This window comes from Manacus candei, unplaced genomic scaffold, assembly GCF_025592945.1.
Source record: "Manacus candei isolate 608988 ecotype Guabito, Panama unplaced genomic scaffold, ASM2559294v1 h1tg000008l, whole genome shotgun sequence".
NCBI classification, from domain to species: domain Eukaryota; kingdom Metazoa; phylum Chordata; class Aves; order Passeriformes; family Pipridae; genus Manacus; species Manacus candei.
This window is the reverse complement of record NW_026138056.1, coordinates 9,155,255-9,227,343: the sequence shown is the minus strand read 5'-3', so window position 1 is coordinate 9,227,343 and position 72,089 is coordinate 9,155,255.

The following is a 72,089-nucleotide window of genomic DNA, read 5'->3' as shown; positions in this document are numbered from 1 at the left end:
AATGCTCATTAAAAGATTTAGATTTTAAAATGAGATATAAAGCGATCTCAATTCCAGATCTCTGTCAGACATGGCAGACAAGGCTTTTAAGATTATTTGCCTTTCCACATAGGGGTATAACATCCATGGAGCAGAAGCGGCACAACCTGATCTGTGACAGAAAAAGTGTGTAGTCTCTCAATCTCTTTCTCTGTGTGACATTAGAAATAGTGCTTTTCCCCCTTTCAATGGTACATTCTTTTTGTCTGTTTTTATTTTATTTTCTGATTTGCAAAATGTGTGTGTCATGCAAAAGATTCAAAGCTGCTGGTTTTGCATCAGTGACATCAAATGCAAAAATTATAAATGAGGCTAATCAAAAATCATTCACAAGTCTTTGCCTCCCCCAAAGAAAAATGGGCTTTGAATATAATAGTCTGTAGAATCTGAATAATGGTGTAATTTTTCTTCTTTCCAGTAGGAATAAAAAAACCCAATATCTTTTGTGGGAGCATATTACCACCAAAATCTTATTTAAAGTATAACTGCTGTGTCATATTGAGCTATCCAGATTGTTCAGGGTCAGAATCTTGTACTCAGTTCCTGATTTAGGATTCTGGACTTGCCATGTATTTTCGCATTGCTGTATCCTGAGTGTGTTTCCCAGGACAGTCTCAAGATTCTATTTCCCAAACCTCTAAAAAAAACCCTAGGAGAAAAGAAATGGCCTGAAACTTCAGCCAGAGGATCAAAAAGTCCACATCTTCAGCTACATGTGATCTCCAATCATCCTATTCAAAATAAGTCAGGAAAACAAGAGCCCTGCTTTAGTGAACATACAATCTAATATCATCAGATTCAATGCAAATCATTAGGAAGCACATGCAAATCTAAGAACAGATGATATTCTGCTATATCTTCCAAGGCAGAGATGGCAAAGAGCTGAAGAGATCAGATTTATAATTTTGAGTGAAATAAGTTATTCTGCAATCAGTTTGGAAGTGAATGATTATTTGTAACATACGCAGTAAGGGGATGCCTCATGTGCAGATGTTAGAGAACGTAAATAAAGGCACAAAAAAGACAGAGAAACAAAGGGAAATGAAACTAAGCGTAGTCAAGCCTAGTTAGCATGCAGTATCAAACACTCAACCAGGCCTCAGGTGGCAGAAGGAGTGAAGATCATGAGATGGCAGCAGGAAAATGGTGGCTCCTTCACATTCAAGCAGCTCCATCACCAAGAGGGATGCCTCTCCAGGTGCAGGGCTGGTGCCCTGGGAAGGCAGTAAAGAAGTTGCAGCAGATGGAGAAATTGCCCAAAGTCACTGTATCAAAGCACAAAGTAAAATATTGTGACATTTTTCTAGAAAATGTAAGTTTTAAATACACAAGAAAACCTATCCAAAAATAGACAATTTGAAACTTTATACTCAGCATTCCATTCATCAACAACCCTTTTGAGACATTAATCGGGACAGCATAGAAGAATGTATAGTAAAGGTTTTGGGTTTTTATGTAGAAAGGAACAATAACTTATCTAGATTTGCAAGTGTTTTTCAGCAACAATATTGCCGACATCCTTAATGTCATCAGATCTATGGGTGCTTATCCTTTTTCCCTGCTCCCATTTTTCTCTTTGTCTACCTCCAGATCCACTAAACAATTTTTTTTCCTAAAACAATTTGTGGGAGTTCATCCAGCTTCACAAGCCCAGAATTCGTTAATACTTTATACCCTGTAAAAATGGAAAAATAAGACTACAAGATGTGCAAAAAATGAGGATGGCTGTAATGGTTTAATCCCAGCCAGCAACCAAGCCCCACACAGTCAATTGGTCACTTCTCCACCAGTAGGACAGGGGAAAGAATCAGAAGGATAAAATCTGGAAAACTCATGGATTGAGGTAACGACAGTTTTATAGGGAAAGCAAAAGCCAGACACACAAACCAAAACAAGGTACTAATTCACTGTATCTCATGGGCAGGAAGGTGTTTCAGCCATCTCCAGGAGAGCAGGGCCCAATTACGTGGAATAGTTACCTGGGAAGACAAACACCATCACTCCACACATTCCCCTTTTTCCTTCTTCTCCACAGTTTTATATGCTGAGCATGATGTCATATGGTATGGAATATCCCTTTGATCAGTTGGGTTCTGCTCTCCCAGCTGTCTCCTCCCAACCTCTCATGCATCCCCAATTTCTTGCCACTGTGGGTGTGTGAAAAGCAGAAAAGGCCTTGGCTCTGTGTAAGCACCGTTCAGCAATAACAAAAACATCTCTGTATTATCAACACAAATCTGTGTTCAGCACAAATCTAAAACATAGTCACATACTAGTCACTGAGAAACAAATTAACTCTACCCCAGACAAAACCAGCACAATGGCCTACATCAATATGGGATGTTTTCCTCACATTTTTTATTCTTCATCACTCAGTCAGTCCATATTACATAGTTAGGTGTTAGATTTTTATTATATTGCTAAGGAAAGATTATAAAATTATATAAAAACAAAAGGAGTGTCATCAAAAATCATGTTGCTACACCCATGCTTCTCAAGGATGATTATTTTTATTCTGAATCTGTGAGACTGTTCTGTAGCCAAGAGACATTACGTTAGGAAATGCTGAAGATGGACATCAATAAGCCAACAGAGCATGCATGTGTGTCACGCTATGTCCTAATACTGCAAAATATTATGCCAAAATTAGATGCAATTAGAACAGAAATTCTGTAAGAACAGAAGACAGCACAGTGGAGCAGTGTTGTGAAAGTTTGCAGATATCCTTGTATTTATTTCACATGAATTAAAGCTGTTAGTCCTTCTCTTTCAGGAACTTCCTATTTCCTCAGGGGAGAAAAAAAAAGAGAAAATAAAAATACAACAAAAAGAACATGCATGAGAAACAGTCAGTCCTTCAATAAGGACTACTGAGCTGCATTGTCAAAAGGCTGCAATGACTTACTCTTTTCCAAATGAAAAAGATGTGGGATGAATTAAGACACACCCTTGCTTCCGGGACAGAGCAGTTTTCATATTATTCATGCTGAATACCAAGATGAAAACTTATCCTACTGTTGTTGTCTTCCTTTTAATTTGTAAGGAAAATTGCACAGTTTTCTCAGTTAGCAGAAGTAAAAGAAGCAATCTGGGAACACCTAATAAAGTGAAGGTTGCCCCAAAACACCAGAATTCTCTCTATATTTATTCTACATTATTAGGAAAGGGGAATAAATTTTGTAGTTCATTACCAGGCTTAATACTGGGAAGAGGGAGGTGACGGAGCCCACAGATAGAAATAGTAGATATAGCCATAGGATAGACTAAAGAGAAGACATCAACCTGATAGAACTTTAGGAGAAAAAAAACAAACCCGCTTTTCATTTAATACAAGACGAAATAATGGGGGGAAAAAAGAGCACATGTGGGTTTATTATCAAATTTTCAAATAATAATTATGCAATACCAGAAAATGTACATGAATTATGGTCGATATCCACAGCATAAATTTGATGCTGGAACTGATAAGAAAATAGTTTTCAGCGTAATAAACCATTCTGAAATTTTAAAAAGAATTCATGATGAATAGGAACAAAAAAATCAAAGACAAAAATTGCACTGGATGAACCTAACTTTTATTGTAACAGTATGAAACAAAATATAATTTCTTAATACCTTTATATTTCTAAGCAAAAATACTTTAAAACCAAAAAAACCCTAGAAATTAAAAAAAATCATGATAAGACATTGAAATATCACAATTTAAATATAGCTCTCATCTGTCACCAAACAGTTTGGTTCCACATGCAAATGAAATTATATGAATCAGCCATGTCCTGTTTTTTTTTACAGATCAGATTGCATCCTATACCATGAAGCAGAGGTCCAGAATAATCTCAGTGGAACACCCTTGCATAGCCAAAATTAGTTCCACAGATGGCACACTGAAATATAAAGAGAGAAAGATGCTCTGGGAAAGTCAGAGAGCATAGTGTTAACTCTTTTCTGAGAATGACTTCTTTTAGTAGAGAATGGAAACCGTCAGAGGGAGCAAGAAAGATCCTGTTGCGTGACACAATTGTGATGTAGTCCATTTCCACTGATAACATTATACGGCATAAAATTCATTATAAGCTTCCCCAAAAATACAAGCTGAATCTCAGAAATACTGAAACATCACATAAAAGAACCTTCTGCATTAACGAAATGGATAGAATCAGATATGACCAGAATGTGTATACAGAAAACAGAGCAGTGGTGCCATTGATTTTTAGTGATCAAAGTAAAAATTGATGGATTAATGCATTTCAGTCTCAGTAAAAAACATTTTGTGAGTCTTTCATTTAATGCATAGTACTCTAAAATCCAATAGCCCCCTGTCTAAGTGCTTTTTTATTTCCATAGGACTAATTAAAAATTAGTTTCTGCATTGTGAAGAGCATTTGTCTGAACTCCAACTCTCTTGCTAGCATACTGTCACATGCTATGTATCCTCCACAGTAAGTATGGTAAAAAAAATCATATGAGGTGATCCATTTAGTTTTTCCTGTGTTCAGCCTTGCATGTATAGAGTTAGGATGACATATTCATGAGGACTGTGGACTATTTTATATGATCTAAGTGAAGAAGTCTTGTAAATATAGTCCAGCATTTTCATCATTCTACATTTTCTGAATCAGGAAAGAGATTCTTTCACTCATGTATCATGTTTTTCTAGCCCCATTTCCTTTTATAAGCCTGTAAGCCATAAAAACAAGAACATGCAAAGGAAACAGTTATTTTTAAGTAATGCCAAATACACTCACTGACAACTCTTGTTGATGTCTCTTTTTCTGTACTTCCTTGCTGGTTCACAAATAGCACATAGAGTAACTGATTTGGAAAGAAAAAGAAAAAAGGAAAAAAGTAACATTGTGTCATTTTAGCTCTGATGACTATAAAAGAAATTACTGCATTGCTGATGTATGCATCTAATGTTACCCTTTTTAGAGTGCTTGAAGACATACATGAAGGCGATGACCAGAGCAGGACAGGATATCCAAACATAAGCATTGGGAGAGCCAACATTTTGGAGGAAAATGTTTTCCTTCCTGCTCCTATCAAATAACACATCCTTCCAACTAACACTGTCAGGTTAATTATATTTCTGTTGAAATAATGCTGTAAAGTATTGCAAATAAAGTCATAAAATAACCAAAATACTGAATGGTAATTAACTGTGTTTTCCAAGGAGTGGAAATGGTCTATCTGGTCTATTTTACTTTATCATCTCAACTAAGGATCAGAAGAAGAATAATAAACCCTGTACATAAGTAGAACCTCAAGTCAATACGTCATAAGGGTCAATGACCAGAAAAGGAAGAGAAGCAGCGAAAAAAACATGGAGAATGATTGAACTAACAGTATTAAAAGGATAAAAAGGTAATTTTCTTAGAGTAGAAGCTCTTAATTGAAAAGAAAGTCACCCCAGATCTAGTGGAATCTAAGAAAAAGAGATTTAATTGCTTTTGAGAGAACTTTTGAGTGGTAAGGAGATATGTAGAAAATATTAAGACTGAAAAGAAGGTTCTTGAGGACAACAGAGCATGGAAGAACTTTTGAAGGAACATGCAATGGAGACCAGCATAATTCTATATTACTTGGGAAAGGCCCTGCTGCCATGACCCCTGCTTGAAGCACTATGGAAGCTCATGATGACTGCAAAGTACCACAAAAGCTTGGGCAAACAAACCAGGAGTTTGTTTTTTTATCCTGCACTGTGAATAATAATTAAAGAAAATATTAAGTCCATGTACCATGCTGAATCAAATAGTGCAATGGAGACCAGGAAGAGCATACACAAGAGAAAGCAGAGGAAAGTAGTCCCCTGTAGTAAGTCCTCCAACTGTGTACTAACATCCCTGGACACAGTCCTCCTTTCTGTGTGGAGTTTTTGCAATTTTATCTTCTCTTGATTTTGACTAGGTCAGTTTCTCTAATACTGTAGCAGTTCACCCAATGAAGAAAAATTACTCTCCAGTTTCACTGTCATTTTCATCTATTTCACCTTTTTTCACCTTTTCATACTGCTGTCTTCAAAACAGGAGCCAACATTAAGTTCTACCACGTTCTCCTCCAATGGATGCGTGCTGGGTGTGTGATTTCATGCCCACAAGGGAGGATAGTATGAAAGAACTATCTTGGCTTTAGTCATTAGACTGTATCAAGACCTGAAATAACCATCTGACTGAATGATCCATAGTTTTGACCACTGAAAACAAGAGTGAACAAATCAATGGAAGATGGAGTACCCAAAATATTATGCATTCATAGAAGACTGTTATAATAATTTCTTCCTATATTTGATTTCACCAATGTAACTTTAAGGTACCATTTCATTGATATTTGGAATGCAAATCTTCAGTTTTCATGAGAAAATAATCTTGTTTTTTGTCCACTTTTATTTAATGACTTAACAAATTTTATCCCAGGAAGAGCTGTGTGAATGACAGAATACTTCAGTTTGCTAATAATTCATAGATTTTGAAGTACGGTTTAGTTCCAGTTGGAAAGGAAATCGAATTTTTTAATTTATATCTGAAAAAAAAAAGTCCAGGAGATGTAGGAGAGAAAAAGATATGCTTTTCTAGTAATTGAAACAATTCTATTTCACTGTTCAACTTAAAAATGTAAACTTACTATAAAACAAAGCAGGATTTTAAGATGAAAAGAGTTTCAGCAATGAAAAACTGAAAAGCTTTCATTAAAATGTCAAAATCAGTTATTTTGACATTGTTGAAACTTTGTCCCTGATCTTTTAAAATCAAAGCCCAGCTAAAAATGCCTTATTTCATGAAATATTGGATTTTAACAGTGACATAATACGATGGAATATGATTCTATCTAAGTCTCTCTCAGCTTGTCTCATAAGTCCAGTCTAATAGGATTCTCAAAGCAAATACTGAGAAACACCTAACAACAGCCTTATAATTATCTGATAGTCACTTTGAAATTTACCTTTCCTACACATTAAAATCCTTCCTTTAATTTAGAGATTACAAGGTAGAGGGATGGAAATTTGATATCTGCATTACTCAGTGATATGAAATTAATATATTAAAGTCTATCTGATTGCGTTGTAGCAAGCTCTAGTGGTGACAATGCGAAAAATCAATAAAGCCAAAACATAAACTCGAGATCTAAACAGTGATCTGAATTGTAGGATAATCCAGTGGTGATTTAACCCTTTCTGACACTACAACAAGAAAATGTTTCTTCCAGGGGAAGCATTTAAAATTTAAAATATCTGGTAGCTCACTTAAAAGTAGTATAAGACACTGCACTTATGTCTGTGTTAACATCTACACTTACAACACCTGTGGTACATCTTAGAAATTAAACATAGTCCTAAATTTGTTCCAGTAGATCAGGAAAAAGTCTATGTACAAACATGCATAATACATATATAACTTGTGCAGTGGAGTCCTTTCAAGTGTTTGCTTCTAATGTATTTTGCTTTATGAGTTCCAGTAACATCGTTACAGTTAAACGTGCTGTCAACCTCCTAAACAAATCTGCTGGTTTTTTTCTCTCTGTCCTCCTTGTATATATACAGATAGCAGGCATCTCACCACAACTGTGACGATTTTTAGAAACTATATTACATTTCAACACTGAAACACAAAGCACCTCCCCTGTATTTTTTATTCCTATTTCCGTACAGAACATACACCGCAGGCAGTTATGGACAGAGATGTTCTCTTCACAGCATGATTCCTCCTACTGTGTTGTATCCATTGCTGCAGTGAAACAAGTTTTTCCTATGCATTGATGGTTTTAGGGAAAGTGTCCCTAGAGTGCAGATGCATTGAAAATGACTTTGTGACTGTGCACAGCCAAACTTGTCAAGAAATACCATGCCAGTTGTGTGATTGAATTGTAGGGCACTTCAGTCCCTCTCTGGCCCGCTTACAAAGGTTTCCTTGCTGTGTTAAGCCATGGAAGGAAATAACAGAGGAAAAGGGATGCAGTATTGACTTGAGCTTGACATGTGGTGTGAACATAGCCCCTTGTGGCACCTAATTCCTCAGTATAGTGCAATAGAGGGGATGGTCCAACATGGTATTGCAGAGCTCCAAAGAAGGGCACTCACAAGCCTGGGTTTTAGCAGGGACCCCTTTAAGACAACAAATCCTAAAAAGAAGACTATAATTTAACCCTTGTTTCAGGTGAAGGTGGGGGGGGGTGGTTAGGGAGTTGGGGAGGATAGTGCTTTTCCCTGGTTTGGTCGGGATTCAGAAGAAAGTTCAAGGATAAATATTCTGAAGCCAGATGCTACTCCTGAAACCCTAGTGCAGGCAGAGGTCTGTCTACATGGGTGTGTACATAAAGTGTGTGTTTTCTTCAATACATCTGCAACCCTCCTTCATGGGACAACATGAGGACGACAGGCCTTAAAGCATATCTATCACTAGGGCCTACCTTCCAAAAGTAAGTAGGTCTGAGATTGCTGAAATAGGGATGAACACAGAGAAGAGAGGTTGTAGAGAGCACAGTGGAAGGAAGACATAGAGAAAAAGGTTTCAGCACCATGATCAAGGCACCACAGCTGAAAACTGAGGCTGAGCACTTCATGCACAGGTCCACTACATGAGTTCCTTGGAGAAATGGAGGACCAGCTACTTTGCCCCACACCTGTTTTCTTCCTGCTTTCATCAAAGCCTTTTGTTGGTTTTTGTCACAAAAAAATTTTTCAGTATGCCCTACTCAAAGCCAGCTTTCCTATCATCTACATGTTCAGCAAAAGGATTTGTTGGAGCAATAGAACTGAGCACACCTGGTACCTGGTGCATTTGGCAGGAAAAATTCACCTGAGAGATAAGGGAGAGAAATGCCCAGATGGGGACATGCACAGGAGGGATGCTTGGGAACCCTTATCTATAATGTATCTTTATCTATAATTTATATATAATCTGTAATTATTGATATCTATGTGTGGTCTATGTCTGCCTATGTAATATATCATTTGGATTTTGGTATGATTAGATTTTGGAATTCCCTTAACTGAAAAGTTTTTCAGAGAAAACAGTAGGGTTTGGGGGATTTGATTTAAGATCCTCCTTCCCCCTCAAGTCTGTAAAATGTTTAATGAAACTGTTTTGTGGTTGTCTCAAAACTAAAACTACACAGTACTGTTCATAAGAGCTTCATCGGTACCTACTGGAAATTGCATTTCAAAGAATTTTGTGCTCATTTGTGCTCACTTGCACTCACCAGAGCCTTCCACTGTGCTATATTTCCCAAGACAGCTCAAATAGGTTCACATTATAATTTTTCAAGATGGAGGTGCTGTAGAAGAGATGCTTTTCAACTTGCACAACTGATCTATGAACACACAAGATCCCCCCAAAACCAAACAAACCAAACAAAGGAATATGAATTAGTGACAGTAGAAATCTCAAACAGTAAATGACAGCATTTTAGCATGTCAATATTTCTTTTTTTCTCTTTTTTTTTTACTTTTTTTTTTTTCAAATCATAAGCTCAACATTTCCCATGCAGAAAAAAAAATTCTAGCAAACTATGACATTTCAGTATAATTCTAAGCTGGATAGAACTATAGTAGCCAAAACCACTGACATAAAAAGAGAACCTGCTGTGGAATTTGTTGTAGATATTGAATTATAGAGGAGAACTACGGTAAGATAAATTATTCTCTTTGGCTGAATACTGCAATAAATTTAGAATTCCTTGAGTTCTTGTCTTTATTTAGAAAAGAAATTTCTTTGTATATATGGGTGGTGACCTCTTCAAATTTAAAGTTTACAAAGATAACTCTGTTTTATTGTTAAAAAAAATATGAAAGATAACAAAATTTTCAATTTTTAATGGGTTAGGAAGAGTTAGCAATGAACAAGTTAAGGTGACAAATAGGCATTTAGGAATTTGGAAGCGACATTTACTTCGCTTTAGTGCAGGAAAAGTTGTTCAACACTTCATAATCTTGCTAACTGTATTTGTGATTTTTTTCCGGGGAAACAATTAATTAGTATAATTTATTTCAATAAACCAAACTGTGACACTAATGTGCTAATAAGGAAAAATGACATAAAGTCTTCAGTAGGTCTTCTGAAAGATGAAATTAAACTAGCCCTCTATCTGAGCATACAAATCATAATTTAGTTGGCCCCCAGCATCTTCCTTAGAAGACAAACAGTGAATTCATGCTATGATAAGGAGAAAATTTGTTCTATAAATGCCTAAGGTTTCTTTTGCTTCAAAAAGAAGAAATCTGAGTCAACAGGCTTAACAGTCAGTTTTCCCTTTTCACCAATATGACCACTCTCTTGGTAATCCAATTAAGAAAACAGGAAGACTAAGATACGGATATAGTTATTGTTTCTCTCTAGAAGATCTGAAGATTATTATTTTTTTAATTAAAAATATGAATATTTAAATCAAATATAGCAGCAAGGGATCACTGAAATAATGATTGACATTTTATTGCCTGTTTCTGTTCATTAAAAACTGTGGGTTTGTGAATAACATTATTTTGTAAAGACCTTTTTTAGTATAGAAACTGGTTTATGGAAAAAGAAACTTCTGCCAAGGATTTGTTTCAAACACTTGTTTGTTTCAGTAAAAGGGCTGAGAGTCAGTAAGCAACCCTCAAAAAAACCCAGCAGAGCAAAGGATCTCAGAGGCTGGTGTCTTGCTATAATGGATGATGTCTTCTCATTATGGATGATTTCACTTTATATATTAAATAGCCCATTTTAAGCTCTCATTATAAAATACTGATTATGATGATGATTAATATTAATATTATAATTATTATAAGAGGAAATATATGTATATATAATTATTATTAGAGGAAGTAGATGTATATATTTTCAATGTTTAAAAAAGCTGTCCCAAGAGAGCATCCTGGGGACCGGAAACAGCTGGTTGTGATGATTCTGTTGGGGTATCGTGTTTTAACCCCAGCCAGCAACCAAGTTCCACGAAGCTGCTCACTCACTCCTGCACCAGGAGGGTCAGGGAAAGAATTGGAAGGGTAATAGCTGAAAAACTTGTGGGCGGAGATAAAGACAGTTTAATAGGGAAATCAAAGGCTGCACATGTAAACAAAGCAAAACAAGGAATGAATTCACTGCTTCCCATGGGCAGAGAGGTGTTCAGCCATCTCCAGGAGAGCAGGGCCCCATCATGTATATCTTGGGAAGATAAATGCCATCACTCCCAACATCCCCCACATTCTTCCTTCTTCACCCAATTTTGTATGCTGAGCATGATGTCATATGGTGTGGAACATGCCTTTGGTCAGCTGGGGACTGCTGTCCTCGTTGTGTCTCCTCCCAGCCTCCCATGCATACCCAGCCTCCTTGCTAGTGTGCCAGTATAAAAAGCAGAAAAGGCCTTGGCTCTGTGTAAGCACTGCTCAGCAATAACAAAAACATCTTTATATTATCAACCCTGTGTTCTGCACAAATCCAAGACATAGCCCTATACTAGCCACTGGGAAGAAAATTAACTCTACTCTGTTCAAAATCAGCACACAAGGTTTTGTCCAGAGACATATACTCTCATTAATGAGGGACAGACTCCACCCTTTTGCTGACACTGATCACCATGAAGAAGATGATCTCTAGAATAATAACCACGAAATACATAAAAACAAATTAAGCTCAACAAGTTTGCATCAACATCATTTCATACTTAGGGAAATCAAGCAAGTAGTTATGTGAGGGATGCAGGGAATAGAAGACACCAGCTTTGTACTCCCAAAGCCCTTCAGAGTGTTTGCTTATGACCAAGCATCAGCTTAAATGTGAAGTCATGGATGAGCACCACTCTGCACAAAAATGAGGTAAGCTGAAAGAATGCACTTAGCTCTCAGTTTTAGTTCTGTCATTATTACCTGGAAACTCTCATCTGCTTAAGTCAAAGTCTTTAAACACACCAAGGAGAAAAGAAAAAGTATATATGCTCCATAAACTTATGGAGCATAAACTTCATCTGCTGGCGCCTGCTGGGAACACCTTTCCATATTGCCAGATTATGTTACCAGAAAAGAAAATCTTTTAAGCCTATTTTACCTGACTTAATTTTCTCCTCAGTTATTGTCTTATAAATCAGGATGTATTATTAGGCATCTCATCTGCAGGAATGTTAAAGATATGAGCCAGGTTTTAAAAAGCATTTCTGACTATGTCTTTAGAAAGGCAGATGGGAATAGCTATTGGAGTGAAAGGCTTTTTGTTCATCCCTTCCCTTCCTTTGATACTGCAGAGGTGTGTGTCACAATCCACTCACTGTGCAAACTTCTAGCCACCACAGCCCCCACTTTGACTGTTCCAAACAGCACGCTTCCAGCATTTTCTTATGAGTTTACTTCTCCTGCCACCATTCAGATATTTTCTCTCCTCAAGCACTCATTCTGTCTGTTTCTTTTTTGTCTTCACTTGCTTTACTCTTTTTTAACCTACATCAGTGATAAGCTTTTGCCTTTATGCTTCAACTACCAGTATGCACATATACATACATATACATATATGTACATACAGCTGTATGCAACTGGGTATAAACAGGTACAGCTGAAAGAAATTAATTGGTAGGGAGAGAGAGGATTCCAGAGTTTGCATCTGTAAATGCAAATATCACTGCTCAAGACATACAGTCAGTATGTAATAATACAGATGGGCAAGCTTCATTTATAGGTTAAATCTCAGTTTTGCTAGGGGAATCTGAAATATTCATAAACCACGTGGGGGAAAAAAAAGCTTTGAAAAGGGAATTAGGTCCCAGTGTTGTAATTTGTTTGTTATAATTTATTTTCTATGAATATCATAATTTCATAGCATCCTGCTGAATTCAGTAAGTCTGCTGTTCTGTAAGCAACGTGTGCATTAGGTGACGAGGGCAAAGTTCAGATCTCATTTAATTTTTTAATTAATTTAAAATTAATTTTTTAATTTTTAATGTAGCATAAATAACATTTTGCTTTTACAAAACCTTTATGTATTGCCTTCACATCCTATCCATATGGACACTAGAATACAAATCAAACTTACAAAAATTAAAGTCTGTGACAAAATACAATAACAACAACAATAATAATTCTAAAATTTGGATGGGTTATGGTAGGTCTAATTTTTTACAAAAGCATCATTTCTATTTCTGCTATTCTCGCAGATACAGAAATAATAAGAATTAAATAAGATTTAGTCTGACCACTCCTAGTAACATTTCTCAGCCCTTTTATGAGGTGGAGTGGCATGCTAACAGGTGCTAAGAATAGGACATATATCCTTGCATCCCATCCTTTTCCACCTCAGGTCCTGTAGTAATTAGTAGACATAGAGGATATCTCTTGTTCGCATCATTTGATTTAAGATCCATATGAAAGAAGTAACGACTCATTATTTAATTGTGAATGATTAATGAAATGGTCATTGTAATTAATATTCACTCTGTCCTGTAATTATTTTTTTTTTATTTATAGCCAAATGAAGCCCAATCTAACTTCAGGTGCCTTTTCTGAACTTAAAAATGCAATCAAATAAAAAGAAAACCAGCAGCTGCTCCCCACTGAAAAATAATGAGTACATTAAAAATTAAGCTAAGCAATATTCCAATCCTGATATAAATATCAGTCATCTTCAGCTCCCTTCTCTCCCAAAACCCACTAAGCAAGCAGGCCTTGCAGCAAACAGTGACAAGAAATCCCATCAGATTAAAATGCAGAGAAAAATTCAAACAACTAAAGCTTAATTAACGAAAAGGCAACATGAAAACATTCTTTTCTCTACAAAAGACAAGACAAATAAGCCATGTGGTACAATGCTACTTAGGTCTGACTCATTTCTTTAATAAATCTACCTAAAAAAAAGATGATTTGTGTTTTGCTTTGCCTGGGACATCAAGTGGATGAAAATGTCCCAGCTGGGTCCAAGCACTGATGACCAAGGGATCCCATCACTGCTGTGACACAGTGTCACCCATGGTCCACTGTGCTATCCAATTTGTCTCACATCATCCAGGGATGCTAAATCTTGCAAAACCAGAAGCCAAGCCTCAGTAGTACTGGCTCTGCCCTGTCTTTGTGGCCACAGTCTTTGCATTCCCAGCAAACTCATGCATCTCTTCCTCCTTCCTCCAACCTCCTTCCCTCACAGCCACTGTGCCCCCACTCCACGTTTGCTGTCCCTTCTGAGCTGGTCTCTGCCACTGCATCACAGCATTGTCATCATTTCGCTCTGCTGGTGCCACAGTCAATGTATGAAGTCCCACCTTGTGCTGTTGCATATTGTTTCCAACAAGAGATTCTAATTATTTTGGGGGGAACATTGTGAAATATTTCTCTCAGTTTAGCTATTTCATTATTGTGGCTACGACCCTTTGGCCTTCATACTCAGAGCCTGTCAGTCTTCAAAATGTGGAACAGACCTTATATTCTTTGTAGGACTACTGATTTTCATGATGGTACATGTTTTTCCTCATTTTTCTCGGTCCTGAGCAATGCACTGATGTCTCTAATACACTATTTCTCTTAATTAATCACTGCATATAGACCAAACATTCAAATGTTGCCTTTAAAGGGTAGCCTGTTGGTGTTAATTCTATGCTATTTACAATCAGGTATCTGCTAGAAGATTATTACCATTTGGGGACTTGCTTATTGCCTTTCCTGGAGTGTGAGGTTTTACGGCAAGTACAAGCTGGTTTTATTGATATCTTAAAAACCAATTAACAAAGTTAATGTGAAATAAAGTTTTCTTGTATCAATTCTGTTACAAGTATTTTCACCCAATTGTATGATTTCTAAAATTAAAACAATTAAAATAATTATTTGAGGATTTGCATCATGTCTATTTCAACTATACTGACGAAATTTTACTACAGTCAAAATAACTGACTTTCTTTCAGTTTACTTCTAAAATCTTCATGGACCATACCATAAAAGTGATACATAACCAATCTTATTCTGTAAAGATTTGTGTGGAATATTTGTGACATTGGGAACTTTCTGCAAGTAACTAATTCATGACACTTTTGAGGAAGAGATAGCTGGTAAAACCAGATACGCTTATTTTTTTAGTTAGTATGGATCTTAATGAGATTCACAAATGGAGATAAAGGTTTGTTGTTGTTATGCAAATCTAATTTTTCCATTGTAAATCTTTCCTGCTGTGGTACAAGCAAAAATTTCTTCTATTACATTTGTGTAGCAGCCATCTCTTCCCTGGACCTTGTACCTGTAATATGCAGATGCAATTCTAATCCAGGCAAAATTCAGTATGTGATAGCTCCAGTGACATATTTTCTATTAAATAATCGGCAGGTAAAGTACAGAAATAGTCTTGTCAGCAGTCTTTCCTTTTTCTGGCTGAGTGCCAAATCAGAGTCATAATCCCTCCTGTTTAGCCTAAAAGAAGAAAAGGTATGTAACAACCAAGAACAATAAAGAGAAAGACCATAAGAATGGTAAAAATGCTGAAAAGTTTCAGTGCAGGAAAGAATTAAACAGTGACTCTTCAGTCAGGATATAATGTCTATGATTAAAGTCTGTGTAATTACATCAGACATGGTGAAAGGAAGGGCGGAATGGTTGTTCACTGTGTCACATAACACTTTAAAATCACAGAACTAAAGAGGGTTGAAGGGCATGCTCAGAAAGCAGCTTCAAAATGAAAGGAGGTCTTCATCAATGTATCATGCTATCACACGGTTGGACTTATTGCTACCAGGCATGTGGGATGTCCATATTCATTCACATTCAAACAGCATCTAGACAAATTCATGGAAGAAAAACCTATTAAAGGGAAATGCATAACTTCTGCTTCAGGAAGCCCACTAAACCTATTTCTTGGCACTGAGCAAATCTTCTGGGGAGTGGACAACCAGGTTACTTAGAGGTCCTTCAGCCTAATCTGCACACCTCTTCTTGAAAGAAACACCACTACTGTCCCAGTTACCATGCAGAGGTTGATAAGTTTTACCAGTTTTGACATATGGACACGCTTGATCACCTCCTTGTGACAGGCATGGTACCATTGTCTTTGAATAATCACAATCAGAGAATTGAAGTCACAGAAAACAATCCAGTCACCAAAAACAACTGAAATAAACTTTCTTGCCTGGGCAGCATCAATGCCTGAACAAGAGGGTTATGGAACTAACCTGTTGCATAAGATGGAGAGCTTCATAAACTGGAGATGAGCAATGGGCATTCTGTGACTGGTTATACATAGCCCACAAGAAAAGGCTCCAAAGTATGGGTTCACTTAGACCAGAAAGAAGAAAACTCTGGGCAACACAAGAATCCTCTAGCATCTAAAAATGTTGCTAGAGAAAGGTAGGTGAGCCCCACCTCCCCACACCCAGGGAGGCTAGTTGCAGGAGAGTAACTTATGCATCTCACCTTCAGAAGGATTCTCTCTGTCACTATGAGAGAAAAAGATAAATATTTGTTCCTCCCTGTGTCTTTCTGCTCTACTTCTTGTAAGAAAGTACCCTTGGGACTCTGTGGATACAAGACAGCTGCAATCACTACTGTGAAACCCATGCAAGAGAATGATCTTGGTAAACACAGCACAACTGCATATGCATCCTCTCCGGATCCCCAGGTTTTCACCCATGGTCTTCCATTTACATTTGAACCAGGAGTATTCTAGTATACAATAAATTGTATACTAGCTGGTACACTCAGTCTGTAAACCAAGATTGTATCTTATCTAAGGAAGGCAGACCAATAATTCCTTCACAGGCAGTAGAAGGGAAAGCCTTAGTCTAGTCTGCATTTGGCCACCATCTATATAATCGTAGCAGTTCCTTTTTATTTTAAAAACCTATGAAAACCCAGGCTGTTTTGACCTGAGCATACAAGATCAACTGTTTTCCTGACAGTTATTTTGCTTGATTAACAGAATAGAATCCTCTTTAATTTTGCTTGATACTCTATAACTAATAATGACACTCTTTTTGAATCACTAGATATCAAGTGACACAGAAAATTATAATATTCACCATGGGACTAATAAGTTTTTCATTTAAGTAAATATTCCAGCTCTGTTAAGTCCAATATCTGATTTTCCAGGGAAAAGTCATTATTCTGCTCAGAAATGATGAATCCAAACTGGAAAATGTGCAGAAATGGCTACAAATATGGATATAGGGAAGATAATCTCTTCAAATATAGAAACTTTGCTTTTTGAAAGAATAAGACTGCATACCATAATGTGTTAAGATTATGAAGGATAGGAAAGAACTATTTGCATAAAAAGGACAAATTATGTAGTGGTTTTATGATGTTTATTTTCAAGAGTATTCTAGTAGCGTTAGTGAAATACACAGAGAGTGTTGTCTCTATAAGAAGTGAGAAGAAATGAAAGAGAGAGACATATCCATTGATAAGCATTTAAACAAGTGTTTAAGTTTGTTTGTAGAAAAAAAATGTCAGAGTTATATTTATTATGGGTGAATTTGGGGCAATGAGATAAATACTTGAATGGGTTTATGTTCTTTAAGGACCTAGCAGGGTGAAAGGACTTCATACACAGGCAAAAATGTATTTTGAGAGAGTAACTTTGATAGCAGTGAGGTATTTGCATCAGCAGTTCCAAGGACTACGTCTGAACTTGTTTCCCAGGGAGACAGGATGTTTTCCAAGAAGCATATCATCACACCTTGAAATAGCAATAGACTCCCCTCCTAGAGTAAAACAGAACAGCCAAGAACAGCTTGACCTTTATGGGGGCTGTTCAGTGATTGGGTTGTATTTGTTTACTTACTTGCTCTTGGTTGTGTAAGTGAAAGCATGGTCCCTTATTTGCAGAACTTTGCCTCCAAATCACGGGTACGTAGCATTTGTTTGGCTTCAGCTATAAACTCCAGCGAAGTGATTTGGCTTTTGCAACTGTTCTTCAAGGGAACCAAGCCTCCCTGATTGTAAGCAGGTAGAGAAAACACGAAGTGCTTGTTTGTGTGACTGCTGAGGGGAACACAGAATTTGCATCTCTCTTCCAGGGGGGTTCCTATGAGGTAAGGGACCTCACAAAAGCAGGTAGCACTCAAAGTGCTGCAATCTGAATGCAGCAGAGCATGATGTGATGTATCTTTACTCATCCTTGACAAACTTAATCTCTGAAACTCTGAGGAGTTATAACTGGATCTAGCTAAATTAATTGCCTCTCTTTTATAAACTTGTAAATCAAATAAAGGGACAATAATGTGTTGAAATTTAAGAATAACTTACAGGGAATTGTACCCCCTTTAAACTGTGTATAAAATGGGGCAACATAGAGGCTATGGATTACATCAATTTCTTCAACTTCTCCTAGCCTTAGCAAGTGAGAAGACATGGGGCTAATTAGAAAAAAAGTGAAGGGACAGCATTATCCTAAAAAATTGTGGACTTAAAAAGAAACAGGGGCTCTGGGGCAAAGCAAGTACAGTGAAATGTAGGAGGCTTCTCAGTCCCTTCATTCCAGGACAAAATGTACTCTGTTCCTCCCTGAAAGAAATTTTTCTGACCTGGTTTAAAAATTCCCAGGGCAGGAGGTTTGGCCTCTTGCAGGGAGCTTGTTTCAAGGTTTCACCTCCTTAACAGATAAAAAGCTTTTTTTAGTCTGTAACTCACTTCTTGGTTGAAGCAGAAAACCAGAAGTAGCATGAGAAGATGGTTTCAGTGGCACAATCTGAGCTTCTATGTGGACAGAATTTGAGATATGAGACATTTGAAATGAGTGAATTACTCAGCAATGAACTTATTTCTTCTTGTCCTGTCCCTTTTTTATGTACTCCCAAAGTCCTCATCTCCTTCATGAACCCTGTGACAGACCCTACACATTATTAAGAATGTGAGAGTGACCACATGGGGTCAGAGCTCCTTCCAGCCTTTGTCCTCTCCCCACCACCTGCAGCACGTGCCATATGAAGAATATACGGCCAAGAAAAGGCCATACTAACATTTCCCCCAAGGTATTATTTCATTTTGCATTAATCTGTGTTTTAGTGAACAAGTGTTTGAATTTGTGGGTTTTGTCGCTGATGCATTTTTCTTCCATTAATTTAACTAATTGATTTCAGAGTGCCTGCACAACATCCTTGTAACAATGAATTTCATGGTTTCATTGCCCAGTGAGTGAATAAATATCATAGATTCACAGAATCATAGAATGGTTTGGTTTGGAAGAGGCCTTAAAAATAATCTAGTTACAACCCCCCCTGCTATGGACAGGGATGCCACTAGATGAGGTTTCTCAGAGCCCCATGCAACCTGGCCTTGAACACTTCCACAGATGGGACAACTTCTCTGGACAACCTGTTCCAGTGCCTCACTACCCTCTACATAAATAATGCTTTGTTTGTTCTGATCCTACTACCTACTTCTTTCTTTCTTCCTTCCTCCTCTTTCCTACAGAGAAGCTGCAGCTCCAGGAGGTTGGCACAAGAGAAGAGCAGAGTCAAATCTGAAATGAGGTAGGTCTATCTGTTTTCTTTCACTGAGCTATCCTACACTGAGACAATAATTCTCTTTTTATGCCCCTTGTTCATATAAAAGTTTCCATTAACCACTTTTTATAAATAGGGGTATTTCTAACATGATAAGATATAATATGAGAATGTATGACTGGGTTATCCACATTCTCCATCTTAACAACACAAAAGGGAACATCTATGGTGTTTCCTTCCTTGATGGCAATGTAAGTCATGATTTCATAGTTTGAAAAGGCAAGAGTGTATCTGAGAGCCTCATGGCCTTGGAGTGAGCCTTTTAAGCCTGTTTAGTTATGGCATTGCTGCAATCCACGCTCGTAGGTTGTGGAAAGTGGCATATGAAACTATACTTGCAAACCAAAAAGGGCGCAGCTAAAAACAATCTGCTGCAATTAATGGATGGACAAAGCTGTGACTGATCCTTCACAACCTGGCCCAAAGAGGGTCCCAAGAAACACCGGTTTTAGAAGACATGGTGATTCATTGCCTAGGAGGTAAACAAGTGTCTAAATACTTATAAGGCTACCATGACATGGTGGAAAACTGCCCATACATCCAATTTCACCACTGATCATTATCACTCAGATACCACGCACTCAGATACCTTGCTGTAGGCTATAGCAGTAGTCGAATGGTAGAGATCATCCTTAAGCAACTAACTTTGATATTTTCAGGTTGGTTTTTTGGGTTTTTGTTTTGGTTAGTTGTTTGTGGGGGTTTTTTTACAGAGCTTACATGTGCATCTAAAAGAGTGTGAGATTTGAGCTTTCTATTTGCAGTTTCTATTTTGTAAGTTTTTTTGCATTCTCTTTTGGCTGTAAATTCATTGGAAGCCTGAACTCATGGGAAATTTAAAATTAAAATTGCATCTCCTTTATTGTAAGTCTTTGTGTACTTTATGACCCCACCCAGAATTAAGCTTGCTGTGTGCAAGAAATAAAAAGAAACATAACAAAATTATATAATTATCTCAAAAACTTTAAAGTTATAGATTGCTCATAATTGCTTTGGCATTTTCTATAAACATTAAAAATTCACAGGACTAACTTTATGGTTTTGAATTCGTCTTGAAATACAAGACTATTATGGTACATATTGTTATCTATCATTAAACAATGCCTTCATGTTAAATAACACTTTCCTTCTATAATATATACAGAGCCCATTCCAATATTTCTATTTGAGAACACAAGCATGTAATTGACCCTACCTGGTGAAGACATTTCAGGTTTTTAAAATTAAAGTTATACCATAAAACATGTTTAAGTGTATCAGTCATCTTCTGTGACATCAGGAAAAAAAAATCAGTTTCTACACTATAAAAGACTTTCTAAAAAAGTATCACATGGATCTCATTAATTTTGAAAGGAGCTAAGCACCTTTTTTTTTAATCCAGCTATGAGTCAGTGCTTTGTGAAAGTCATTGCTGAATACTTTCTGCAAACTGAGGTTGTTCTCAGACCCTTCACTCAGCCCATTTAGTCTTCATAGCCTCTGAGTGTTCATTTAAATCACAATAAGTTAAGTGAAGAGCACAGTCCTAGTACAAATTATTAGAAAAATAATTACAGGCTTTTCAAGATTTACAAGTAATTTTGTGATTAGCGAGAAAGTGGCCAATTACTACTGCAGATAATGGGACTGCATATTTATCAACAAACAACTTATTTCATGGCTTTTTGACTGTCTCCCTTTTCTAAATAAATAAGTATGGATACATAACTATATGTTTACCAAAGATGTGCAAGTACTAATCTAAATTCAAATTTACTCTAAATTTAAATTCACATATAGATTAGTGAAGTTGTACTCTTCTGTAAGGAAAATTCCACTACCGTGAAAGCGATATTTAGTATCTGTGTTTGCTCTTGGGTTATCAATAGAATAAAAAGTCACTCACTGTTTCAAAGTAATGCTTGAGTAGTCTTTTCTGAAAATGCCTTTCATTTTTCAATGAAAAATGTCTTTCTTCCCACTGCCATTGATATCAGGCAATCTACCAGAAAGTAATTTTGACCATCAGAGATAGAAACCTGTTCGGGAAAGTCTTGGGTGAATAAGAAGAGTGGAAAAGGCTGAAAATATATCTGATGGCTAAATGCTGTTTGGAGATTAGTTATTCTGATAGAATGTATAACCTTGAGGTGCACACTTTAATCACAAACGAGGGATGTCAGTTTTAGTGTTTACAATATCAATGGATTATTCTTTCTCCTGATGTTCTGGTCATTTAATACAACAAGTATTTTTGGTCATCATTAAGCCTAGCATTCCTGACACTGCCTCCCTGACAATTGGAAGTTACTTAAAAAAATGCAAATTATGGGCCTCTTAACATCGTGTTCTGAGAAACTTGAGAAACTTAGTTCTGAGAAGCTACCAAATCCAGTGGTATCCCTCATTTTTAATGCAGATGATAGGACAGACTAGCACATTCTCACAGGAATGAATTCAAAGAGTAACCATCGTATAACTGGGGAGGCAGTAGTATGTATACACACTTCAAAACTTTCTTATGGTCCATAGCTCTTTTACCCTGGACAGGTATTCCAGGTGGGAAACTGGAAAGGGTTGTTTCACAGGAGAAGCACAGAAGTGAGAGATGGCCTGATGGAAAGCTACACTGAGGGTAACTTTTTTCTTGCTTGAGGTTGCTCTGGTACAAGAAAAGGCTGTAAGTGTATCTGCAGATGTATTAATATTGTTGCCACCAGTGCTCAGAGGAAGATAGTGGAGAATAATGAAATCTATTTACTACAACAGACCTTTTTCTCCTGGATAAAAAAAAAAAAAGGAGGGGGGAGGGGACTTTTTAATGAGTGAGCATCGGCAGGTGTCATTGGCCCTTTCTCTGCTTCAGTCAAACTGTCAGATCTTGGAATCCTGACATTTCTGGAGGCACAGCTGACTATAGAGCTGGTAAAGGGGAACTCATTGAACTCACTGAAATGCAGAGGAATTGCTCCATGTAAGACAACACCACTGCAGTTTAATGCAGGTTGCAATTCTGTATTCTCAACATGGTATATCTTGAACCATTAAAGAAAAAAGAGTAAATTTGATGTAAGGAATACACCACCATGGGCAAGAAAGGCAGTTATCTGCACTGAGACCTGCAGGCCTCTGAATACTCATAAATCAGGGGTCTTCCCTTCCCTGTCAGGCCCAAAGTAGCAAGGGGAGAATTTGCACAATACACCAGTGCCCCCAGTATGTACGTGCATGTGTCTGTGCGTGCATGTGTGTGGAGGGGGTGGTTTCTTTTGCTGTCCCTCGAGAGAGCACAATTCTACCAGCACTGTGTTATGACATCTGTTTTTACAAACTCAATAATGTTCAGCATGCTGAGAAGCCGGGGCAGTTTTGATGGATGAACCCACTACAACAGCACGATAACATTCTGCGACCATGCACAAGGGATTAAGCAAGACACCAGCCCACTTCAGTGAGGTCAAGCTGTGCACAGAATCTGAAAAGATGTAATATTAATGTCTATCTAATTGGTGAATTTGTCAATGCAGTGTTGCCATTAAACTGCCAGCCATCTGGACCCCAAGGTTTATGTGATCACAGCTGATTGTCAAAACAATGGCATTTCACTGACCTTAAGAAATTTAATTAAATTGTTGTATTGCTTTCCATGCAGTAAAGGTACACAAACTGATAGCTAGAAACTAGGTTGCTACAAGGGCTGCTCCTTCTGTTTCCAAGTCTACAGCGTAAAATCATTTTCACATAGACAGATACTCCTGGTAAATCTAAAATAACATGTGCAACTGCACTGACACTTTGAGCAAGTTATGTTTCCTTTCTGTGTGTTCTAATGACTCAGCAACAACTAAAGAAGATTCTTCCAGAAAATAGTACTCTGTAATTCCATTCATCTTTTTGACTTAATGAGCTTATTTAGTGCATTCATTGTTCAAATTACCGCTCAGAAGCTGTTTTAGTAGCAACTCAGTAACTTTTACCCTATCATTTTTTAAACCAGTGTTTTATAGACCATGGCAAGAAGGTAGAAAAATAACTCTCCTTTTCCAAACACAGACCCCTAGAGATATAGAAATGTGGGACAAAAGGGACTGGGTGACTGAGGTTACCCCTACATATCACATAGCTCTTTTCATAAATGTGTCAAATACCGTCTCAAAACAAGTTACCATTTCTCCTAGAGAGATTGGGAGGTTGTTTGAGAAGCTCAGTGTTCTTGTGCTTACAAACTTTCCTTTAATTTCCATCTTAAAATTATTCATGGCCAGCTCATACCCGTTTGTTCTTATGCCAACATTGCCTTTTAGTTTAAACAGCTCTTCCCTAGTGTTTACCCTCCCTGTGAATTTATAGAATGCAATCACATTGTCTCTCAACTTTCATTTGGCTAGAATGAAACCCAGTTTTTCAAATCTCTCATAAAATACACACACTGTTCTCCTGGACAGATTTTCTCATTTGTTCCTTTTACAGCATGAGTTGAATGGGTTGAATAGGGTAAGCAAGGATGCAAGCAGTATTCCAGACTGTCTCTAGTAGATCCCCTAAAGACTGACAAAGACACTGCCTTTCTTCGCTAGAAATCTTCCATGTAAGAAACTTTTTTTGCTTTCTCATAGTGGCTTGACACATGCCATTTCTTTATCGTGCTGTGGGCAGCTGGAACACAAACACATCCTCTGTAGTCCAGTTTATTTCTCTGGAGGACTTGTAGCTCTTAGCAATTCTTAGAAGATCTCCAGTACTTCATCTTACTCTTTTTACAGTGAGATTTTCTTTATTTCAGTCTTCAAAGCCACTTAGACCTTTCTATATGATATATTGTCTTTCTTTCTTTTTGCTAGTTACTTTTAAGTGTGGTCCTCACAAATGGTATCAGCAAATTTGCCTGGTTTTGTGAAGGGCACTAATGGATACAAGAGGGGTTCCTGTAGCTCCCTTGCAATATATCTCCATGTTACCTCTTGTCTCTTCCCCTTGAGACCTCTTCTTATACAACTTATGTCTTCACAAATAATTCTTCACACAATATCACATCAACTGTTTTACTGAAGTTCAGATAAATAAGATATACAAGTCAAGATTTTAGCAAATTAAATATTTTTTATTAATTTAGAATTATAACTTATTTTTAGCATTTTTATTTTATTTTACTTCCATTTCTTCCATAATTATTTATTTCAAAATATATTTAAAAGCTTTATATGATACTGAAGTCTGAGTAGCAGACTCAGTGTCTCATATCTTTGATGGTTTTTGAGGGGGTTTGTTTGAGATAAAAATGACATAGTTACTCTTCTGTGGTCATGTGATGCTACTTCAAATTTGATATTTTTTTTTTGATATTGCGTTATCTGGAATTCAGTTCCTTCCAATTACTCTACCATCTTTCAGGAGGCTTATAAGCTATTTCTTTTGAATTTACTGTATGCAGTGAGTGCATACCAATGAGAAATGTTCATCCTACACAAGAACAAATACATTGAATTACTTCATCATTTTCTATTGTGCCAAGATGAGGTTAAAATAGTTATAAGAAAGAAGTTTCTAAAGTAACTCACCTGTAAACCACATGAAGATACAATGAAATAGCCCTCCAGAATATGGAGATGATACAGGTTTTTATAAAATGTGTCATAAGCATAACCACACTGATGTGTTCCTTTTGCCATAGTGTGTAAGGGGGAGAGAGATGCTTTCAAACTCTCATTGGGCATAGTCTGTATGGTAAGGTTATTTTTCTCTGACTCATGAATAAAGCATCAACTGCAACTTCTGATGACATGTTTGTTTCACTGACAGCTCAACTTTTAGAAGCAGAAGCTACTACATAATGAAACTCCCATCTGCAATTGCTACCATGTCAGCACAATATCAGTACTTGAATCTACTGCATGTACATAAGCATATCTTTCTTCGAACTGTACGTTAGGAAGTTGTTAAACATATGTTTGTTTGTTGCGAGTTTCAAAGGACTGACATTGTTTCAGTCCAGCAGGTCAGTCCTGCGCACCTGTAATGAGTCACTGGTAGAGTCTGACAAAGCGATTTGAAATCAGACAGTGGTTAAAATGCCTGATCACATACTGGGAATATTGTTAGTTAGAACAAAGTTTTTTCGACTGTGAATCATTTCACAAAACCAACTGTCTTGAAGGTTAGCTGTAGTACATTTTTTTAATCCCAGTCCACTAAAAATGAACTGCAGACACATTTCTCATCTGTGAATTAATTATCCTGTGGAGATCAGTCAGTGAGTGCTATAACATGCTATTTAACAACCCTTGGGGAATTGGATCCTTTTTCAAATTCACATCAGCTCTTTATTAACATGGAGTTTGGTGGTGGGGAGGGGGTTTGTGATAAAGGTCAGAGTTGCTCATTAGAAAGCTAAATGAAATGTAGTAACACAGTTCATTCATTCTTCTAGGATTACAGCCCATGCAAGTGAAAATATATAAACATGCATCTACATGGTACTGGAAAAGGAGGGCAGTTGTACAGTGTTGTAACCTTATTCTATTCTCAAGTGAATATTATCTTTAGATTCTAAATACTTTAGAACAGGCCTTCAAGTAATACCCAGATACTTCAGGTAGGAACTGTTCCAGGCTAGTTGGGTTTTTTCACCCAAGAAAGATCATTCAAAGTCGTTGTCTGAGCCAGTACAAACAGATGGGAAGATGTGCTTTCTGCTCTCAGTGCCAGAAGCAGAAAACGGTTTGCTCCAACACTGGCATGCAGGGCAATAACAAGGTGGTAATGTTGACAGTGGGTTATGTCACGTAAACACTGAATTTCTCAGCCTCTGGGCTGATGTATCCCTGGAAGAAAGGTAGGTGACAGCTGTCAATATCTTTAGCATTCACAGAAGTTAATATTCTCCCCTATTAAGTCAGTAGTCTGTGAGGATCCAGGGCAAGCTGCCTTATTTGCTTGCTGACTGTCTATCTAGTGAGGAGAATCGGGCCTCTAAAAAGGGCTTGACGTGCAGAGTGCAGCCTGGATGGCTGGCACAAAGGGCCTCAGACACTGCTCAGAAAAACCTGGTATAGTTTTTGACACTAGATCTAATCTTCTGCTAGTAAATATTGATACTGTTACTTACACCAGTTTATCTGTTGTGATGAATGATTTTTGAAGCAGGAGCCTTGATGGAGCACCATATAATGCTGCTGGGGAGTAACCAAGCCCATGTTATCACTCCAACCCTTCTGTATCAGAAGCACGCTCTCAGTAAAAATATAAACAAATATAAAAATGCTACAAACATGGAAGATGGGCACACAGAAAAACCATGGATTTTTGTCTTCATACTAGACCAAATCCCTGGACACTCTAATCATGGGAATAGGTCCTACATGGAGGACTGACAGGGGTGACTGCATAAGAACTGCCCCCTGAGGAAGACAAAGTCACATGTGTATGAGCTGTGAGAAAGAGTCCATTTTACATGGCTGATTCCTGTGCTTTATAGCAACCCTTCACTGTCTACCCTCTCTAATTTGTATCGGTGTTTGACAGCTTGTTGACAGCTCATTAGGAAAAAAACCCCACATGTGACCAAAGCACTCCTTGCACCCAGAGAGATCTGCTCTCTAATTGTGAACTATATTGAAATCTGAGCCAGATGTGGCACTGCAGATCAGAAACCAATCCAATTAGCATGTTTATTAAAATATTTGAAAATGTATTTAAATTATTAATTAGTATAAAATGTAATAGCAGTAGCAGCTATTGTCAGAGTCTAAGTTGTCGTAAGTGGCAAACCAAAGGAAACAGGACGGGTTTTGGGATTTACTTTTTCCTGAAAGAAGGTATGGTGCAATATCAATGTAACCATGTCATTGAACAGGAGCCATTAGGGGGGCAGGTGCCTCTGATTTCAGTCCAGACTGCCATCAGCACTGAATGTGAACATAAGACTTATTGCATCTTTGCAACAAAAAAGGTAGAGCTGTGGTAAAAACTGTGAAATTCAACTACATTTGGCTCTTGGGATATTTTTCTTTTGACACTGCTTAAATTTAAATTAACAATTTGGGCTTATATTTCTGGGTTAAGATTGGCAATTCTGTCCATTAGTCTCTGTTCTCAAAGAGAATTCTTGAATTAAGGGTGTCAAGTTTTCCTAATATAATGCAGAGACTACAGACCAAACCTGTAGGTTTGAAACTTCTCTGAGGAATTGCTGCATCCTTAATCTGAAAGAAGTTTTTCTGAATTTTTTTTCACTGTCTGATAACTGGGAAGTCAGGCAGCTCTATATGCAGTGAAAAACTTTCCTTCTTTTCTATTACTTTACATTATTTTTGAACTCTTGGCACACTTATTGAAACACCAAAGAAAACATTCAGGCTAGGAGTGGTTCAATATATACATACAAACAAAGGCACATGGGTTAGACCAATTAGGAAATATTTGCAACTTCTGCTGTGAAAAGGCAAGCTGGCTGAATGTTTTATGGACCCTTCTAGATGATGTGCTTATGTCATGGAAACAGCAGTCAGAGGTAAGTTGAAGGGAGTTTTTTCCAGCCCCGTAGTTAACAAAAAGAGAAATGCTTGCATAGGGCTGAGCTAAATTATAGGCTGTGCAGACCATGGGGTGGATTCAACTATCTCCCTCACAAGCTTCTCTCGGAGTCCCACTAATGGGCTGACCAATTATTTTTAAAAATCTTTTAATTACACATTCAAATACTTGGTGGAAGGCATGAGGACCCAGAATTTTCTGTTTGAATACACTTAGAAGAGAAATACCTCTGTGAGTAACAGCTAGTGCTCCATCTGAGGATGCTGAGTGAGGCCTTTAGGGCTATAAAAGTGAGAAAAGCATGTTTTACAAAGCAAACTGTGTAGTAAAAGATTATAATAAAAGAATGGCTTTCACTTTTAAGTCCATGAGAGTGATAACCTGAATAAAGTCACTCAGAACAGGTATGCCTATTTAAATAAGGTGACATCAGGAGAATAACTGGACAATAAAATATAACTTTTTTAACAAAACAGATAACAGCTCTCTGCACGCACTATTAGTTTACTGAATCCAAAATGATGTTTGAAATTTATATTAATGTCCTCTGCACCTCATTTATGTAATCTTTTTGCTAGCTCTTGAGCACTATTTTCTTCTTGCTTGTAGAATCACTGTAAATATTCTCATTTGAGTTCTACAGCTAAATGTGCTATGAAAGCATAGTTTTGTTGCTCCCTGGATAATTGATTTGTAGGATGTACCTCTAATAAAACATATTTTTTTTAAAAAATCCTACAGCAATTGCATTTATGTGACAGTTCATGCATTTGATGGGGTGGAGAAATTTTGCACTTTATTGCTAGCACTGCAGGTTCAACCTTTCATTCTGTAGACCTGTCTCCAATGGTCTGTCTGCCTGCAATGAGATGTAGTGTGCTGTTTCCCAGCAACACACACTCAGGTGATGTTTGACTGGTGCTCTGAAACTGCTGGATCCCTTGGGGGGTAAGGAACAAACAAAGCCCCAAATAAAACCATGGTACCCCTGGTTGCTAAAAGGGAAAGGCTCACTAGATTTCACTGTTGTTGAAGTACTTTCCTTTGATTGCCTTTGGAAACATGGCAGAGACAACAGTTTAGGAATGACTCTGAGATTCCTGCCATCATGAGAAGTTTTTGGAGTCTCTTGGTTAAGTTTGTCAGGTATCACCACACTCTTATTTCTGGACTGCTTGAGCTTTTGCTAGATTTTGGTAAGCCTTTCATTTCCCTTGCTTTCCTTCAGGTACCAGCTGCCTCCATTTCTTTACATACATTTTTTTAGTGCAAGCATATCATCTATAAGACAACATTCAAGTGCTTCTATTGTCCACAATATGCAAACACAAAGGTATAGAGGTATCCATCCCATATTGACACAAAATATGTTGTAGTTGTAACCACAGAGAAAGCAACACCAAAAAAAACAATGAATTGCAAAAATTTGTCTGAACTAAATTTTAAAAAAAATTTAAAAGCAGTTTTCTGCTCCTTAAGGAGGATAGATGAGTGAGGAACATGCTGTCCTTTCTTGCTCTTGGAGGTTTTCAGTTACTTGCTGGTTGTGGTCATTACCAGCCAGCCTTTTAAGTAGAGCTCTTCATGGCTTTATTTCATCAGTTATAACAACTGCCTCAGTGTTTACCCAATTATTTTCTGTCACTATGACAATCTTAATTTTATATAAACTAGTTACTTGTTGGAACCCTTCAGATGTGCTAATATCATACTTTTATCCCAGTAGGAACTGTATTAGGCATTTTCAGAAAGCTGAGCACTTTTGAAAATGTGTTAAATGCTATTCACTCCATTTTAGCAATTCTCATTTTTATAAAGGTTTTTCTACGTTTTAACTAGTTATGTTGATTTGTCTTTCCCCACTATTTTGAATCTCAGCTTTCAAAAGTTTTGTTCTAGTATTTCTTGCGCACATACAGTCCCCAAGTCAGCAAGAAACATTTGAGCAGTTTGTTGATCTGTAATCACATATATTAAGATAGGAAGTGTTATTATGTTGCAGAATTTTAGGAGTTTTAGGAATCACCTAAAGATGACTTCTTCTTGGCACCATAACATGATGGTCCTCTTAGGCTGTGACTAACACTCATCACACAGTTCTGGATCATTGCTCCGTTATTTCTTTTTTACATCCATAGCATTTTATGAAGGAATTTATACATAGATCTACAGAAACAATTCCACGATAAAATTTAAAATAAAATTGAAAAATACCAATCGGATGTTTGTATTCACAAGCAGTATTACTCACATATACCCATACACTCTCTTAATGAGGAATAGACTCAAGAAAGACCTAACTCAGTATGATGAAGGTCACATGAAATATCCCAAATTGCATTAAACTAAGGGTCCAAAATCTTCCCTATATGAAAAACAACTCTGCTTAACTTGGGAGAAAAGTTGAATTCCCAAGGACTCCATATGCATACCCCCAACACAAAGCTCTCAGGAAGATGCTCAAATTTGCATTACACATAATCCATAGTATCCTCAAAACACATCTCCTTCCAGCTAGACTGTTGAGCTTTTCCCTTTGAAACCCTGTCCTCCCACAACTTTTTGCGATTGTTATTTTTTGCTTTGTTCAATATCTCTTACCTAAATTGTTGGTTCTTTGGGCATATTTTTTTTCCTTATCAATTATCCTAAATCAAAGCACTCCATTTGGACTTTACCTAGGATAAAAAAATAAAAGAAATGGGCCCTCCTGAGACTTTAACAAGCATGTCAGAACAGAGAGCAGAGATGGAGCTGCTTGTAACCAGCATCTTCTCTTTGAAATGTTCATGCCCAGGAAGCACATTCCAGACCATTTTAGAGACAGCGGGGGCGCTTTCACATTTCAGTGTGCTCAAAAGTTCAACCGAAAACAGTTTTGAAATTTTAATTGAAGCTGAAAATAGAAAGGAGCCCAACTGCCCTCTGTTGATCACAGCAACAGGGAGGATAAAAGAGAAAAATTGACGCTATGAAACAAAAACAAAGCCCTGCAGAGATTTTCACTGAGGATCTTGCTGTTGTTGCTGTTAAGTAATTTTTTCAGTTATCTGTTGATACATTCTAAAGGGGAGTTTTAAACGGAAAAATCCTAGTATTTATTGGAGTGCCCTCATCTTCAGATTGTGTGTGTATGAATTTTCATCCAGTAAATAATATCCAGAGGTGAGGTTGGCTATGTCACCAAAATACATACACTATAACTGGTATCAGAAGGGTTGGAAAACTTTTGAGTATCAAAGCTAAATCCCTTCAAGTCAGAAAGAGATATAGCTCTGCCAAGCTCCAGAGGCCGATGGGAAGGCAAATGCCATTTTATGAATGCAGCCAGTGTTTGAGCTCATAAAGGACATTCACATCTCTCATTACTCATTACACGTTTTACCTTCTTCTTTGCAAAGTAATCTTGAAACTGTTGTTAGTAATAATAAAAATTAAAGGCTGCTTGACTGGATTCCTTTTTTGGAAAAGGATGCCATGGACACAGATAGGTGATCCATGGCAAACACAAAATTTTAAGTAAAACAAGTCTATTAAGAGGTATTTTTAAAAAAAAACAAAACAAAACAAAACAAAACAAACAAAAATGACAACAAAACAACCCCCAACCAACAATCTGATTAGACAGTCCTGAATTCTTCAATGCATCTCTGTGATGGATGTGGTATTTTCAGCTCCTGTAAATACGTTACTAAGAAATGACAATAACAAATGGTTCAACAGGAAAGGTCTAAATTATAACAGAATTTGCTAATTGAATGTTGTGATTAAGAACATATTAAACTTAATAATAAATTTGTTAGAATATCACATATCATAGATAAGATAAATGTATAGCAAAATGAATGTTGATTGACAACAGAAGGTTATATATTTGATCGGAATATGAACACATTGACTCACAAAATTAAGCAGTCTTACCTTATTTGAGACTAATGTTAATTTTAAATACAACACAGTCATCTCAATGCTCTCATCCCATCTGTTGTCAACAGCAAAATATAAATTATGAATGCCAATTTTTTGCCTTTTATTCACTGCTTTGCAAACCCAGAAGTTTCATTGAAGAACTTTGTGCCTCTGGTAGGTAAGGATCACTGTGCACAACAAATTATTTCACTTGATTTTCTTCTATCTCAGTGAAACAAAGCAAACTAAGGGCAAAACCTGTTCCTCTATTTATCTTTTAAGAAAAAAACACCTGCAGATTTCACTTGGTCCTTTTAAATATAACACCTCATTTACTCTCTGGAGTAAAAAGAGAATCATGTATTATACTTACATTATGAAAAATCACAATTCAAAGCACTCTAAACTCCACAACTAGTGGGGGCAGAGGCCAGTTTTGAATTCCCTTCAAATTTCTTGTGCTCATAGGGAATGGCGCCTGCAGATCCCTCCCCTTGCCCACAGAGACTTAACAGCAGCTTAGCTAAGCCAAGGTCAAGCAGAAGAGAGGGCCTTGGGCTGAGGGCTGCACCAGCTGCCTAAATTTTTGTTCCTCTTCTCTCAGAGCAAAAAAAAAAAGGCAAAACTTTAAAAGAAATTAACATTCATCGAATAGTGGCTGGTCAGTCAATGTTTTTTTTCATGCCGTCATGTAGAATGATGTAACACTATCAAAGATATCACATAGTTCTTTTGAGACATAGATTGGTATGGTACCTGGATGAAAACTGTGGTATGGTGATCTCCTGAACTCCCATTACAGCCAGTTGCTTCAAATCTGTTTAAAGGAGTCTGAGCTGAGCTGTCTGAGTTGAGCTCAGATAAGTGTCTTTCTGACCAACTTTCAAAAACTGTGAGCCAGAGTCAGCCAAAATCCTGGTGGTCCTTACAGCATAAATTCTGCCAATGATGGGCATGGTGGAAACTTTGGGTTAAATTTTTTTAGTGTGTTTCCACTGAAAAAAAAATTCTTTAGACTGGATCTGTTTTGAGAATACAACTTAGTGTCCACATAAGTGATCTTATCTGTATTGGCCTTTTCTTATTCACCAAGTTACGTTCATTTTCACTAATAGGCTAACATTTGAACAAAAAGCAAGTTGCATGTACCCTCATATCAGTAAATCAAGAGGATTTCAGAATACCACTTAAATTGCTCAGTATTCTATGCTGGTTGTCACCTAGTAAGAAAAAACCCTAATATTTTTACCTTCTGACAGATCATCTTACCTCTTCAGTCTGTTGCCTTTACTGGAAGAGCAGTGAGAAATTTTCACATTCCATAATTTTAAATTACTGTGGCTTTTCCACCTCTTTGATTATATTCACTGTGTGGGATCAATCTGACTGTGCCTTCTGTGCTGATGTGAGGTGTGCTGAAACAGTTTTCTGTCCTTTTCATCAGATCTGTTTGAGAAGAATCACAGCTGTAAACTGGCAGCCTAATTTTATAGCAATTGAAAAACATGTCATTCAATATGTCACTACAGTCAACTCAATACAACTAATGTTTCTAGTAATTTATATTTGTTGTTTAATTAACACATGTATAGTGTAATTGAAGACAGATGAAAATTTGTCTATCAGTGCAGCAGCCAACTCTGCCTGCTGCATGCCTGCCTTATCACGTATCCCTGAAAAGAAACAAGGATTTATTCCATACAGGAGTCTTATTTGAGAAAGTCTTCTCACTCCAGGCCAAAGCCAGAGATAAAAGTTTTGCTGAATGATCCCTGAGATAGTAGGGAAGCTTTCAAATCCTGATCCAGCAGGAACACAGAGCCCAACCCAAGTACCTTCAGAACGAATAGAGGCTTTTCCAGCACTTTCAACTCACTGAGAATCAAGCCTGCAAACTGCAAGATGCACTCCAGGGGCAGAGACACAAACTAAGGCAAGGTAGCAAAAATTCAATAAGCTTGTTTTGATATTTGTAGAAAACACACAATTTTATTAATGTACTTCACAATTTGAAGCCAAAGGAAGGTACTGAACTCTTTCTTTGTTGTTTTGCCTTTGAAAAAAGAGCAACAAGTTCCATTTCTGGTAATAAAATTAAGTAGGTGAGCCAAGAATATTTATAAATGTTTCAATGTCTATATGCTTTGCAAAGATAAAACACTGGATTCTTTGGTGAAATATATATCTACTCCAGTTTTAACAGTTTAGGTGTACATATCTAAAATGTCTTAATACCATGTCACTCATAGTGAATCTCTGAGACCAGGCAGCACTAGAAGTAGAAGAATGCAGGATATGTTTCATTTAACTCAATACCCACCCTCTAAGGAGTATATATGTGCAAGACACATACTTCAACCTAAATCAGAAAAAAAGAATTTTAGAGTCCAATTTTGAACATTTAATTAGATAACAGTCAGCATTTCAGTTTCTAACTCTTATCGTGCTAAATTAAGTGAATGATTTTATCTCAAACAAAATGAATCAGAAACACTGCATTTGTAGAATATATTTTCCACATTCTGTATTGAATTTGTCCAAGGCAGAATTTAAATACTATTTGAAAATCACAGAGATGTTTTCTCATGTTTAAGTCTTTATTTTTCTTTAACAAATGCTGATGGTAAACCTGAGGAATAAAAGGTCAAGTTGCTGTTTTTAATTCACACTGAGGATAGCAAAGGATTCTTGTTTTAGCTGTGGCAGTTTCTGATACAATGATTCATGAGATACACCAGATCAGAGCAATTTAATTTGGGAGAGCATTACGCAGAAACATTATTATTAGCTTTTTTAATTTCTTTCTTTCTTTTTTTTTTTATTCTCTGTGCATATAATCTATGTATCACATTTATCTGCAGAATGTATGTTTTCTTTTCTGCATTATCCCCTCATCCCAAGTGATTATTACATTGCTTTGTGTTTCTGAAAGTGTTAGTCATGTGAAATGGCACTGAAATAATTTTGCTTTTCCTGCCAAAGGAAATGAAAGTAAAAAGATTATTACTTTTCCAACTTACAAAATAGTATTATTATTGACATGAAGCAAGCTAAATCAATAACTCCTGATGATGTGCTAATAAATAATAAATAAGTTTATATTTATTGGGCCTCTTCTCCTTTTATACCACTTCAAATGTGGAGTAACTTCACTATAGTCAACATATTTATAAATAAGAGAAGAGTTAGAGCCACTACATGCCTATGAATTATGTATTACTGGAAAGAAAAATTTTATTTTTTTGCATATATATCTTTGCTGATGGGTGAAAATGAATAATTGTGAAATACTACAAAGTGTGTAAAATCTTAATCTTCCAATAATGAAAGGACATTTTCTGTGTGAACTCGAACTCGTACAGTCAAATCCTCCCCTACCCCAGGCAGTGTTGAAACCAGCAAAGTTTTACCAGACATGTCAACCAAGATTTCTCAGTCATTTAAGAAGCCTGTACAGCCTAGGAAAGCATCTAAATATTCTCTTTTCTCCAATTCTTTCTGAAGCTAGGTAGTTAATGATACTAACATAATAAGAATAGTATTAGGTTCAGATGCTTTGAATCCCCTAGCCTGCTATCATCCATAGATGTGTTACCTGGAGTGCTGCTGGGTTCACCTTCAGAGTCAGGCTCAGACTTTCACTTCTGGATTCATGGTAAAATACCTAAATTGTTCCACTATGACATTCAGGAGGAAGAAATCATGCTGGGTTTGAATGTTCTTTTCTGGTTATTGAGGGTAAATAGACTTGCTCAAAACCTCATAAGAGACAAATCTAACTGGCCAACTGTTCTCACTGCCTCAAGAGAAGCAATGCAAGTCCATCATCCCAGAATCAGTTCAGATGATGAAAACTGCTGCAGAAAACAAGAAGACTGCTTGGGCTGAAGGCTGACAATCCTAAGAAGAAGACAGGACATGCCAAACTTGGAAGAAATCTTGGCATACACATCAAAGTACTGCCAGGCACTGTACCTGCCCCAGAGGGGAAGCAAATCTATGCTGACCTGATAAAATGATTAGCCACAAGTTTAGCTGTTGTTTCCTGAAGACAATCTATGTTTTCAGGTGGATCTTTGAGGGTTTGTGTTTAACTTCAGATAATTAAAAACAGTAAGTAAGAAAACACTGTATGAATCATAGCGGAAATGAGCTACTCTTCATTCAGATCAAATGGATTTTTGAGCTGAAGGCTGGGGCAATGAATGCAGAAATGGTACCTATTTCTGGTTTGGCATTTCTTTAGATTTGTTTACATGCAAAAGATAATTTCTATTAAGGTAAACTATGAACTGAAAAATATAGCTGCTGTTGCTGTATTTCCCTCGAGAATATCTCTATGTGGGCTTATGGATACATAGAGAATTCCAGAGATATAGATCAGAGTAGAGGGAAATCAAGAAAAATTACTTTTTGTTTACTTACCTTTTCAATTTTGATCTTAAATTACATGTTATATAATTACTTGAAAGTCAAACCTTTGATTAACTTTCTTACTTGTAGGGCATGGCAAAGAGTATACCTAGTATCCCATTATAAAATAGAAAGTTTTCAGGATATTTTAAACTTTTAAATTTGTTGATTTTTCCAATACAGCTAATATGTAGCCTCATATTGTCTGAAATGTACCAATGACCAGTGCATGCTTATTTGTTAAACTAACATATTTTTGTAAGGAGGCAGTTTTACCAGGTTTCAACATGCAGAATCATTCTTGAGGAGAAAAGACAACGCAGAAAGAACCGAGTCTTGCCAATACCGCCTAAGGAGACAGTCCACTGTGCCTTTTGCAACCACACTTGTCTATCTCGCATTGGCCTTTTTAGCCATCTGCGTGCTTGTAGCAAGCGTGAATAAAATCCTTCTCAAGTCTTCGTTCGCGAAGCCTAGCCATGATGATGAACTTGAGTTATGTAGCTTAGAGTAACTTAGACTAACTGTATCTTTTCAGGGGTGCTCCAGATTTACATACATTTACATGGGTTTGGTCAGCTTCTGCCCTGATTGCAGAGAATATAGGTAACGTGGAAATGAGTGCAGATCCCCTGAGAGTCTGGAACTGTATGTGGTGTCATCTGTTGCTCAGATCAACAAGTTCAGAGTTCATCTTGCCTCTGCGGCAGGCTACTTTTTAACACACCTCGATTTCAGGGCTTACTTTCTTCCTGTTTACATACACACGCTCTCAGTGTCCCCTCAACAACACTGAACAATTTTTGTGGTGACAGCTATAAGAAGAAATGTTCCCTGGCAGTCAGGAGGTCCAAATGTTCATTGATTTATTTATTTGTAATAAGTAATTTTCTATAAGCTCTAGGAAAACTGATTTGTTTTGCTCATTAAAAGTTGTTCTATATAGACATGGTTTTATTACTATGAGCTAATGTTAAGAAAAAACTTTCCAAAGTACTCAGTGAGCATTTCTTTAGATTAGCACTTCCAATTCCTCACAACTTGTGCAAGACTCCACTTCTTGAATTCAATTAAGTGAATAAATAACCGAGGAGGAGAAAAAAGCATTGTTTTTAACATGAAACAGAAACCAGAATAGGCACAGAAGGATGCAGCATTTCCTCCTCTCAGATATTGCTGAATCTGAACTTGCAAAAATCCATGTGGAAAAATACATTTGTTGTGCATGTAAATTTCATATTATCAATGTGAAATTAAAACATTTTTTTAAAAATGGTTTTGGAAGCCTCCTAATGGTAAGATTGGAGTATCACTATCTACCTGTTAGTCTGGAATAAACCTTTACCTAACAGAGACAGAGTTTTATGTGACTGTTTAGGATTCAGCACTACGATACCACTTAGTAATTAAAAAGGAAAATCTGTTTTTAGAATTTGGATCAAATTTTGGATCATGCCATAAGCTATGTTTCAGGTAGTACTAAGTAGCTCAGACAGACTGGTTTTCACACAGAAATCTTGTATGCCACAAACTTATCTGTGGAGAAACACAGTTTTACAGAGCCACAGGTAGGACTGTAATACAAGTGGAGAGTCAATAGTAGTGCCCAACTAGGGATGCGAAACAGGTGAGATCCTATTGTACGTTCATCTAACCTTCCAGGCAAGTTTTTCCCATGGCACATATTTTAAGAGATCAAAAAAAAAATCTAGCACATGCTGTGGCTGCCAGATCTTGCATTATTTTTGCAGTTCACACAATCTGGTCTTTTTTCTTAAAGCTCAAGCTCCTCGAAATATTTGACTATAAAAGAATTTTCAGTTTATATCTCAGAAAAAAAGAAAAAAACAAAACACAACAAAGCAACACCCAGCAGTGTGGCAGTCTAGATCCTCTATTGTAATGATGAATTTGCAAATACACTGGAACCAAATGTATTTTACAGTCCTGGAAGCCAGAAAAATAAAGGGAGGGGTAGTGGCAGCAGTGGAGGCTAAACTTTAAACTAATGAACATGAGGTAAGTTCAAAACAGTTTCTGACTCAGGTAAATCTCATCATTTTCACTGGTTAGAATCACAGCTTCTGAAAACTAGGAACTGATGACTCTGGGAGTTTGTTTTTTTCTTTCATTTTTAAATCTAAACTTGACCTTGTGGAGTCTGAAAGCAACGCAATGTCTACATGTGTTGTCACTGAGCAGGTGGAAAAGTGCTGCCAACTTCCCTGAGCCTTGACCAGAGCTGTTGCTCTCCCTCCCAGGGACAATTCCTGCATGGCACACATTTGGGACCCTGCAAGCAGTACGAGCTGAAACCAAGGAGGAATTGCAGGGTCTGATGGGGTAAAAAGAGAGAATGGATGAGTTTGGTCATAATCCCTCCTCCCTAACTGCTAGAACCACTCCTACTTCATATACAGAGCAATCTTTTTTTGCTTCTGTTTGATTTTTCAAAGCCTGAGGATACAGAATATACTCGCCTTTCAAAATAAGAGAAGAAAACCCCTCTTGTGGATTTTGCCAGCCCCCTGACCTTTAGGGCTGCTCACTCAGGCTCAGAGTCACCCCGGGCGAGTGGCTTCAGAGACAGGCAAACTCCACAGAAACACTCAGACAGAAGAGTCCTCTCAATTTATCCAGTGGGTCCCTACTCGCACCCGAAGCTGCACAGCAGCCCAGCACCCCCACTCTGTGCTCATGGCTGGCTCTGCCTAATAATCCTGGGTAAAACCAGATAACCTCATTAACTCTCCTTCAGTTTTCCTCAGGTAGAGTTCATTATCCTGGCTTTCAACATTTAAAAGAAACAGGCTTCTGGAAGGGACCTTGCAGGGCAAGAAGCAATAGGTGAGATGTGACTGCAAATATTCTGCCAAAAGAGAGGTTTTTTCTTATCTCTTTCTAGCTTAGTGCACAAGAGTTGTTCCCGTCATGTTAGTGGCTAGTGGGTTTCTTAGTAACCTTTTCCTAGTGGCTTACAGGAATCCTTCCCAATGTACGGTTCTCCCTCTGTAATTCAGAATATTCCTTGGGCACTTCCTCTCAGCCACAGGCACACACTGCCACCACTAGATCAAACGGATCCACATAACAGTTTCGGGGGATTTTAGGTAGAGCAAAACTATCAGGTTCATTTTTTTTTTAACAAAATGACAATTTATAGGACGCTGCACTCTGGTGTTTGCAAACCTTTAACAAAAACTGATTCAGATTTTTCTGTCAAATGATTTTTTTGAGACAAAGTACAGAAATTCATAGAAAGTTCTGATTTTACTGCTCCCTGACTTTCTGCTGGGAAACAATTTAGGTGGATTTTTTTTACTTGATTTTGTTGTTGTTTTATTAAGAATTGGAATTTTGATTTTGATGAATTTAGTTCAAACAATTTGAAATTAAGTTTCATAATACATTTAACTTTTTTCTTTTGCACCTCTGTTTGTGGCCAGTGCCTATTGAGGACATATCTCTCCTAACACATCCTAGCTTTTTATCCACTCAGACTATAATATGCAGCACAAAACATGGAGTTCAGTCAGGAGGTCTGACTATAGTGCAGAATATAATCATCATATCTTTGAGACATGTCTGCTGATGCTTTTGATCAGGTTGTTTCTGTTACCTAGAAGTCCATGTCTGATGGTATCTTAAATATTCAGATTCTGGATATCAGAAAATTATGAATTTCATATACTTATGATTACTTACTGGCTTTGCAAATTACAGGAAGCAGAAAGGAGTCTGTTCACGGTCTAAGTTGAGGTGTGCCAATTATTTGCGCACTTTAGCTTGCTGTTTGAGTTCTAGGAGAATAAAAGCTGCAAGTGTGCTAAAACTGCTCGGGTTAAAATATGACATACCCTGAAACAAAAATGGTTCTTGCTCTTTCCAGGATGCAATTAGCATGGATCAGTAAAGAAAGCAATAGTGGCTCAAAGCTTGCTGTCGTTTTCTAAGTTACTCATGACTGAATGTCAGATATACAGCAGAATGAAAGCAGGACAATTCATTAAAGGAATTGTACACTGGCTGCTAAAAACAACACTCAAAACATTTTGCTGGTATGGAACTATAAAAAATATGGAAGAAAATTAGACTTAGTTGCCTCTGAAACAGCAAAATTGTACCATAGTGTTATACAAACCATTTACGGTAGCAAATTAAATCCTTTTGTTTTTCAACATTCCACTGTAGCTAAAATTGTACGTCTTGATAGAATAAAAGAACCCTGTATTTGCAAAAAGCATACTAGAACTTCTTTCAGCTGAGAAAACAATTAAAGGTTTGTTTGAAATGGGGATTTTTTCAAGCCATACAAAGAACAAAATATTTTTCGCAATTGTTAGCTGCTGTGCAGCTAAAGACAGAATAATCTATATGTCCTTGGTTATTTTCCAGAAAGCAAGGAGATTGCTTTAGGAATATTTAAAAGTAAGTTACAGTAAAATTGTTTGAACTTTTGAGAACATATCACTGTTCCCTGCTGGTAGCAGTAACCATAACAGAGCAAAACTGTGCAACGTCTACACAGATATTTGCTTTATTAGTTAGCAAGTTCATATTCTTTTCAGTGTAGCAATACAGGCTAAAAATTATCATTTTCTTTTAAAGGCTAAAATGTTTGATCCTTTTCTTTAGAATTACAGGGAGTATTTCACTTTTTCAGTTTCAAACAGTTGGGAATGTTGAGGCATACTCTATACAATAATACTGCCCAGGCTCACCCAGAAGGAATCTTTGACCGTTTTTCAACTATTAACAGATCCTTTGTATCTTAGGAACAGACACCTAAATAAAAAGTTTAAGTTCTCTAAGGCTGGGAATGATGAAGACAACTACTTTTCAGTTACTGTATCTATTTCACAATACACTAAATTCATTCATGATAGAGTTTTAAAATAGCAACTCCTTTTGTATGGGGTGAAGTAAATGGCATAAAGCATTCACTGATGGATAAACTTTGTCATTGGATGTCATTGGATGACAAATCATTTAGTCATAAATATGACTCTTATCTGAAAGCACACCTTGGCAAAGCAGAACAAACTGCAATGTCATTCAGAGTGCTGTGCTTTGGTTCTCAGATACCTAAGTTCATATCACTTCAGTAAACAAAAATATCTTATCCTGATTCAGACTCTTCCAAAATAATAAAAAAAATTAATACCACTATATAGAGTTCTAGAAATCCTTTTTAGAGTTCCTAGGCCTTTCTAAAGAGATGGAATTGGAGTAAAAAATTCTGAATGTGGGTTGCATAATATTGAACTTGGAGATTGACACACTGAGCAGAAACTAAGTAGATATTTAATAAGTTAGGTAAATGGAATTATTTAATATTTTACTTTCAAGTCCTACTTTTCTCAGTCTTTAGTTTTTGAAAATCAATGTCATATCTTTCCTCCAAACAACTCCAAAAAGAAAAGCTTTCTCTGTTCATACAGGATATCTCAACAATTTGGCAGAAATGTGCTAATTGTTGGTTCTGCTAGGGCTGAAATCCCAGTTAAAGTCAATTCCGGCTTGACAACATGGTCTACAGTCATGGCCTTCTGCCCTCCAGAGTCAGTGGAGCTTGGAAATTCATATTTCTAATTTTCTGCAGCTAGTAAGGCAAAAGTGTTTTTCATGTTCCTCTTCAGCAAACTCTTCAGAGAGATGGTGTTTAATACAGCAGGTATTAGAGTGCTCTCAGACTCCTGTGTTTGGCAGCATCCTAAGTCCATTGTTAGACATACTGGGATCTGGACATTACTTTCTCCCATTCTACATCTTAGTTTCTGTTGGAAGGCAAGTAGTTTGTTCCCACAGCCCTGATCCAGATAGCTGGGAGCCTCCAGGAAGCACTGCACTGCTAACCTTTATGAACTGACATTGGCTTCTGGTTTCTGCTGCTAATATTTACTTCCTTAGTTCTATAAAACTAATACAAAACTAAGCCCTGACCCTAGATATTATCATTAGTTTCAAATGCTAAGAGTTGGGTTTTTTCCATTTAGACTTTTTTATTAAAGTCTCTAACTTAATCAATGTCAGAAGAAAGCTAGGGTTTCAAAGTCAAGCATTCCAGCGGTAGGAAATATCAAATTTAATGCTGTCTGCATTAATCTACAGCCTTGTGCATATGCATTCTGGTACAATCTTCAATTACATAATCATTTGCTTCCTGCAGTGCTCTAAATGAACAGTGAGAAAAAAGAAAGAACTGCAGGTAGGCTTGTTAAGTTGGTACTTAGGAGGCTTGAGGCTAAGAATCATTACATGTTATTGTATAAACTCTGTATTCATTCATTCACCTAAAAGGCCAAGTCTGGGTGGCAAGGGATGTATTCATTTGATATTTCCTAACTTTCACATCCTAGGTTTTGCTCAAGATTTGTTTTTTGGGAGAGCGTAATATAAGTCTTTATTATACCTATTATAGCAGCATACAGGAGGTAATCAGTGACAGGACCCAAGAGGACAGCATGAAGCTGTGTCAGGGAAGATTTAAATTGGATATTAGGAAAAGCTTTTTCACCCAGAGAGTGGTCAGATACTGGAACAGGCTCCCCAGGTAAGTGGTCACAGCATCAAACCTACTAGAGTTCAAGAAGATTTAGGACAATGCTGTCTGGCATATGGTGTGATTCTTGGGGCTGTCCTGTGCAGGGCCAGGAGCTGGACTTTGATGATCCTTGTGGGTCCCTTCTAACTCAGGATATTCTATAATTCTTCAAAATATATGCCAATACTTTAGCTACACCTGTCACATGCCAACTCACAACTAGATTTAAAGTTCCTTGTCCTGCCATTTTCCTTCTGAAAACATGCTCAAGAGCACTTTTCTTGCAAGGACTCTGGCTCAAGAGGCCACAGTAGTTTCAAGGCTCTAACAATGGCTTTGGTTCTACATTTGGGAACAGAAAATAGGTAGAGAAATGACTGGATCTGTATCCAGCATCCAGGCTAATTGGTATTAGAGGGGCGGCTTGGCAGGATGGGTGAGTGTCCCATGACACTTTTTCATCATACTTGCTCCAGTCTCTGCTGATGACCCCAAGTCTCCTGGTGTTTGAAAGTCAGAGGTAGGCTGCCTGTGCTTTAGCTGCTGCCGTGTGGTTAGTTTGCACTTGCAGGCCTGAGCTACCTCCTATGGTCTATAGGGCAAAGCAGAAAAGGAGGAAAGCTGTCTCTGCATTTAAGCACAATTGGTTCTACTGAACCTTTGATGAACTTGACTCTATTTTCCAAATGGGAATTTAGATAATTTTATTATCTAAATAAATAGCACACTGTATTCATATTGTGGGATTACCAGTTATTTAAAGACTGTAAAGGATGTACAAATTTAGTATGAACCACTGCCCATGATAAATAGTACAGTAAATCCTTTACAAACTGTCATTAAAATAGCTATCCTATTACCTCATCCCCCTGGGTGCAGCAATTCCAGCACCCCGCAGGGCTCTCTCAGCTGCAGGGACAGCAACAGGAATAAGCCAACTTGTGTGTGCAGGAGTCAGTGTGCATCTTGAAAAGACTGGGCTCCAGACTTCCACTGCTTATGTCAGTGAACCAAGAATGTCAAAAAATCCACAGCCCATATTCCTAGAGCACATTCCCTGGCATCTTCTGATATAATAAGGTTTATTACATCACTGACTTGGTCTCTTTTATATCACACTAGATATATTGGTCAGGTTGACACTGGGAAGGGAGCAATCATTTGACTCTAAATGGTGAAGTTGATTTGTCCTATGCTTTTTTCCTGTAGAGACAGGAGACATTCAAGTATGAGTAGATTCATTATTTTGCAGTAGAAGCATTTCCCTGAGGGTTTTCAGTGTCAGGCTTTAATTCCCATTTGGCACTCTATGAGATAATAGAAAACTCTTATATGACTGCATGATATACTTGAAAACTACTGAGAACAGCATATTCTTCAGTCAACAGGGATTTATCTTCATTCTTCTTGTCAGTTATAATGGGGTCTCCTCAGTTAAGAAACCCCATTCAATAAATGAGAATACTTCCCCACACATTATCCTGCTCATTATAACTTCCAAGCTTAAGAAATAAGATAATACTGGTCACTGAGAATAACACAAAGGAAGAAGAAGCGACAGAAAGTCTCTTCTAGTCAATTCAAGTTATCTATGTTGGATTCCACGTGAAAAATGATGCTACATTAACCTACACAGGTAGCACATCAGTGCCAGTATAATCTTAATATCAGCAAAAAAGTAATTCAATATAGTTGTTTTTTCTTCCTATTTTGAAGTTTTATTAGTAGTTCTAAAAGATGCAGCAAGCTCTGAAGCATCCCTGAAGTTTTACTTTGTGCAATTTTCCTTGCAAATGTCTTTTATTTTTGATGCACCATCCTTTAAACTGAGATGTGGTAAAATGTAGTAACGAGCAACTCAAGAAACTCAAAAAGCAGTGAATTTGACAGATCAGACTGAAGTGGACTTTTCTTGCAAGGTGGGAGGTGAGAAGCTCTGAACCATGAAATTGCTCAGTTTCTACTGTGAAAGTCAGGGTAAAAGACATTTTTGGATTCTATGATCCTTATGGGTTCCTTCCAACTTCAGATATTATATATTTATTGATTTTTAAAATCTTAGCAGTTATTTCCTGTCCCTTCATTGGATCTTGTTGCCGTTGTTGGATTGGTTGCTCACAACAAAATCTCCTGGATAAAAATGATGTAAGACGCTTTACTCTCCATCCTGTACAGCCTCATGTGCTTTTGGTTAATGTTAGGCAATAGTAAGCACATCTTTCCCCTAAATCACCCTGGTACACAAGGTTTTAAATAGGCCTACACAGCTGAAAGAAGCATCTTATTGTATTTTGGGCTCATGGACATTGCCAGAATGATCCGATTCCCGGGTTTTAAGGGTATATTACATCAGTAGAAATGAAATGTCTTATTGTTTGATAGTGATGTTTAACACCAGAGTAAGGTAGAAATAGACAAAAACACATAATCTTCACCTCAGGGAGTCCTAAACCCATAGTATGAAGTTTTTCTTGTGAAGATATAACTGTACATTTACTTCTTTTTCTCATAGTTTTCCCTAATATTTTGGGTTTGATCTCTGTTCGTATCTGACTCTTCAGAAATGATGGACAAAGAGATTTATTTTGAAGAAAAAATGCAAACCAAATAGTAAGCTTGCATAAACTTATTCCAAAAACTGAGGAAAAAATGACAATCAAAAGGAACATGTTACTTTAAAAACGTAAATGAAGGTTAGAAGAGCAAATTCTTTAGATGTTTAATTTCTTTGAAGGTGTACACAGAACTGGTAGACTCCACTCAATACTTTGACCTCAGATATGAATATAAAAAGGGCTGGAAAAAAGTAATCTTTGGAAAAGCTCCTTTGCAAAGCTTGCTTTTGCTTTGGCTGTGAACAGCTAACTTCAGTAGGGCCAGAAAGCTAAGGAGCAAGAGGTCTCAAGACTTCCCTGCAGTCTTGGTGTGGATTAAAAGAATTGAAGGGAAGTGCAACCTACATGAAATTATCCAGAAAAGGATCATCAGCTAGAGCCCTTAGGGTGCACAGTTCCTGCTGCAGAAAGGACGTGCATCAGGGGAACATACACCGTAACACTCCACACCCACATGTCCCTAAAGGGCTCCTTGTAATTATAATCCATACCATTACAACAGAATGAGGCTTGGCCCATCAGGGCATCTTGCCCCAGTGTGTTGAAAAGAGGTCCCAGGATTATTTTGGCTAGAAAAGAGAAGCGGTGCGTTGTGCATGTCCTTCAGATATATCCTTAAAACCTGGGAATCTGATCATTCTAGCAGAGCAGAGGTCTGGAGGAGGAGCACCAAAAAATCCAGAAGGGGATGAGACTGCCTTCCCACAGGCACTGTCTGTGGGCCACTGTTAGTACCTGGATACATGCTAGGTGGAATACTTCATCCAACTCAGTATAGCCATTTTTGAGTTCTTATCTTAGTAAAATGGTGATACTCACACAAACCTTCTGAATACAAAGTTACAATGGTTTCAAAGACACTTCTCCACAGAAATAAAATCAGTTATAGCAACCCATGCTTACATCAGTTCCAAGAGGGTTCTTAATCTCTGAATCAGTCAGTTGTCAAGTTGTCAGTCCTATTCCCCAAGCCTGGAGACAAATTTCTCGTCCAAAGCCTTCAGGTTTGCCATACTAGAGGAGAATCTGGATCTGGGGATTTATGTGTCCTTTCATAGTCCAGTCTACTTAGGTGTCAGTTCATGTTCACACTTCTCCCTGCTCCTCTCTCCAAGGGTTTCTTGACCATTAAAGTAGTCAGATTATTAGTTTTTTAACTCCACTCAGGGCACTGAATGTCTTTTTTTTTCTTTTTTTAAGGAAATGTCAGTATTTTAGGTGCTGACTGAATAAACCCCTTTTCTACTAAAACTGAAAATTGATTCTGTTACTGACCATGCCACAAGTTGAATAAATGAAAAGAAATATAATCATACAATCACATACTTTGTAACTGACTTCTGGAGGTCACCCAGCTCAACTCCCCACTCAAAATAGGGATAATTTCAAAGTAAGATTCAACTTCAGACTAGAACCTTGTCTAACTGAAATTTAAATAACTCAAGATAGACTTTACATAACATGTCTGAGCAACTAGTCACAGTGTTTGACTTCCCTTATTGTGGGATTCTTTCTAACAACTAATTGACAGTTTCTACCCCACGAGTAGTATCTGCTGCCTCTTGTCCTTTTACTCCATTTTCTTTAAACTCCAGTGTTAGGTAAATGAAGACAGTTCAAGACCCTTAGATATATCCACTTCAGACTGCATAAACCCATTTCTCTCCACTTTTCCTCATGCGTCCTGTTTTCCAGCCCCCTTACCATCTAGATGTCCCTCCATTCTATTTGCTTCAATATATGAGGTTCTTTCCTGCCAGAGTACCCAACAATTGATACAGTACTTCAGGGAGGTATTGTGGGTGCTGAACAGAGGGGAGTGACCATTTGTTCAACCTATCAGCTGCATTCCCACTAATTCACATTGAGATGTGGTCATCTTTGTCATGGCAAAGCCACGCTCCCAATTCTTATCCAGCTTATTGAGTACTAGGACTCCCAGGCTTTTTAGCCATTCTGCCCCACATCTGTCCTGTTGCATGGGGTTATTCCACCACTAGTGGAAGATTTGGCATTTTTATTCCCAAGATAAATCACTGTTGGGTTTTCCAAATCACTCACTTGTTCCGAGTCCTCCTCTTCATATGCCTGGGTATGATTTCCAGGGGGATTTGCTCTATATACTTCCCAGCGACTGAGATTGGGCTGACCAGTCTGTAATTCCCAAGTCTTTCATGCCTGAAGAGATGTGTGACATTTTCCTTCCTCATCAGGGAGATTCCCCAGTTGCTGTGACCTTTCACAGGTGTTACAAAGCAGCCTTGCAATGACACTGGCCACTTCCCATGGGACCTTTGGAATACATTTAATTTTCCAGCCAGTGGTTTACCGTATTTCGTACTGACTCCTTTTTAAGTGAAGGGCACCATAAATTATTTGGACAAAATAAACATAACCACATGATCATCATCTCTGGCACTTAGTCAACTTCTAATTTTCAGGTGAGTGATTAATTCTTTTCCTACATGAAAGAATATCTGCCAATTTGTAGCTAATATTTAGTTATTTCATACAGTTTACAGAACATGCTGTATTCAAAAATTACTGCTTAAGGATGGTTGTAATCAACAGATGCCCTGTGGCTTGTAGTCCATGAAACAGAGATGTTTTCCCCCCTACATATTACACACAATCACTTATGTCTCATGAGGGGTCAAAAAGTCAGTAACAGAATTTAAGCCAACTCAAAATTTTTAAGAATCTACTGTCCTAAACCCTCCCAGACTCTGGACTAAAAATTGGTATCTCTGAAAAGGAAAAAACCATCCATCCAAATTTCTACCACTCTCTTTTAGGAACAAGTCACAAACATTAAATTTTGAATTCCCATTGCATAACCTCCCAACAAACCTCTGTCAACAACAATTTCTCTTTTATTCCTCATTTTTCAGTTTTCATTTCTAAATCTTCTTGTTAATCACCTGGATTCTTACTCTGATGCATAACGAAATAATTAAAAATAGTTTAGTTGTGTGACCTTTTGTTCTTGTAAAGTTGTTCTTAATGAGGATTATTGTTGAGTCTAGCTTGCTTTTTTTCCCTATGTCTTCTGTTTGCTCAAGTTCTTGGCAAGTTTTGAATTTATTTTTTAGCTTATACAAAGAAATACTGCTTTGAAACACAGCTAAGAAAAAAAGATGAAGGATTGATACTGTTGTTAGTACTATTACTGTTCCTTTATGTCTCGAAAGAAATGGATTTTTTCACTGGTGATGAAAATAATGGAATGTTCTACCCTAATACTGAATGTTCTCCTTTGTCACATAAGCAGCTTCCTTTGATTGCTTCTATATTAGTGTGTAATATCCATGACCAGGTGTTTCTACTTGACCATTTGATTTGATTTAGATACTGTTCTCAAAAACCTCTGTTTTTTTAAGAGATGTTGATTTCTTCAGTGATACCTGTATTACTAGGAGCTAAGAAACTGTGCCCAGGTCTGCACACAGCTTGTGTTAACACTCTGTACTGTGTTCTGCACTCTCTCTGTCCCCTACTTTAGGTCACTTCTAGTACAGTAATTTAGGTATTACAGAAAACAGAAGAAAATTTTATTGCTGGCCTGTTACTCTTGCAGTAGTCATGAGAATCAGTTTTGAAAAGCAGCACATTTTTAATGCAATTTTTATTGAAAGAATTTGTGCATAGGGTGTTTTCACAAAAGTCAAACTGCGCAAGTAGCACATGGAACTGGCCCATATCTCTCGGGAGAGCTTGTTACGACCTGCAGAGGGGATTGAGTCTGAGCATCACAAGAAATGCACTGTCCCTTTAACAAAGGGTGTGCCAGGGTAAATCCGTGTGGTTGCTGCAAAAGAGTGAATTAGCCTTTACACTTCCATTAAAAGTCTCTGCCCTAGCTCAGAAGTGCAGTTATTATCAGCATCTTTCACCCGAGCAACATGAGAGAACTGAAATGTTACAGACCAGAGGCTGGTTAGTTTGTCTGTCTTATTATTCCATCGAACAGAAAGTCCAGATCTGTCTCACTTGTGTCTTCAAAAGCTGTAGCTTTTCAGATACTACCTCTGGAAACAGAAAGCATTGCTCCTTCTTAACTGTACTGTACATGCTGATTTAGTTTTGTCATTTTCACTCTGAGGAACACATTTCTTGTTAAAGTTCCTACCTTCAAAGTCCCCCATATTTGGCCAGCTATTTTTTGCCTTCCCTTCCCTTCCCAAACCTTCCCTTCCCAAACCTTCCCAAACCTTCCCTTCCCTCTCTGTCTTGCTCTGGGAATGAAATCTGCTGTTTCCATTCTGCAATGCATCTCAAACAAATAGTAAGCATTTGTTCTGCATTAGATGTAGCCCAGTAGATACACTGTATCAAAACCCTGACATTCCACTGACTGCATTATAATTATGTAAATATATTCAAGGTGACGCTGCCTGCAGACTTATAATGAAAATGACAGATGTAGCTTCAACAAGTAATTTTGAAGGTGCTTATTTTTAACTTGATGCTATACAAGAATGTTTTTAGGATACTTTCTTCAGTGTATTAAACATCAGTAGGCTGCATTTTCATTACAGAGCTGCTGAGACTGAGACAGTGTGAGCCAAAGTGTCTCTGAAATGTAAGATTTAAAATTCTAAACAGAATCCATACAATCAAAACCATTTTCAAAAGGAAATGTAAAACTACAAAAACGAATATTTTATACATCTGAGTAGTTCAATTCATTACCTTGATTCTGAGGTCTACCAAAATATGCAAGGTAGAAAAAAAAGCGAGATGTTACCATGTCAGATCTGTCACGCACTGGATCCCCTTTAAACTGCTACTCCAGTTATTTTCAGAGTTAAGTGTGTGACTGGATCATGAGCAAAAATATTTTGTCCCTGATGGGATTATGTTGTGTTTGTTGTCTTCTCCTCTTCAAAAAGAATATGTATGTGCATCAACACCTTCAGGGGCAGCCTACTGACATAGTCTTTACCTCAGAGATGTAGAGCCCTCCCCCTCCTGGAGAAGAAACTTACACTGACATTTCTGTAAATTTTGAGCTCTCTCATACAAACATTCTCCTTTCACAAGTACTGATATCCTACTTCTATAGAGCTCAGCCCAGTCTTTTCTTCATTGACATTTCATTGATAATGATTTAATTACAAACAACAGTAGATGCCTACGGCCAGACCTATCCTTCATGTAACTTCACAGAAGGATTTAACCTGGAAATGAGACTTTTTTCCCTAATATCAGCAAAATCATACCAGGATAAATCTAGACCATCACAACATAAATACATTTTAGTATTTTTTTCTCAGGGATCATGAAGAGCAAATTTCAGATAATTAATTTGGACAGTAGCATGCTTATGGGTATTATAATCTTTTCAATATCTTTCATGGCTTTTTCTGCCTTATAGGATGACTTGTCACAGGTCAGGAACTTTAAAGGTAGCCAACAAAGTCTTTTTGATAAGAGGAAGCTCTTTAACTAGCTGGTATCTCTCTATCTTCTGATAACTCCTGGTTGCAATAGCTGTCCTTACACTTTGGTGTTTAAACATGCCTGAGGGGTAGAAAGAAAATAAAAGACATGAAAGTCACTTAAAGACTCAGTAGCCTAAGTTCGAAAAACTCTCCAGAGGCAAAATGCTCCCATTACATGTATTTTCAGGTGCAATCATACCCAGTGCCAAGTTTGCTTTTGTGAGGCAAGTTAACATCCAATCTAACACAGGTTTTTGGGGTGGGATGATTTATAATCACCACAGAAAATGTTTTTGAACATGAAGAGTCCATCTACTCCAAAAAGATCAAACAGCTGGGCATGAAAAAGTGTGGACATGAAACTTAAGATCTTATAATTTCTAGATGATGTAAGGGCAAAAAACTGTCACTGGTCCCCTGTTTTGCACTAAAACTGCCTGAGTACATAAGAACACTCTGTGTATATTACTTTAATAGTTGAACTATAACGGAAAAAACAGCTATTCTTTTCCCCTTCAAGTTCTCTGAATAGAAAAGGTCAGTATTGACTGCATGCAAAACAATGATTGCTCTAAGTCGATATTTGAATCACCTCAGGATTTCCCTCTCTTCTTTTCGTTTGAATAGATGTCAGATAGGGCTTAAATTACAGAGATTTGGGGAATACAGTAGAACTAAACAATTTGTTGAATAAATACAACCAGTAACCCTGAAACATATATGTTTAACAGCAACGCAGAAGTTTGCACAGTAAGAAGTAAAGCAGCTTATGGGGTAACAACTAACAGTATTAGAGTTTGGGGGATTTTTGTTGTTTTTTCTCTTTTTTTTTTAAGTAGGGTTCTATCTCATAAAGTGATGTGCAGAAAGTCAGTTCTGGAGCCGGTTCTTCCCACAGAAATCCAGTTCAAAAGAACCTGGAGCAGAGAAACCTGGAAGACAACAGTGAATAAAATACCTTCATATGGCCACTTCACACAAACCACTGTGGTTTTCAGTGAGATCTGAAATGAACTACAGCATTGTAGAGAAGTGTGGCAAAAAAAAATAAAAATATCTGATGATGGGTCCCGCGAGGCAGAGACGAAAAGGGCATATTTGCTCACTGCTGCAGTGTAGGCTTCCCAGAAAAATTCTTGTGACCCAGACTCTGAGGTAAAACAATGCCTTGAAACTCAACAGACAAACACCCTCCACTGACAGCTAGTCATGTTTTGTCAAGCTCTCCATCCCCATAGATTGTCTCAGCATTTCTGACAGTGTGGGATAAGACAGACTGTATTTTTATATTAAATATGAGATCAGGGTTTGTGGATTTTCTCGCTCTGGAAGGCACCCTACATGTGTTTTTTCATAAATGTTCTCCAAATCCCCAGCCATGCATTCATCCAGTTTATCGGCCTCCCCATCCCATCCTTTGTTACAAACACATTCCTCTGCAGAGCTGTGCAAAAAGTTACTGCTGCATCAAGAAAAGGAAAAACAGTCATGTTCCAGGTTGCAGAAACTGAAAGGGATTTTCAGCTTTCACAAAGCAAAAAGCAGTTTTCAAAGGTGGAACAGTGTCATCTTCACATTCAAATATTCTCAGGAAAGACCTTAAATTCTGAGAATATTCCTGTTTTGTATGGTTGACAGCACTTTGCTACAACAAAATGACACAGACAAGGTCTTTGATGGCAAAGTTTGCCACTTTTAACCACCATTATCTATACCTCCAGAAAGAGGAAAAGAATAAAAGATAAATGCAAACTACAAATAATTTCTTGCAAATACATACTCTGTTTGGCCACCTGTACACAAAAGTAACGTTGCCTTGCCGGCTTGTCACTCCAGTTCTGTCAGGGCGGAATCTTGGCTGATGTTTTTCCACAGAATGTCTTTGAATGAAAATCTGTCCTTCCTCTATATCAAGGAAGGTGCAAGTTCATAGCCAGCTGTGTACATTATGAAACAAGTTCAGCAGACTTTGTCTGAGCTTCTTCCTACTGTACAAATGTCATGACAAAGACCAGTGATTGTTGTCAGTCTCTGTCATGGTTTTTGGAGAACAGTTGAAGTGAAGAAAGGTGAAAGAATGAGATCTTGATGGAAAGACTTCCTAAATCATCCCAAGTAGACATCCTGTTTCTGTTGGGATCTTCATAATATCTATAGTCTCCATATGGAAGATAACATTTATGAATTATGAATGACAGCATATCTAACCAACAGTAACTTGGATTAATACCCCTTTGTGAATTAATCTTCCAGACAAAGTCATATTATATGCAACAAGAAGTCTGTTTATCTTGCCAGTAACCTCCAAGTAGAGGAAGATTACTTTTGGACTCTTATCTTTTCCTCTGTGGGTTCATTTATAGTCTTCATACATGGATTTATGCTGGGGAATTCTGCGGAAAAGAAGAGAATGTACATTGGTCTTTTTAGCTTTCTTCTTTCTTCAGTTTGGAGGAGTAGTGGGATTATTTCCTTTATTTGATTCTTGAGTAGTGAAGTAACCTAATGCACATCTTTATCTCTAAAAATTAGCGTTGAGTTTACTTTTTAACTAATTTGTGGTCTTGGATTTATTTTCCAAAGTTTTGTTTGAAATTTGTGCAATTCATAATGTGCTAGTTATTGATTCAGTTGTAATTTTTATGTACCCCAGCCAACAGAATGACAAATCTTCCAACTGAATCTTTTCTTTTGAATATTTTAATATTTGATATTAAAATCCTGCCCAAAGCTTGGAGGAAAATGAAGGCAAAATATTTGTGAAAATATTTTGTAGTGTGTTTATACCAGTTGCTTAATGCTATACTTGGAATCCCTATCACTGTTCAAGAGAAATTGGCAAAAATCTGTCTTAGATGAAATGAAAATTAATCTGTTAAAGGAATTTTATTTTAAAATAGTAAAGGGAAGTAACATTTCTCTTCATACATAACAGCAGCCCCATCATCTCATACAGGTTCAGACACGTCCCCATTGTGCCTCACCTTTCTCCAGAGGTATGTTTTTAGGGTAGTTGTGATAGACACATTGCTCTGAACTGCGCTCATCCCCCTAGTCAAACTTTGCTTAAGCACTTACCAGTGCATCATAAAATGAAAATCCCTATGTTGTTTTGGACAATTACCACTTGACATGTACAGAGGGTCTCACACTGGCAGAATTTGCCTGGATTTGCTGAAGGTTCTGGATGGAAACTTTCAGCTTCAAGAGAAGTTGTATTCAATTTTGTTGTCTTGTAATGACAGAGAAAAAAGAGTTCATCAGAGATCTGATTAAATCAGTGGAGACATTGATTATATCACAAAGAGAATAACTTGTCAGCCAGTAGTGTATACTCTTGGTTCTTTAACAATAGGGTTTACAAATCCAAAAATAGTTAGACACCCAATCAGCTGGTAAAAATAAGTAAACAACAATAAAAATTAAATGTGTCAGGAAAATCTGAAGAATGTTTCATTTAAAGTTCAAAAAAGTCTTCTTCATTGTCTAAAATCCAGGATCCAGAGGTAATGTAACACTAGTTGAAAGCAAAAACAAAAACCTACTTTAGAGAAAAAGTGAAAGCAACCATGAAAATATAGGTATATAGGATGTGAACTGAAGAAAAAGTTTTTAATAATACTGTAATTTAGAAGATAGAAAATTCATTGGGGAAGTCAACGAATACATGAAGACCTACCTAACTCTCACAATTAAGACCAGTTAGAAGAGATCTTGGACACTTGAGACAGCTCCTGGTTGTTTTTTCTTGATCTTTCAAATATATTTGAGAAACAAAAAAAATTTAGGATTGCAGCTGAGCTCATTGCCCCTGGTAGACAGTACAGGTCCATTAGTAGAAGAAAGTTATAAAAGCAATCAATAATTAGGCAGAAAAATAGGAGTATTCAGCAAACATTTCTCTTTTGTATGTGTAGGGGGAAAAGGTTATGACTTTAACATCCCAGATCACGATGATGAAATAAATTTCTTTACAATAGTAAATATTAAATGTTAAACACATAGTAAAACTACAATATTCTGTAGAGTTTATTAATAAGTGGGCATAGTTACTCTAAAATCCTCTCTTTAAAATGCTGCTCAAGCTCTCTAGGCCAGTGATGTCAACTTTCAAGGACTCTTGGAATTCAGTGGGTGTCCCAGAATGCTGCAAGAAAGAAATCACAACATTTTGAAAAGGATAAACAGAATGGTCTACCCTGATGTTGATCACTAACTAAATAATACAACAACCAGTTGAGGAGAACTAATGGATGGTAATATAATTAATATCAATCAACATGGCTTACGGAAAATAAATCTTGTCATATTAACTTTTTTTTAAATGAAGTTGGGCAGTTGACCTAGCACTAGCTGATATTTAATGGGGAATAGAATACTCTGAATGGATTAAAATCAGGTTAACTGCTCAGTCCCAAAACATCTTTATAAACAAGCAATTATACAAGAATGGCTGTGTTGCTATTGGAATTCAACAAGAATTCATATGATCTAAATACGATTTACACTTCAGCATAGAAATATTGTTCCTCCGCTACCTAGGAGTGTTTTGTTTGCACAAACAAAACCTTACAGTATCCCCTCACAGTGTTCCAGTGACACAAACATGGCAACTTGTTACTACTGCACCAGCTATACCACGTACCATGCACAGCTCTCCTAGACCATGTATTGCTGGCAGTTTGTACCCAAACTTCTAGGGGTGGCAGGAAAGGAGAACATGGGGAGATCCTTTTCCAGCATTTCAAGAAATGCATTCCCAATCATAAATGAAATAAAACATAACACTCTTTCACTTGACTAAAGAAAATGGCTGACACAGACAAAAAAACATGGACTAGATAGTAATCAAGAAAGGAAGAAACATCTGTATACATTTTGGCATATAAAATCCAATTTAGAAGACAGTAATACAAGCAAAGGTGTAAGTAGTGTGGAAGACAGACATTTGGATGTATGAACCAGGTGATATATGTAGCAGTTCAACAGAGATAATGTTATTCCCATCTATATGTGTGATTTTAGAGTATATTTTAGGACAGCCAATCAAGTTTTCCTTCAAGTACAGAGATTTCAGTCCTGAAAAGCAGGTTAGTCAATGAGCATAGCATTTAGGTAGAAATGAAAAATATAATCCAAAAGGGCTTGTCTGCTAATTCTAAAATACAAAAGTGTAGTATCAAACTCTTTTGAAAAAGTGTTTTCTAAATGAATGTTAAACTCCAAGGGGTTACCCAGGGAGCTATATATTACACTGACATTAACACCAAATGGGTTCATCTTAGTTAATGTTCTTACAGTGAATGCCAAAGTAATTCATCACTAGTGGCTACATATGGTAAAGTATTAACACATTTCATCAGGAAAACATCCTTTGAATGTCATGGTTCCGGCACCTGGGACCTGAGGATAGCTCAAGATATGTGACACAAACCACTATCACATTTTCAAATGCTATCTTACAAGTTACAGATTAATCTGGTGTCTGTTAAGCACACAAATATTCGATTACTTGACAGAAGTTCACCATGTATTGAAAGTGATCACGATCAGGAAAATAAAAACTGAGTACATTTTGATACAACATTTTTTAAAAAATTAAATTACCACCTTTCCCCAAAAAAATCACATTTGGGAAGAAGTTTGTTCATCCTCCCCCCTCACCCTGATACTCTCAGATAGTCCAGATGTGATCGCTGTTGCCTCAAGTGAGAAGTAGTGACTACGAAATGGAAATAGGGATCTGCTGCTGTCTTACCAGAATAAAGGGAAAGATCATAACAGTGCTGTTGAGGAGTTGTACCTTCTGGAGCTGAGGGTAAGTGCTGAATGCCAGAGCTGGCCACCAAATTATAGAGAAGGTCAGCCTCAAAGTCCCTGCTGACAGTGCAAGCCTGTAAGCCTTCCTGTGAACACAGCAGTCTGGCCCCACATTGGTCACACTGGCCCAAATTACAGGTTTCTCATTGCACAGAACCATATATATCCATGTATATGTCAGTGCCGGCTGGTGGAGACTGTGGAAAGAAGCCAGGTTTGAAGTCCATGGAGAAAGAATGGAGGAACTATTGGTGACCATCCTGTTTACTCGGATTTTTCACTCTTCTGCATTATCTGTGCATATGGAAACCTTCTGTGAATTGTCTTCTTCCATCCACAATAGTGTGAACAGAGCTGTGGTAACTGGGAAGACCCTGAACCCCAAGAAGAAAAGTAATCTCTTCAGCTCAGGTCCTTAACTGTCATGACACTGCCCAAGAGCTCAGGGTGGCAGAAAGGTATTTTCAATGTTACAGATGCACCATTCTGTGGCTTTTCTCTTTACTTACCGTACTTGAGCTGTTGTTTCGCAGAGTTTGGCCCAACACACAGGTGTTGCAAGTTCTCTTTTCCCTGACAGGGGGTCAGGCCAAGGGAAACAAATGTCACAACCAATACTTATGGGTACAACTTTAAATAATAAAGCTGTATAGGGTTAATAATAACAACAGTATCCAGCTGCTGTTTTCATTAACAGCAGAAAGCTATTCCTGTGGTGCTTATTCCCTCGCATAGTTCACAGGCATACTTGCACTCTCACTCATGGCTGTCCAGCTGGAGGAGCAGCACAGGGGCCAGACTCAGCTGTTGACTTAGAACAAAGGGACAGCAAATCCCTCAAGGGGTCCCTTGTTTCATCAGCATATGTATAATCCCATATTTTCTCTCTAAACAGAGCGCGCAAAATCCTTCTTGGATATAGTTGGATTTGTACAAGCCATTCATTACTGATGGTGGTGTGTGGTGGTGGTGGCCTTGTGCTGATCTGGACTGTTTGTGGTTTCCTGAGTTTATCAGCTCTGATGAATCCAACAAGACAACTAGTCTACAAAGCACACAAGCTCTTAGGAGCTTTGATACACTACCTCTCAGCATATATTTTCTCTCTCTTTGACCCACTATTTTTAGTAATTTTTTCTCTATCCACAGCCTATAACTGTAAAACTCAGTTACACAAATTGACAAAGAAAATTTTATGACACAAAGCTCTCACTTCAGACACATAAAACATTTATAATCAGCAGAGTCCATAGAAAGTCATAGAAAGCACACTCAAACAACACCTTTATTAAATTATTTTTACTGATAAATTGCTACTTCTACATACTTATAAGCACAGGTGTCAGCTGATGCAAGCAATGAGCAAATAAAACACAGTCTGGGAGATTTCATTCCTGCTGAAAGCAAAAACATTTATTTTTATATTCTTTTACCTTCATTACAGAGGTCAGTTATCATGCTTAGTTTGGGCCTGTCATGGTGGGGAAGAATGTGAGGGATGTTAGAAGGGCAGAAGGAAATGATGAAGAGAGAAAGGGATAAAGGAAGGAAAACTCTTGGAGATTTTCTGTCCCTTCTTGAGCTCAACTCATTATTTTACTCCTTGTTTCTAGAACATTTGAGCTAGAAATATTTGAGTTAGTCTTTTATGTCCCAGAGAAGAAAAATCTAAGTCTCTAAACTCCCAAGTCCTCGACAAGAAGAACTAACCTCCTTTCAGAACTCCCTGGGACAGCACACTGATGTTAGCAATGCAGCAACACCCATTCTTTTGAAGGCACAGTCATCCCTGAGTCCTCTCTTCCAATTTGTGGGCTCCATGAAAACTAAATTTTGACCTAGGATTGGAGAAATTTCACAGCATATCCTTGAAGCCAATGCCTCACTGGTATGTTTTAAACTATCCTCTTAGAAATGTATCTTCAAAGACCTTCTTCCCTCCAGGGCATCTCCAATTCCTGTGATCACGACCACAGATCATGGCTATGGTGCTGACCAAGGAGAAGCAGAATAGAGGTAGGTGTCCTTTTTCATCCATATGTCTGAAGGAATGAACTGACACTGAAGGGCTCCTCCATGTGCATAAATTTTTATATGACAAGTATCCTTTTAGCTGTCCTTGGTTAATAAAAGCACTGATGAGAAGTTAGATATGAGATGTACATTTTTTGTCTAACAGTCAGGCAACTGATATACAGCTCATGTCAAATTTGGAAGAACAATGACAAAATCAAAAAACTCCAAAATTTTCCTCCTGCCTTTAGCTGTGGCAGGTTTGATTTGATGGTTTTGTAAATTATACAAAAAACAAGATACTGACTTGCCCCCAGTCTAGCTCTTGGTGACACCGGTGCTTTTTTAGGTACTGGAGCTTGGCAGCACCCTGTACAAAAAACGTCATATGTTCACAAATCTTCATTAGCACCACCAGTTTGGAGGGTTGCTCTTCTCCGTTTTGGCTTAAATCACTTTGAACCATTATAAGGAAAACTTGAATTTTCTTCTTTTCTATTCCTAAAGCATAACAGAGTGCCCATGCCCCTGTTTGAAGCAGAAGTTCTCTCAGAGGTCTTCCTAGGACATAACACCTTTGTAACAGAAGCACAACAGCAATGAAATGTGTAAATGGCACAAGCAGCACAAATTCGGTATTTAAAAAGGGTCTCTCCTAGCTCCATCTGTGGACAAATGGTTCCAGTGGTCTTTCAGGTGTGGACACAAAACTTTAGCCACAGTCAGGCATTTAGCTTAAGCTGCAATAGAGAAAAAAAATGGAGGGTTTCTTAATGCTCATTCCAAAACCTGATCTCTTCTCCTGAGGAAAAAATAGCCACAAGGGAACACCAGTCATCCCAGCTGTGCTGGAAGAGGATGCACATGTCTGGAAATAGCTGATGTAGCAGTCTCATCTAATTTTGTGACCAGCCTACTGCATCGGAAATGGTCTATATTTTGGCTAACAGGAACTGAGTGTTTGCATCATGCAGAGGTACCAGACCCAGCTTTGTCCAGGCTAGTGTGTCTAGACAGCGCTGCGTCACACCGGTGAGTTAGCTCAGGACACAGAAGCATTATAACTGCTTCAGCCTGGCACTGCGCCTGAGGCAATTAATCTTGCTTTGTAGTGGGATTAATTAGTCTGGGGGAAGCACAAGGCTGACCATTAGTGTCAAGACCAGAGCTAGTTTATTCAAGGCTTTTGCAGATGTCTCTGCATGGGGCAGTGCTGTGCAGCATAGACATACCTACAGTAAAAGTGCATGAGGTTGTGGGCCTGAATTTCATCTTCATTAAGGTCCTGGAGTAAAGCAGTCCTAGCGAAGGCATGAGTGTAATCATCTTTGGGAGAGGAAGAAGCTAACAGCTGAGAGCATAAGGAGCCTTGGAGATGTGCCTAAGGCCCTGGGATCTTTGCATGTAACATTTAGAGAGCTGAGCTCAGCTGAAGTTTTTGGACAATACGGAGGTAATGAACAGCAAACCAGAAAAGTGGCTGTGCACTTATGGTATTAGGAATTCTGCAAAAGTTCACCTGGTTGAAAATTCATTCCACGTTTAAAAAAAAAAAATAAAACTCCACTATTATTTTAGCATCCAGATGAACAATCTGACCCAGCTGGCTGCCCAGACACTGGATTCTTCGTGCTGTCATAGGGAAAAAAGTAGAGCAGGGAGCAAGGCAGGGAGACAGAGCTGCCCTTTGGAGGCATCCTGCAGTGAGACTGAGCAGTGTGATTTACAGTCACGGTGATCTGCAAGGGATGGAAACAAACAAAAGTGAGCAAACCGTGGGTGAGCAACTTTATTTATAAGCCTCCTACATGTTGAAAGGAAAGCAAGTCTTTCTGACAGAAATCACCATCTCACCATTTAACAGTGACACACCAGACTTTTCTGCCTTCTTGTTTGACTTTTATTTCCCTGTAACTAAATATTGATGTGTTTATTTCAAACAGTGACCCCAAACTCCTTTCCATGACTTTTTATTTTAAATGGATAAGTGCAAGTTCTTTTTTTTTTTAGAAAAAAAGGAGAGATGTACAAAGGATCAAGGAGGGCCACTGCCTGTTAGCTGAAAATAATGGATTCACTTAATCCTGCTGAGGTAAATGAAAGCTGACTACTGAAGAGAGCTGCTGTGTCATAACAAAGTTGAATGAACTTGGGCTTCAGGTCCTGCAGAGATTTTGAGGTAAAACTGTGAGAGCCAAGAGGGCTTTCCAAATATTCCTTATTTGGAATACAGGAGCTGCAATGTGAGTCTACATAGAAATAAATGGCAACTCTTCCCTTTTAGGAATCATCCTTTAACTCATTTCTGGAAAAATAATAGCTTAGAGGTGTCAGAGACACGTGAAATTTCATAGGTGCTAAGTAAGAGCCAATGAAAACTTTTATAGAGTTGTGATGACATTATTATATCATTTGCTTGCAGATAAGATAAATCACTGTTATAAGAAACAGAGTAGGGAAAATAAACACATGGTGTGATTTGCAGTTAATATTTTCCAGTGGAGTTCTATCAATGCTTCTGGGGTCCTCATAAACATCATACGTGATAGCTCACCACGGTGGTGAGCTAAATTATGCTGCTTCTTACACTTTACGTAAATTTTATCAGAATTCTAGATTTTCCTTTCTTTACTTTGCTTAAAGACAGTGGAAAAAAACCACAATCAAAATAGTAAGCCACAGATGTAACCCATGTTTCTAACGACATTAACCTTTGCCAGGTGCCAGGATGGTCCACATAGTCAGGGCTGAACTGATTGCCAGATTTGCAAGCAGTAATATCCAAATAACAGAAACAGCTGACATTTTCTTGTCTTTCCTGGTGGCACTAGGCAATATCCATTTTCTTTTGTCAGCTGGGATTTCCACTTCATAAATAAATCTTTTTCAGTTGCAGAGACCTGTGACATTGGCTGTGATAGACGTTGTCCCACCTTTCTCTGATGTGTCATAGTTACGACCTTCTAGGCCTTTTACAAAGTTATAGCTTGTTACAGTGTGCTTTATCCTGTTGTGAGTGAGGATTTGGTATTTTGATGGCAATTCTGGATCAAACGCCTTTCACAACGCCTGAGAAGAGCAGACTCACTCTTTTTTTGTCCAGTCAGATCCTGTGTTCACATGAAATGCAGTCAAAGACAACAAATTTATTTTCATCTTTCCTCTTCATCCTTCTTTTTTGATCAAGCTCCTGTGCCACCCTGTAGTTTCACAAACTCTTGAAGAAAAATCATGAGCGAGGAGTTTAACAATTCTCACATCAAGATCTATGTCACAACTGTGTCGGCAAAGGTATATCAAAATCATCTCTGCCACCTCACCAGTCCAACTGCTCTGCTGGGATTCTCATGGACTCCCAAGGCTGGTGTTTGTGTGAATGAACCAGGCTTCCCTGTATTTGACTATTAAACATTTGAACCTGTCATTGCAGGATATGGTAAGATCCAGAGCCTGTTCCAAACAAATGGTATGGTGAAATCATACCAAGGGGGGTGGAGGAGAGGATTTATTCCTGGAAATGTATGTTGTTCCTTGCCATTTGTCCCTAGGGGCAGGGAATGATCCCTATCCTTTCAGTTGCCAGCAAAAGTGAAGGTAATACCGAACTCTGCTGTCTGAAAGCTTTCAGAGGGAAGTCTGCGCTCACTCATTCCTCAACAAACCCTCAGAGCATGTTGGAAGTATCTTAGCCTTCCTGAATGGATGTAGACTACTGTAGCTGTCCTCAAACACTTTGACTGTACTGCTGCCTCCTCTGGGAAGGAGGACCTGGGTTGTCTGTTGCTGTAGGAAGGAGAAGCAGGAGCACAAGTGCTTCTTATGAAACTACAGCAGTAATGTTCTCGCAGATGCTCTTGCTTGGCAATTCAGGATGGGTGCACACTGCTTGTCCCTTCAGAACTATGGAACTTCTAAAAAGTAGCACTAGAAGATTAAGAAAAGGGTGAGTTGCAATGGTAAGTGTGACCCGTGAGGTCGTTTGCTTCTACGCACATGAATTCTTACATGGCATCAAGGAGGATTTATTTTTCATCTGAGTAGTTGCAGAGTGATTGCTGGAAGATTTAGAAGACTTAAATTGTACAGCATGAATGGGCTGGGTGTCAGTAACCCAGTATTAATTGTGTTGTCACTTTCTACACTTTGATTATTTGTGAAATAAAAAGAGATGTATTGCAGTCAAGGGGCTAGAACAGAGCAGAATGGTGCTGGTTTTGTAACAGCAGACTCAGTGATAATTACAGAAAAACAAGTTGTTGCTGTATGACTAAGGCAAGCCATTAAGAGCACACGGTGACTTCACTATTGTCAGACTGCTGCTTTGTGTCAGCTTGTGAGTAAACTGTGCTTAGCTTCAGTATGAGTTTTAAATGAGTTCCTAATGCCCTTTTTGAATCTTAGAAAAGTAGTTTGATTTTGGAGGTATATGCCTGTTTTGCAAGAAAAAGTAAATAATAAATGATGATTTTTCATAATGTAGAAATGGCACTGAGTAGTCATAAGGAACAACAAAAATCTGAGTTCGCAAGTGTTATCAACTGTTTTCTACTAAAGAGGTATTATAATGTGGTAAATTTATATCTTGCCAGCAAACCAGGTGAACAACCGAGAAATGTCCACCTAGCATGACAATTTGCTCCTTATCTACATCTAGAATATTTACTTGTTTTCTGGCAATACAGTTATCTGGTGTTCTTTCTAATGCAGCCATTGGTACTTCTGCTTCTTTCAGGCACTTCTTTCTTCCCCTCACGAGTTTCTCAGCTTTAGGGAGACAGAAAGATCTGAACACACACTTTTCCACTTATTTTCTTCATCAGCAGTTATGAAGGGAATGCCTGTCAAATGCTCAGGGCACCACTAAAATTACTAAAGAAGTATTATTAGACTTAGAGGATTAAAAAAAATAATATCTTAAATCCCTTGATATATTTAAGGATTTATCATAACCCAGGCATAGGTTTATAAGGCCAGATTTGCCTTTCAGATGACACTCAGAGAAATTCATCAGCTCCCATCACGGTGAGGTGGTGAGGGCATTTATGTAATATTTGTTCTAACGGTGCCTGTGCCAAAGGAGAGGGAAAGAGAAATTATCTTCAGGTAATATCAAAATAAACCATTTAGAAACATCTGCTAAATTTCATATAGAAGTGTGGAATTTTAGCTCACATAACGTTTCTAAGGACCTGGATGCTCAGGAAAACAAATGCCATGGGGAGGATCCTATTTGTTTCTGAGTCAACATATGGTTGCCTTCCCCAGAAAAGCAGCAAAGCTGTTAAGGAAAGATGTCCTTCCCATATCAGGGGAAACAAAACAAGTTGGTATCTTCTAGGGTTGCCAAACAAGTGCTGTATATTAAGGTTGTGTCTGGCACCAGAAGAGTCCCTCATACCAGTGTCGATCTTATGGTCTACAAATGGGAAAATGTGTCATCACTACAGACTTCTGCAAAAGCAGCTCAGAGAGAAGACTCTCTTTCTTCTGAAGGACTTTGTTTAAAACTGACAAAATACCAATTTTATTCATTTTACTTTTGAAATTAAAAATATTTTTTCTGCATGATTTCTCACTGTTTGTTTGCAAAGTTCATTTTAATTTTTCTGTGAATTTTATTCAAATGTTGCATGACCTACTTCAGTGGAAGTCTCTTTCTACGCACACTTTATTGGTTCATTCCTGTAGAAAATGTGCTTACTGGCTTGTCAAGAACATGTCATGGTTATGTTTCCATTGTTTAAATTCACTCACCATTTATTTCAGCTGACTTCCAGAGAGTACTTTTAACATAAATAATGCAGTGTCCGCATTAAAGTTGTAACCACGCAAAATGTGTGGCAGAAGACTTTGACCTTTGAGCAGCAGGCTGAGTGGTACCCGCTCAAAACTATACATATCCAGATAAAAAAGGAATGAGTACAAATGCGTGCAAGGATGTGTGAACCTAGGTCAGACTTACAGGTAGAAATGTGTAGCCTAGCTGAGATGTAAGCAGTTCAGGAGACAGGTGATTTTAGTAAATTGCAAGACCTCTCATCCTTTCTCAGCGGCAAACATAATATGACTACAGGTATACTTCAGTCTTAAAGATCAGACTTCTTAAAAAAAGAAAATCACTTCTCTGCAAATGTTATGTTCCTGTCCATCTCTATGCTCTAGGAGGTGGAACAGCTGTTACATGTTTTCCATGGAACCAACTTGTAACCATTTTGGAAAATGTGACAAATCAGAAACAAATAATAAAGTAATTTGCCAGTGATTGAAATTGTTGTCATGGAATTAAGGCATTAGCAGGATCCAACCATAATGATTTTGTAAGCGTATTATCTGCACTGAACAGCTGATTTCACATAGTAAGCATGACTTTATTCATTGGTTTCATCTCTTACTTATAGGGATGATCTTCCATTAAAAATCTGTTCTTAAATCAGCATTATTCTTGCATTGCATTTCAAATCCCCTAATCAATATCTAGCCTTTGCCATTTTTTTCCCCTGCTTTTTTCCTTTAGGACAACTGCATCTGTTTTAGCCCATTATAAATTTAACAATGTATCACCGTTGCAAATCTGATTCAGATCAATGGCTCGAAAGTGGCAAACCCTAATGATCTAATCTGTTGTTAAATATTCATGAAGGAAGCTTGGAGAATACACATTCCCCTCCTTTTTAATGGATGTAAAAGAACCAACTGAATTTTACTGCTGGATCACATGCATTTTGTTATTACAGAAGAGTATTATGAAAACCTCTACGCTGTGAAACTCTTATTTCAATCTGCAGCATTTATTCACCAGTAAAGAAAATAGCAACATCATTCCTTTTATATATACTTATATATATATAAATCTCACAAGTATATTTGTGCTAATCATACCTATTTTTGATAGCAGCTTTTCAGGTATAGACCTTTGTGGGGTATAAGCCATAGCAGATGCAAGGACGCACAGACATAAAGCTCTGACAGCTGTGAACTCTGAAGCTCATGATGCTTTCTGGGTAAAGGATCAAGGACAGCATATGCATATGGAAATAATACAGGTCCCTACCTTGCCAAAATGCTATGGGAAATGTGTAAACCTGTGAGAAAGTTTAAGTATTGGTTGATCTGAGTTAGGATTTTGTAAGGAAAGGGTATATAGTAAGATATGCACTTTTGCCCACATCATTTTCTTTTCTCAGGCAAATACATATCCTTTTAGATTTTAAGATGAAAGAAAAAAAAAAACAATGAAAAGAAGCTCAGATAATACTAGCAAATGAGTCTTGTCATGAAACACTCTTTGGAGTATCAGCACCCCTGTAATGTCAGGAGGCTTCTGATTCTCTGGAAAGACTGAGAAATGGACTTAAGTGAATAATCATCTTCTTCTGCCATAATTTCTATGCCAATTTGTTTTTTAATTATCACTTTTTAAGTGTTAGGGTGGGGGGATAGGGGGAAATATCAAAAGCCACAAAGTTTACAAACAAACAAAAATACCTTCCCACTCTTACCAAACTAGCTGCTTGATAAAATAACTCAATTTGAGAGTCTTAGGCTGACTCAGCACTCAAAATGGACCTGATTCGGAAGTTGTTATGCAAGTGATGATCTCTGCTGAGATCAATGAAAGTACTGTCTGTGCACATCCTCCGAGATCAGGACTCATCTATGACTCAGAGTCATTCTCACTCCCCACTTTCTTCCCTTATCTCAAAAGATCCTAAATTTGTTCCAGCCATAATGTCACTAGATTTAGTCTATTTTGGCACATGCAGTCAAATTTAACAGCTTTCCATGTGTACTGCCGTGCTGTCCTGACTAAAAAGGTTTTACTACAGTAGCAACCGTTATATTTGCTCTTTCATACTTAATTCATAGGACAGAACAATGCAAAAGGCTCACTCCTGCATTCCAACCAAAGGATAGTTTCTAACAAGGTGATATAAGAGTATGTCTTTTGCTTTCCTGCAATGTATCAGGCAGCTGAATTGTGACTCCTACCGAAAATAGAGCAGGTATCTTGAGGTTTTGCAGATCATGGTTTGACCTCTTTGCCCTTTTTGATTTGCAAACGTCAGACGGTTTAGGAGTATGAACCACAGATGTGAAATTTCGCAGGAAGGAATTTGTCTCAATACTCAATATAAACAGGTAGAGTTTTCTCTGGACATGCTAGTGTTGAACAAGAAGCTGACGTTTTATAATCTAATAACATTGATGTGCAATGATTTTATGAATAGCGGATGCAATCTAGTCAGGGAAGTGACGTTACTGCATGAGAAGTTAATAGTCTATTCTGCAAAAGTTTTAACTAGCTAAATAAGGGATAACCAGAAAAAAATAACTCCTTTCGCCTTGGCAATAACATAAATGCCATCAAAATAAACAGGAAGGGAAAGAGCACTTGCATCAGAATAACTTACTTCCAAACTGTGACACAGATGTTTTGCCACTACAGAGAAGGGTGCTGGTGTCACCAACCAGCTCAGAAGTGACTCGCACTCCTGGAGGGGAAGGAAGGTTATACAAGGGTCCTAACCAGCAGATAGACCTCTTCCTTGATACCAGACAAGACAGAAATTACTGGTAAGTATGAGACTGCTACCTGCATCCCAGCTGCTGTACAAGTGTTTTAGGCCGCTGGGAACATGTGGAATCACCATATGGAAGACAGACACATGCTATACAGCCTACAGCTACAGACAACTTATTGAATCCTTTTCTTCTTACAGATTTTGCTCTAAATAAATTAAGCTTTACTATAGCAAACTGTTTGTTCACACTGGATCTGTGAACACCCCTGTTACCCCATATCTCCTGCTCATTTTCAAGCTCACCTGGTATGGGTAGAGTTACATGGAGCTAAGTGAAGGTTAGGAAGCCTGCCTGGAAAAGCAAGTAGGTTTGGAGGCTGCTAGCCCTCTGCAAGGTCCATGCTCCTGAAAATACCATGCTACCTTTGACTCTGGTGCAGACATATTCCCCGGTGGGCAGGTTGAACACCATTTCATGCGCTGCACTTACTAAGCCCCAGGGCCAGCCCCAGGGCCAGTTTGAAAGTGCAAGGGATAGCTTGCATTATCAGTTCCTTGACTTAGGTAGCCCTGCTGAGGAAGAGGTTAATTTAATGAAGGAGACTGTTGGAGGTCTTTTTTGGGACAGATTCTCAGCATTTCTGACTGTTGTGGTTTAACCCCATCCAGCAACTAAGCAACACACAGCCACTCACTCTTCCGCACACCAGCTGCACTAGGGAGTGAATTGAAAGAATAGAAATGAAAAAACTCACGGATTGAGATAAAAACAGTTTAATGGGGAAAGTAAAAGCTGTGCGCGCAAGAAAAACAAAAGGAATTCACTCACCACTTCCCGTGGGCAGGCAGGCTCCAGGAAAGCCAGGCTCCATCATGTGTAGTGGTGACTTGGGAAGACAAATGTCATAATTCCAAATGTCCCCCCACTTTCTTCCTCTTCCCACAGCTCTATATGCTGAGCATGACACCTTATGGTATGGAATATTCCTTTGGTCAGTTGTAATCAGCTGTCCCAGCTGTGTCCCCTCCCAAATTCTTGTGCTCCCCCAGTCTGTTAACTGGCAGGGCAGTATGAAAAGCAGAAAAGGTCTGGACACTGGAAGAACAAAAGCATCTCTGTGTTATCAACACTGTGTTCAGCACAAATCCAGACCATAGCCCCATACTAGCTACCACAAAGAAAACTAGCTATCCCAACAAAAAAACAGTACACTGAGATACCTAATGATTCCCTCTTTTTTTTTCTCTTTAAGGTTTCATACTTTTCACATCAACATTATCCCTTCTGAATCCTTGAGTTGCTGACAATCCCAATCTGAAATCCTAACTTTTATCTTCTATCTATACGAACTTTGTCGCAGCTCTTTCTTTGATGCCCTTTCTCAGCAGTCTGGGGGAAGGTTACGCACTTGTGCTATGTCACAGCTGGATCCCGGACACTTGGTCATGAGGGAGCTAAAGCCCTTGAGGCAGGACAAGGCTTTTACAGCAAGGGTTACAGACAGAGGTTGCAGAGGATGCAGATCTGAAACCAACAAAGGGTTACCTTCGTGACGGTAGCAGCATCCCCTGCGGCTTTGGCAGGAACATCTACCGATGCACACAGCTCTGCATCCCGCTCTGTCTGGGCAGAGGTGTCTGTTTCTGCATCACCGGCAACCTATTAATACCTTAACTATTCCTTGCAATGAATTACACAGCTGGTGAGCGGGAGTAAATGTACGAGTTAGCATTCTTTCTGAGGTGTCATTTCCAAGGTGTTCCTGCCTGCAAGCTTCCAGGCTACAGCTGAATCTCAGGGATAATGAGGAAGTCAGGAAAGCAGAGAAGAAACTCAGTGGTCACAGCACTCATTCCTGAACAACCTGGGATTTTTATAATGTTACTAGTATATTACTAGATATTTGATATTATTACAATTGCTTTTACTTTTGTAACAGAAGTTTCTGATGCATTGTCATTTTAAGAGTAACATCAGCCTTCAATGTTGTCAAATTGGTAAAAATAGCATAAAGGTTTGTATGAGCCTTTTCCACAGGTGTTAGCACTGGACAGGCTTCTCTAAACTTCCCAAGAGCTGAAGAACATATAAGAATTCATATATCAGTTTTTATTACCTCACCTCCTTTAACTTGCTGAAATCATCATTGAGATCAGCAAAATGGACAAAAAAAGGGCTTGTCTGACTGTTTCATGATTTGTGAAGACCATGATAGTGAGTCATAAATAGGCTGGATGATTTAATGAGGAGTTGTCAAAACTCCTTACTTGATGAAAAAGATATATTTCCTAATACTCTAAATATGTGAAACATTCAAGGGCTTTATATGTGAGTAGAAAATCCCAGATAGCAGTCTTGGGTTGCTTAGACACAGATTTTATCTATATTTATGCACAGACAAGAGCATGCCATTATATATTTTATAGTATATTGCTAAATCCTACATATTTAGTCACACCAGTACAGATGAAAAAACTACAGATGAAACAAAACTTCTCCAGTCACCTTCAACATAGACACAGATGTTTCACTCTAAATCTGCTTGCATCAACAAAAATTATTTCCATTTTGGCACAAGAAATAAGCTACTTTAGAATATCTACTGCTTTCTCACTTAAAAAAGCTCTACTTTTAATAAACAAGCATACAAAGTTACTTGTGAAACAAGCTCAAAATCCCAAATTTTACTCATTTACTTCTTTCATGCAGAACCAAGGCAATAATATTCTTTGTCCAGCTCAAATTGGAAATATTTTGGTTTATCACTATATAGTAAGCAGACAGCCTAAGTCAGAGAGTATTTAACAGGTCAAATTACTATATTAATCAGAGCACTGAAAAGATAGGCCAGGTAAAGTATAAATTTAACTGCATTTATCTGTTTACATTACAAGTTCTTTTATGTGCTAAGGAGATTTTTATTTTTAAAAAAACATCCCCAGAGTAGGTAATATAGTTCTAAAGATAGACAAATCTAAAAATCTATTCTAAAAATACATTCTTAGTTACACAAAGACCATCTTGAATTAAAAAAAAAAACAAAACCTATATTTTTAAAAGGTACACTGCTCGTTTGCAGGAATTTTTCTTATCACCCATGTCAAGATACCTATTTCTAGAATCTCAAAATAGAAGGAAATGTTAAACAGTCAGAGAACCACAATAAAACAAAAATGTTGAATTTATTTGGTCTGTCAGACTGGAATGAGTGAAGAGCCCCACTGCTGTAAGCAAAGGTGTGAGAGGAGTCTCAAACATCACATTTGGCCACAGATGCTCTCAGGCCCCAAAAACTTCTCCACCCCCATTCATAGGATTCCCCATTCATGGAGGGAGGTCTTGATTTGATTTTAATTTGTGGCTTTCTTAGGACCTGTAAGATTTCTAAGCTCTTCCACATGCTTTTTAAAGGAAAAGTACAGATTTTTACTCAAAAGAATATTTTTAGGAAAATATATTCAGCTGATATAAATACACACCTGTATGACTCTATTGAAGATTGTGAATCCAATGGTTTACATGAGCTAATAAAATGCCTTCAATATGAGAAATGTGTTTATAATAAACAAAAGAGAATAAGCTTAACAGTATGACTGTAACATATTAAAATATTTCCTTGAATAGCTTTCCTTAAATCTGATGGAAGGTATGTTGACTGGAAAAAGCTATAAACTGTACGTTAAAATGTAAATGTAGACTTGAATCAGTACTGGTAATACCATAGTTCAACTAGTTTCTATAAGATATTGCTGATATCAGGAATGAGTAAAAAGCGTGACATCACCTGTGTGATTTGTTTCTCCTTTTAACTGTTTTTCATAAGTGGGTTAAGGGAATTACTGACTGAGAAACCAAACTAAATCTTTATTATTGTTAAAATTGTTTAACTTCTGTTTTAAAAATTATTTGTATTCTTGGAGTCATCCGGTCAGGTGAAGAAAAAAAACAGAAAAGCATTTAAGTAACCAACTGTCCAGTACAAGCAACAAATGAGGAATAGCAAATAATCAAAGTGATAGTGTCTCTCCGACCTTAGTGAACCACTTAAAAGCTGAAAATAAATCAGAGAAAGCATTTTTGAAGTAGTTTAAAATAAGAAACCATTTAACAAAGTAATTAAATATAGGCGTATACAGCTAGTGAAAACAGTATCATTATTATAGGAGTGGCTGTGAAACTCACAGAGAGTTAAATGTTGAAATAATTGCTGGAGAGATGGCCTAATGACAAAGAGAGTATCTAAAATGGTTGAAGAAACTCCATCTAGAGTGGAGTTAAAGCAGCCATAAGACAGACTCTCAAGAGATTTTGATTAACAGTCTAGAGTTGTGGAAGCTATTAATAACTAACTGACTTTGATATGTTTGTTTCTTTTAATCTCATTGCCTTTATTTGACACAGGTACAAATCACACAATTAGAAGCCTTGTTCCACTAAGAAATCAGTGTCAAATAACACTGGGCTCATTTATCAAGTCGGAGTCAATAGGCCGTGCTGGTTGTTTTAATCATCTTTATCCTCATAAGAGTTCAGGCACAGCACAGTAACTGGTATTTGAAACTAAGAGTACTTGCAAGTTTTCTAAGTAATTTGTAAATAAAGACCACAGGGGAGTATATGCTTTAAAAACCATATATTTAAAAGAAAATAACAAAAAATAAGAAAAAGCTGAGGGTTTTGCATCTGAGCTATTACTTAGCTACTGGTTCCTATACATATCTGCCATTGGGAATAGGTATATATAAGGAACTCAAAGATCTGTTTCTTTCCAGAAACATACATAATTTATTTTTCTTCATTATTTTTAGGTCTTTGCGATGAATA